At 44.6% G+C, this 71,509-nt stretch overlaps 2 protein-coding genes across 3 annotated transcripts; one reads left to right on the forward strand and one right to left on the reverse strand.

The window, feature by feature from the left end:
* Positions 1 to 7,833: 7,833 nt before the first annotated feature.
* On the forward strand, positions 7,834 to 49,806 carry FGD1 (FYVE, RhoGEF and PH domain containing 1). Its single transcript, XM_079123723.1, has 18 exons — positions 7,834 to 8,150; positions 26,024 to 26,197; positions 26,534 to 26,711; positions 26,834 to 27,272; positions 28,677 to 28,766; positions 29,449 to 29,597; positions 31,586 to 31,742; positions 31,847 to 31,985; positions 39,256 to 39,314; positions 39,458 to 39,604; positions 39,961 to 40,053; positions 40,220 to 40,299; positions 44,577 to 44,607; positions 45,090 to 45,191; positions 45,533 to 45,658; positions 45,835 to 45,996; positions 47,188 to 47,331; positions 48,070 to 49,806. The coding sequence occupies exons 1-18, from the start codon at positions 7,844 to 7,846 to the stop codon at positions 48,373 to 48,375; spliced, it is 2,883 nt and encodes a 960-aa protein (XP_078979849.1). The 5' UTR covers positions 7,834 to 7,843; the 3' UTR covers positions 48,376 to 49,806.
* Positions 49,173 to 54,093, reverse strand: TSR2 (TSR2 ribosome maturation factor). Of its 2 annotated transcripts, none has more exons than XM_079123724.1 (5): positions 53,960 to 54,093; positions 53,704 to 53,794; positions 50,944 to 51,035; positions 50,256 to 50,432; positions 49,173 to 50,016 (listed from the first exon to the last, which is right to left on the reverse strand). In XM_079123724.1, exons 1-5 carry the CDS (start codon positions 54,041 to 54,043, stop codon positions 49,882 to 49,884), a joined length of 579 nt encoding a protein of 192 aa, XP_078979850.1. In that variant the 5' UTR covers positions 54,044 to 54,093; the 3' UTR covers positions 49,173 to 49,881. The 2 variants fall into 2 exon arrangements, with proteins under 2 accessions (XP_078979850.1, XP_078979851.1); XM_079123725.1 differs by lacking the exon at positions 53,960 to 54,093 and adding an exon at positions 52,317 to 52,398 and having other exon boundaries at positions 53,704 to 53,735.
* Between the last annotated feature and the right edge of the window lie 17,416 nt (positions 54,094 to 71,509).

Here is a 71,509-nt window from a genome sequence, read left to right on the forward strand (position 1 = left end):
ATTATTACAGGTCTCTCCTCTTCCCACCACTGAATCTCTAAACCTACCAGTGTCAGTGTTCATCCCTTTCTTGTTCCTTCCTGTTATGGTGAGGGAATTAGGACAGGACAAGCTCCTCTGTGAGTATAGTAGCCCAGCTCTCAACCCTCCTTTCCCTTGCATTATTCCCTTTCTTTCTTTCTACTGGATCATTCCCAGAAGCAAACATAGTCTACTATCTCCCATCTTTTAAAAAATCATATTTTGACCCTAACCCTACCATTACCCTGTCTCTCTGGGCTCTGATCCTCTTTGCAGCCAAGTTGCCCAAAGGAATTTTCTACACACCTAGTCCCACTAGATTGGCAGAAGGTGTTCTCTTCCATCCAATGTCAGTGAGGGTCCTGTAACAATCTATACACCCACCCGCACTCTAACCAGTTAGTCCTGTTCATTAAAATTAATGAATTTTAATGATATAGATTATTAATTTTATAATATACATTATCTGTATAATTTGAATAAACAATAAGTCCCTATATACCCATCACCCAGCTTCAGAAAAAGAACATTCATTGTGACAATGCCCCCTATGGAACCCTTCCTAGTCACATCTCTTTCTCCTCCCTAAGAGGTAACTGCTGTCCTGAATTTTTCCTTTTTCATTCCTTTTATGTATGGTTTTACAACATATTATTGTACCCATATATTGTTTAATTTTGCATGTTTTTTTCAGCTTTATAAAAACATATTTCTGGTGACTATTTTGAATCAGCATTAGGTTTCACGAGTCTCATCAATGTTGATACATGTAGCTACAGTTCATTTTTTATTTCCTTACTGTATTCATTTATAAATATATCTTGACATATTCATCCATGTTTGTGCTTTAAGTTTCTTGCTATTATAAACAGGCTTTTTTGAACATTTCTGTCATGTTTCCCAGTACACATATGCAAGAATTGTTCTAAGAGGCAGTTCTCTAATTTTTTGGTCTTAGGTCCCTCTTTTTTAGGTCCCCCATTTTTAATTGAGGCACCATCTATGTTGCCCAGGATGACCTCCAACTTCTGGGCTGAGACAATCCTCCTGCCTCAGCCTCCCGAGTAGCTGGGACTATAGATCCATGTCACTGTGCCCAGCTTACAGTCTTAAAAAACATTGCAGACCCCAAAGAACATTGGTTTATGTGGGATATATCAATTGATATTTGCTGTATTAGAAGTTAAAACTGAAGAAGTGGGGTGCATTGGCTTGGGGGGTCAGGAGGCTAAGGTAGGAGGATAACAAGTTTGAGGCAAACCCGGGTAACTTAGTGAGACCTTGTCTCAAAATAAATTTTAAGGGATAGGGCTAGGGTTAGGGTAAATAAATTTTAAGAGCTAGGGTTGTAGCTCAGTGGTAGAGTGTTTGCCTAGCATGTATGAGGCACTGGGTTCGATCCTCAGCACCACATAAAAATAAATAAATAAAATAAAGGTATTGTGTCTATCTACAACTAAAAAGTAAATAACTTTTTTTTTTTTTTTTTTTTTTGCGGTGCTGGGGATCGAACCCAGGACTTTGGGCTTGCAAGGCAAGCACTCTACCAACTGAGCTATCTCCCCAGCCCAAAAGTATTTAAATAAATAAATAAATAAGTAAATAAATAAATAAATTCTTAAAAGTTCTGGTGATGTAATTCAGTGGTAGAACACTTGCCTAGCATGTGCCAAGGTCCTGTGTTCAATCCCCAGTACCACCAAAAAAGAAAAAGAAATTAAAACTGAAAAAGTTTAAATATATTAACTTCAAAACAACAATAATAAATCTATTAATTTAACATAAGGTTTTTATGAAGAATATGTTTTGCAAAACAAAAATAATTTAGTGAAAAAAGTGACCTTGTTACACATTTTTATAAATCTCTACTATATGGCTTAATAAAAGACAGCTGGATCCTCATATCGCTTCTGCATTCAATCTGTTGTGATATCACATGTCATGTAGCCTCTGGAAAACTCTCTCCTACATTCTTGAGAGAATGAGAGTAAAATAAGCAAATAAACTAGTATTATGGTTTTGGCTCCCCCCAACTCCACAGGATCCCCAGACCACACTGTGAGAACTGCTACTCTGGGATATATATCTAGAATTGTTGGGTCATAGAGTATGTGTATCATTCAGCTTTACTAGAAAATGTTCAGCTTTTTCTAGAGGAGTTATATCAATTTATGCTCGCACCAATGATGTATCCATTCACTCTTCATCCATTCTGGTGTTCACCTTAACCACTCCAAAACACTCCTACCAAGGTCACCGACAATATCTATGTTGCTATATTCAATGGACTCTTTTCATTACTCATCTTACTTGACTTCTCAACATTCTATTTTAAAAATATTTTTTAGTCATCAATGGACCTTTATTTTATTTATTTATATGTGGTGCTGAGAATAGAACCCAGTGCTTCACACTTGCTAGGCAAGCACTCTACCACTGAGCCACAACCCTAGCCCTTGACTTCTCAACATTCTTAAAAGATCCCACACACTCCTATTTAGGACCCTATCTCTCAGTCTCTTTGCAAACACCTGCTTTCTCACCCAACATGTAAAGCTGGAGTTCTGCTGAGCTCATTCATGAATCCTCTTTCATTTTTACTCTGCTTTATCTCAGGCTGATCTCTTTTATTCTCATGACATTGTTTGTTTATACTAGGGATTGAACCCAGGGGCACTTTACCACTGAGATATATTTAGCATACTTTATTTTAAATTTTGAGACAGGGTCTTGTTAAGTTGCTTAGGGAATCACTAAGTTGTTGAGACTGGCAATCCTGCCTCAGCCTCCTGAGTCACTGAGATTACAGGTATATGCAATTGTGCCTTGACTTTCTCCAAACATTTAATGCCAACTGTGCTGATGGCTCTCCTTTATATTCAAAACCCATACTACTTCCCTGAAATGAATATACTACGACATACCTGACTTTTCCACGTGGATATCACAAGAGCATGTCCCATTTAACATATCCAAAACTGAATTATTCTTCTTTCTCAGAAAACCTGTTCCTCTGTCTTTCTCATTTCTATGAGGTACTGGCTCCACCATCTCCAGATCCCTGGGAATCATCCTTGAGTTCTCCCACTTCCCTTCCCCTTCCAAGCCTTTATACCATACCCTCTCAATTCTAAATCTCTGTATATGAAAAGTCTCTCTATATATGAAAAAATCTAATTTATATAAATATATATATATATGGAAATATATATGGGGGGGGGGGACTGTAGTGTGAATCCAGAGCTTCACACATGCTAGGCAAGTGCTCCACCACTGAGATAAATTTGTATACCTCTCTCCATCTCAACTGCCACTACTTTCAGCATTTGTCAACTCATCATTATCTTTACTTGCAATGAGTGCCTAATCTTGTCCATCACTGATCCAGTCCACAGCAACCAAAGCATCTTCTTAAAATGTTAAATATACTGTATCAACCCCAAGCTTAAAAACTTTTAATTTTTTCAGTGTATCTCATCAGTTTTTGGATATGAAATACCTACAAAAGAGATTCTATTTTCTTATGATTCTGTTCACATATGACAAAAAGTGAAGAGTTTCATGGAATATATTTACTCTTCCTACACAATCTTATGATACACTCTGACACTTTCTATTCTTTATTCAAATTGACTTCAGTACCTTCTTCGGTGTGATCCACATGTAAAATTATTGCTTTAATACCTTTCTTTCCATTGCTTGTAGACTCAAATACATTCTCCTTATCATGGTCTTAAAGCCCTACATAATTTAACTCCTGCCTACCTCTTTAACCTTGTATCCCACCCTTCTCACTATGCTCTAATCACACTAGCCTTCCTATAGCTCCTAAATAAAATTGTCCATTGGCATCCTTGGACAATTGGTTCCAGGACCCTCACCACACGGATACCAAAATCTGCAGATGTTCAAGTCCCTTATATAAAATGGCATAGCCTGGCTAACAAAGCAGATCCCATCTCAAAAGAATGGCATCGTATTTGCAAATAACCTATGCATATCCTCCTATATACCTTAAATCATCTCTAGATTACTTATAACAGCTAATACAATATCATACTATGTAAATAGTTGTTATACTGTACTGTTTAAGGAATAATAACAAGAAAAAGTCTGTACATATTTGGTACAGGTACAATTTTTTCATATATATATATATATATATGGAACTATATATGGGGGGGCACTGTAGTGTGAATCCAGAGCTTCACACATGCTAGGCAAGTGCTCCACCACTGAGATACATCCTCAGCCCTTTTTTAAAATTTTACTTTGAGACAAAGGCTCACTAGTTTGCCCAGGCTGACCTAGAAATTTTGATATTCTTTCCTCAGCCTCCTGAGTAGCTGGGATTATAGGTATGTGCTACCACACCCAGTTCCAAATATTTTTTATCTGAGATTGGTTGAATCAGTGGATGCAACAGAGGAGAACTGTTTGTCATTCCCCCTCTCCCCAGGGCCTTCCCACTTACTGTTTCCACTGCCTGGAACATTTTTGCCTTCACCCTTCCTCTGCTGACTTCCATTCCTTCAGTCTCAGCTTAAACATAGGCCTTGCCTGACCCCTCAGACTAAATCACCCACCCCCATTATGCTTTCCTATTCATCACCCTGTTCTGTCCCTTTATGACCTTATCACAATTTGTAATTATGTGTGTTCATGTGTTATGATTATGTGTTTGTATATTTCACTCTCTCCAGTACTAGACTATAAATACTGAGGGAAGAGTTTGTTCACCACTCTCTTGTTCATGTCTGTCTTCTACATAGACTGTGTCTCACATGGAGCCTGGCCCATAGTGTGTACTCAAAAGACATTCATTCAATGAGCTGAGATTTGGAGAACAAACGAAGTGGAATAAAGGTAATGTGGAGAGAGTTTCATGCAGAGGCAACAGCATATGCAAAGACTCAGAAGCTTTGAGGCTAAGGAACAGTCTAAGAATTTCAGCTTTGACTCAAGCATGTACTCTGGAAAGGCTGGCACGGGGCCAGATCATGAAGGGATCTGCTTAACCTTCCCTGTTAGGGAAGGTAGATTTCCTTTTGAACCAGTGGGGACTTGCTGAAGGATTCTAAACATGGAAGTGATATGATTTGATATGCCTTTTCAAAAGATACACATTGCCTATATAGAGAATAGATTTCAGAGAACAAAACTGAACCAGGGTGGCTGTGAAAGTACCGCAGGTTAGAAATGGTATTGGTCTAAACCAGGGTAGTGTCATCAGAAATTAAGAGTCTACATAAATAGATTTGGGAGATATTCAGCAGTTAAATGACAGTACTTGATAATTACATGGGGGGGACAGAAGAGAAAGCAGAGCCATGGGCATACCTCAGGTTTCTTGTTTCACGAGTGTCATTCACTAAGGTAAGGTGTCAAGAAGGACAGTTTGGAGGCGGATACCTGGAGTTGTGGAGAAGATGAGGTTTTAGGTACCTTTGGAATATTCAGGTAAAGCTGTCTAATAACAGCATCAGCCAGGAGAAACATCTGGACTTAGGGTTAATCGTTTAGGGGTAATCAGCAGAGATGATAATTGAAGTCATGAGTGAATGAGATAACTGAAGGAAAGAAAAGAGAAAGACAAGAGTTTAGATCACAACCCTAAAGAACAGCAACATTAGGGGTTGGACAAGGAGGAGCTCAGGAAGAAAAAAGGAATTACTAAGGAAGTAGGAGAAAAAAATAAGGAGAATGTGATGTCATGAAAGTGGTATAAGGAAAAGGAAGTGGTTCTTGGTGCCAAATGCTACCTAAAAGCCAAGTAGGATTACCTCTGAAAAAATTCTATTGCCCTGAAGCTCAGGAGGCTGAGACAGAAGAATCTCAAGTTCAAAGTCAGCCTCAGCAACATAGCAAAACCGTATCTCAAAATAAAAAATAAAAGGGGCTGGAGATATAGCTCAGTGGTTAAGTGTCCCTGGGTTCAATCCCTGGAAGAAAAAGGAAGAAGAAAGGAGGAGGAGAAGGAAGAAGAGAATATAAGATTCTATTGGATTTAGTGACATAAACCATGCCAGACCTTGATAAGAGGCAAGAAGTGGAGGCAGATTGGAGTGGGTTCAAAGATAAGTGGGAGGTGGGAAAATGAAGACAGTTGAATGTAGGCAACCCTCTTGAGAAATTTGTAGAAAGGAGAAGAGAAGGAGGTGGTTGAAGAGAAAGAATTTTTGGTAATCATTTATTTGTTTTTAGATGGATGAGACCTGAGTATGCTTACATGGGAAGGAGTAAGGGGCAGATTCCTAGCCTTGGTGGCAAAAGTCAGGAACTTCATCTTTGATGGCTTTTGTTTACTCTGTGAAGTAGGAAATGGGGTCATCTCCTGTGGGTTAGGAGGCTGATGGAGAAATAGGGGGCAAGCAGAGGGGAGAAGGTTAGAACGGGCCACTGTGAAGAATAGGAGAGTTGATCGGGGAGTGGTAGGGAGAATGAGAGCGAGAGAGCTGACTAGTAGGGTTGTAGGTCAGCACTGAAGACGTCATAAAAGCTGGAAAATATGGGCACAATATTGTAATAATAATAAAATAATGGCATAAGTCTGTGAAGTTGAATAGTTTTTGCCCGCAATGTTTCCTTGCCTGGGAAAAGGCGGACAGTTGGATGGATTAAAGGCTGGGATGTTGCCAAGCTGATGCGACAAACCAGGGAACTGAGGCTACTGGTAAGACAGTTGAAAAGTAAAAGACCATGAGATCTGGTCTGAGCAGAGTGAAGAGTACAGGCTCGCTAAGAGCCAAACCCTAGGGAAACTGGAACGTGTAGAAAGGCTTCTGGAAGAGAATGATGGGCGCGCGGAAGAAGACCCGACATGGGACGGAAGAGCAGATTTACGGGATTGAGCCTGGAGGTTAGCCGGTGTGGAAACACGGAGGGATGGAGAAAGCAAACTGAGGGAGAAATTTTAAGGGGTAGGAGGAGGGCCTTGAAGGTATTCGCTGCTAAAAGTGAGGCGGGACCGACGAGGGGGCGTGGTCAAGCGCAAATCCCGGGCGAGGGGGCGGGCCCGGGTAACTGGGTCCCAGCGCCGCTGTGGCTGCGGCTGGGCTGCCTCAGGGACGGCCCCCGCCTCCCCATCCCCCTTCCCAGGGCTTCTTCCCGCCCGCCGCCGCGGAGACCAAAGCTGAGACTGGAGAGGACGGTGGAGCCCGGCCCAGGCGGTTTCCCTTCCCCCGCGGCTGGAGCATCGTCTGGAGGACGGGCTGAAGGAAAGCCCCGCAGCCCTAGCGCGCGGCGCACACGCGCGCCCCCAGGCCACCGCCGTCCTCTCTTCCCTCCCTTACCCTCCCCTTCCCTCTCCTCCGCCCCCAGCCTCCGCTGCGGCGGGAGGAAGAACCCTTTCCGACCAGCCAGGAGAGCCCAGATCGATTCCCATTTGAGGAAAAAGAAGAAACCCCGCACTCGGATCCGACTGGCCGCTCGCCCCGGGGCCACGGAAGTGGCTAGCAGTCCACCGGAGAGCCCGCGCCGAGTGCAGCCCTCCGACCCTTGCCCAGCCGCAGCCGCATAGACAGCGCTCCCCAGCGGGCCCCCGGCCCCGCCAAGCCCACTCCCGGCTTGGGGCCAGGGCCGGCGATGCCTGGCACGGCAGCGGCGGTGGCCGCGGCTGCTGCTGCTACTGCCACTGCTGCCACGGCTGCTGGCCCCGGCCCGGGCCGGGGGCTCCAGTCTCCGCAGTGGGGCTGAGCCCGCAGCCCCGCCCCCCGAGCCTGAGGCCGCTGCTCCGCCGGGCGCCGGGCCTCCTCCGCCCGCGCCTCCGCCCCAGGAGCTGGAGCCAAGCGGGGAGCCCGGGCCCCGCGCCCAGGCCCGGACCATGCATGGCCACCGAGTCCCGGGGGGCACCGGGCCTTCGGATCCCCAACACCCGGCCACGAACCCCCCAGGCACAGCTCCACTGGCCTGTGCCGATTCGGACCCTGGATCCTCGGAGCCGGTACTACCGGTGCGCAGGGGCTCAGGCTCGACTCTTGGTGGCCCCCTGGATCCACAGTTTTCCGGACCCTCGGACGCCATCCTGGGTCCTGCTCCAGGGCCCCGGGTCTTGCCCTGCGGCCCCAGTCCACAACACCACCGGGCCCTGCGCTTCTCCTACCACCTGGAGGGCTCGCAGCCTCGGCCTGGTGAGTGATCAAGAAGGCATGGGAGCTTGGGCCATAGGCCTGGTACTGGGAGCGGGTTCTTGTTCTCGGGCCCTCCAAGCCCCACCTCAGGGCCGGCCCGTTCACCCTGGCCCCTTGGGTCCCCTCAACTCCAATTACCTCCCCTCATCCCTCCACCTCCTGTCCAGTTCTTTCAACCTCTGTTCCCTGACTCTCCTCTCTCCCTTGTGCCCCTCAACCCCACCGACCCGCTTCTCTTCTATCTGTTGAAGCTAATGGGAGAGGAAGCACTTCAAGAGAAAGGGGCAGGATTGCAAGGCAGAAGTGGGGATTGGTTGGGGGAACGGGAGTTTAGTTGGGGGAATAGGAGGAAAGGAGTATCCCATTAACCAAGTGCCTACATTGTGCCAGGCACCAAACTGGGTGCTTCACATAGGTTCTCATTTCACCTTGAGGAGCCCTCTGTGAAGTAGATATCATTAGCCACATTTTGTTGTGGGGAGGAACTGAGACTCAGAGAAGTTAAACCATTTGCCCAAGGTCGCACAGCCAGTATGGAATCTGAATTCAAAACCAGATCTGTGTCCAAAGTCTGTGGTCTTTCCGTTACCCCAAACTCAGGCTGGAGACCATGAAAGTAATGCCAAGCCTTCTGCTTATGTGATTTTCTCCTGTATTATTCAGCAGGTCTGGAGTATGAGTGGAAAAAAAAAAAAAAAAAAGGACGGTGGATTGATCCAAGGTTGGGGTTGTGCCAGGTGTGTGTGGTGGGAGGACAAGGGAAGGGAGGAGCAGAAGGTGCTGCTGAGAGAGAAAGGTGAAGATGTGGGTCTTGGGGGTCAGGCTGGAGAAGAGGACTTGAGGGAGACAGCAGAAAGGTCAGAAGGGCGGAAACCAGTTGTAGCAGAGCTGGAGAGCTGCAGAGCCACGAGGTTGTTTATGAGAATAAATCAGGATGGTTGCTCAGATTTGCAGAGGTGGAACAGCTCTAGATCAGGCTGGGGCCACAGACCACTGCCTGAAAGGGCCTGTGAACTGCACAGCCCTAAGTGTCTGAGGAAACCAGCAGGTCCTCCTCCATATGGGGACATTCTCATGTGGGCCTGAGCTCAGGAGCCATGGAAAAGAGCAGTGTACATCTGCTCTGCCTTCCACTGAGACTAAAGGAGTTGTTGAGCCTCAGGGATTTCGGGGCTCATGTCCTGGCTCCACAGATCTTTGGGATTGTGGCCAGCATCAGGTAGCACTAGTGAAGCATAAAACAATGTTAAGATGAGCCCCTTGGGCTGTCATGACCTTGGGCTAGTCATGGAACCTCTGAGATATTTCAGGGAGCCCCCTCCTTGTGGGCTGGAGATAGCCAACTGACAACAGGCCCTTAATACCCTATCCTGCTTGTTGTTTCTGCTCATTTTCCAAACTCCCCTTGACAGATGCTGTGTGGAGGGGGCTACTAATACTTTAATGTAGCTTCTTCTTTCAGATCCCAGAACACCTACAAGCACTCCCACCCTACTTAGGGCCTTTGCATTTGCTTTGCCTTCTGCCTGGTAGCTCTTCCCCCAGTCCTCCACCTGGCTTGCTCCTCATCTTTCGGGTCTCAGCTCAGATGTCACCTCCTCCAAGAGACCTTCCCTGACCACTTTCAGTAGGGCCACTTGTGAGTCTCTATCACAGCTGCCAGTGTGCTTTCCATCCTTGCACTTAATACAATCTGAAATCACCTTATTGTATGGTCTTCCTCTCCTAGAATGTGAGCTCCATGGGGGCAAGGGGATTGTGTTTGTGTTTTTCACTGTTGTATCCCCAGTGACTAGCACAGTGCCTGGCACACAGAAAGTGCTCAATAAATCCTTGTCAAACAAATGCCTGAACAGATACTACAGGAGCACATAGGTCCTCAGCAACTATAGCTAAAGAAAAGGACCCTGACTTCCTGCCCTCCGAATACTCTTGGTCTGAGAGTTAGTAGCTGGGAGCATCTAGACCCCTGGTCTTTGACTTGTTTAATCAATACACGATCCTTCCAAATTTCCCAAACCTTTTCCCTTCCCCTCCCACAAAAGCAGCACAGCATTCCCAGAATCCTTTTTACTAGTGAAATATCTGCCTCTGTAATTGCGTGGTGGGTATCTCTCTTTTTTTTTTAAGTGAGGATTGGGAATAAAAAGGGTGTCAGGGAGGGACCTGGTTTCCTATCCAACCATTCATAACTGACTCACTGTGTGACCCCAGGTGAGTGACTTCCCTTTTCTGAGCCTCAATTTTCTTGTCTAGAGAATGCCATGAGGAGTCTATGAGATACTGTTTGCAAAGCCTGCAGTATGGTTTAAACCCTCAGTAACCAGGAGTTTAAAAAAAGATGAAATTATAAGAAGAGAGGAAAACCTTCTGAAGAGGAGGTGGAGGAATTACTCAAGCCCTGGCAAGGCGGGTGCTGGGCCATGTGATTCACAGCAGCATGGGTTGTGAGAGGCTCGCCTCCCCCACTGCACAGCCAGCCCAGGGGTAGGCACAAGTGACTTGCTTTTCTCTCCACGGGACTCGCCTATAATTGGCTCAAAGAGGGCAGGGTTGGTGGTTGTAGGGTGTGTGTGTAAGAGGGGGAGAGAGAGGGTTTCCTGAACTTCAATTAAAGGGTTGAAACATTTTAATCCACATGTTGAGATTTCAGTGTTCCTGCTGACTTCCTCCCTTACACTGCTGAGGCCTTACTGAATCACCATCCTTAGGTCCCAGTGGCCTAGGACTGCAAAGGGGGAAGGCTTTTTAAAATAATGATTATGTCTTATCTATGTGAAGAGCCTTGAATTGCTTCCAAGTCCTTTCTCTTTTAGCTATCCTATCTGATTCCTGGTGAAGGGAGAGAAAATTGTTATGCCCATTTTCCAGGTTGATAAAACCTAAGGCTTCACTGGGCTACTGGGATAACCCAGTGGTGCCACAGAGGCTTTGAGAGGGTTGGGAAGGGTTTAGGTTTGCTCATAAAGATTTGAGAGAATCCTATCCTATTTCCCATGGTTGATGTCTAGAATGTTCTTCCAAATACTGGAGATTTGGGGGAACTCAGGGTCTGACCTAGCTCAAAAGAGTTGCATGTATTGTTAGAGACTTTTTGTGGGTGGAGGGGAAAGTCAGCCAATTTTGTGGATAGCAGGAGAGGCTGGCTCATTCTGATTTGGAGTCTGGGGAGGTACCAGGGGCATAACTCAGTTTTGGAGTACTTGCCTAGCATGTGTGAGGCCTTGGTTCCATCCCTACCACTGAAAAAAAAAAAATGAAACTGGGAAGACCCTAGACACTGTCTAGTTGTAGGCTTCCCAAACTGAATGAGCATCAGAATCCCTTGTTTATTTTAAAAAGAAATAAAAGTTATTCCCAGATTCCACCTCAGAGTTCTAGAGTCTTGGGGTTGGAACCCAGGGATCTAGTTTTAAAAGGTTCCCAGGAGATTAGATGCATAGCCCAGAGTTGGAAACCACTGGCCAAGCCCAATTTTCAGTTGAGGCAGTGGAGGCTTAGAGAGGCAGTGATTTAGCCACAGTCCTATAGCGAGTCAGCCTAGAGTCAGCCTCATTATGGCCAGGAGAATGCATTGCCCCCCAGGCCCTCCCACCAGGACCCTATATGGAAATCCCACAGCTCACTCCCAGCCCAGAAGGGAGACATGGGATCTAAGATAAAGGGAGTGAGTCAATCCCTCACCTACATACACACAAACACTGGCTACCTAAGTTTACCTCTATCCCCAGCTCTTGTGAATGGCTGTCATTTGGCAGTTCCTAGTTAGAAGGGAGTTGCAGAGTAGTTAGTACTCTAGGGAGATGAAATCCTGATATGAGTAGTGCCTGGCCCAAAGGAAAGGCCCTAGAGGGATGTCAAGGATTGTAGACCTAGAAAAGAACATGGAGGACAGTTCAGGTAGGAGGTTTGGTGTGAGAAAACCCACCAAGACATGGGCACTGAGTGGGGCTGATACTGGGAGGAATAGAGGGATAAGTTTGGCAAGGGTTTTTTTCCCTGAGTGCCATCAGTAATCACTGAAGGGTTTATTAGCAGGGGGGAATGATGTGCTCAGATGTGGGTGTTTGAGGCTCCCCATTAGTGTACATGGAGAATGGATGAAAGGAGTATAAGCATGGAAACAGGGAGACAGGCAGGTGGGTATTGCAGTCGTTTCATAGAGAGGTGACAGTAGCTCTCATTAGAGTGATGGCAGGTGGGGAAAGTAAGATCTAAGAAACATTTAGATGATAACACAGACAAACCTTGATAGTAACTTGGATGTAGAGGCTGCAGAAAAAGTGAAAGACCAAAGGTGGCTCTAGATTGTTTTCTGAAACCAACTCAAAAACCTGATGGATATGGGCTGGGGAGATAGCTCAGTTGGTAGAGTGCTCACCTTGCAAGCACAAGGGCCTGGGTTCGATCCCCAGCACCGCAAAACAAAAACAAAAACCTGATGGATGATGGTGGGGCCATGTACATAAAGGAGAAGGAGTAGGTTTAGGGGAAGATAGTTGTGTTTGAGACATGTTGAGATTGAGAGGCCTGGCGGGGACATCAGGGTAAAGATGACCAGCAGGCATTTGGATGTACAGATCCAAAATTTCATGATGGTCTGGGCCAGAGATGTGTGGGAGTTTTCGCCACCAACACATCCTATGGACCACATGATGGTTCTGAGGGCCAGCCCCATCCTTGAAGACAGTGAGGGCAACAGTCACATTCAGGTGAATCACTCATTACCTGTCCAAAGATTGCCCTACAAATGTGTCTTTTTTGTGGAGGAGCAGGTTTTTGGTTGTCATTTTTTATTTTTGGTACTGAGAATTGAACCCAGGAGCACTTTACCACTGAGCAACATCCCTAATCCTTTTTATTTTTACTTTGAGACAGTGTCTTGCTAAGTTACTGAAGACCTCTCTAAGTTGCTGAGTCTGGTCTCAAACTTGTGGTCCTCCTGCCTCAGCCTCCTGAGTCACTGGGATTACAGGCATGTGCTACCATGCCCCACTGTAGGGGTGCAGTTTATAAAACGTGTGGAGCTGACACCTATTTCACATACACCCAGAGTAGCTGACTTTTGCAAAGAACTGAGGAAGTAGTCCTAAAAGTCAAACCAAATACTGGTAAAGTAAATTCATATGGCTCCCTCAATGTTTCTCCTGTTGAGGGAATCCTGAGAGGCCACAGAGGAGATTGCTCATTGAAAGAAGAAGAGAAGGCTGAGGACAAGAGGGGTCCTGGTGGGCTCTGAGAGGTGTTTTGGAAAGCAGTAGTTCAGATTCTAGGGTACCGTGTGGGAAAAGACCCAGATTTGGTTCCTGGTCAGCTGGGGCCTTCCAAACAGACACAACAAAATTAAAAGATTGGTTAGCTGGACAAAGGACTTCCCCAGACAGGACTAAAAGAATTAGCTGGGCACAGTGGTCTATACCTGTAATCCCAGTGACTGGGGAAGCTGAGAAAGGAGAATTGCAAGTTCAAGGCCAGTCTCAGCAAATTAGCGAAGCCCTAAACAACTTGGTGAGATTTTGTGTCAAAATGAAAAGGCCTGAGGATGTAGCTCAGTGGTAAACCACCACTGGGTTCCATACCAGTATGAAAAAGGGAAGAAAAAAAAAAAACAAGAATTGAAGTTTCCAAGTGTAGATGTCCATCACCTCCTGAACCCTTTCAGGTCCTGTACCTGAAGGAGAGCCCAGGTAGGGCTGACTGTTCCCTGAAGGATGAGTAGCAGCTAAGAGCATCCCAGACACAAGCCATGGCTTTCTGGGGGCCAGTTAGCTAAATGCCTTAGACAGATGTGGAGCTGGCCAGACACTGACTGGGTGGGACTAGGACCTGTCTGGAATGAGGGCAGGAAGCACAGTCTGCCATTGGCTAGCCCCTCAGATTTAAGTTCCCACATCTTGAGAGAGCAGACATCTTTGGAGCAAGAAATCCAGCCTCTTAGGGCTCCAGTGTCCAGTTCCTTGAACCTGGAAGGCATTATGCCTCCAAAACACCCAGAGACAAGGCTTCAGTGCAGCAGCTGAAGGAGCCTCAGTACTCCTGGCTCTATTGTTGGTTCATTGTGCCTCCCCACCTCTTCTCCCCACTCAAGGCCTAGTTTCCCCTTTTGTAACATCACAGACCTACCTGCTCAACCCATTTGTCTGGCATATAATATGTCAACCATAAATACTTGGTGAGCAAATAATGGAGAAAGAAGAAGGGAGGATGTCATATCTTTAACGTGTCTATGTGCTAGGTTCTGAGCTGGGTGCTGGGTGGGCAACAAGATAGGCACAATCTCTGCCTTCATGGAGCTCATTTCTAGCAGGAAAGACACTATAAGTAATTCCAAGCATAGATGCCAGAGGAACACATGGGGAGGAAGCAGGGAAAAGAGGACTCTTGAGTTGAGACCTGAAGGATAAATAGGAGTCCAGAGGTAAGGAGAAGTGGAAAAGTGGTTCAGGCCATGGGAACAACATGTGCCCAAGCCCCAGGCGGAAGAGAGCACTTTCGAGGAACAGACAAGAGGCCATTGTGGCTGGAGGGTGGGGGTGGGGAAGTGTTCATGAGCTTAGGCCTTCCTTGTCCCTGTGCTCAGGAGTTTGGAGTTCACCCCGAAGGCAAGGGGAGCTTTTCACAGACTGAAGGAATTGAAGGGGACTGTGTTCTCCAAAAGCTGTCTGTGGCGTAGAGAATGCCTTGAAGAAGGCCCTGAGGATGGGAGGGAAACTAGTTAGGAGGCTGGACGGGGGCAGTGTATGGACTCTAGAGATACTGAGCCTAGGCTGCAGAACTTGGGAACTGACTGGATGTGTGACTTGCTGGAGAGGCAGGAGTGGAGGAGAAAGGCTAGTGTGCGATGTGGGGAACTGAGTGGATGGAGGTGCTACTCTTGGGATGGGGAAAGCAGGAGGAGCAGATTAGAGGCTGGGAAGCTGTGTGATTGATTTAGGATGCACTGAGGAGTCCAAAATCAGGACATCTAGGTGACGGCGCCCAACAGGCATCAGCTGTGCCTATGTGGGCCCCAGAGTAAGGTTAGGAGGGTGAGGGGCACATGTGTGTGGCTGAAACTTCCAGGGAGCAGCAGGCTCTTCTGGGTGGCTTTTAGGCGTCTGTACTTTCCCGTGGCCCCTGCAGGGAAGGGGTTAAGTCACGGGGGAAGGCGCCTGTGGAAAGCGGGAAAGGCGGGACTGGCAGGGCTGGCCCCTGGGAGCTGCAGCTGGCATAGAAGCCTTTCCGCCCGGGCCTGCTAGGCCTGCGCCCGCCTCAGTGGACGCTGCTGCCGCCGCCACCGCCGCCGCCCACGCTGCCGCCTTCACCTTAACCTTCACCTTCACCTTCCCAGCTTCCTTTCCTGCTTTTTGGCTCCCCTAAGCCGGGCCTCCCTACCTAATGCATTCCAGGTGTAGACGCGGCCCCTCCCCCACCCCGGGGCGGCAAGGGAGGGGGGCAGGGAAGGCGTGGGTCTTTCTCTTGCTGTGCATCTCTTAGGGTGAGTCTTCCAATGTCACTGATTGCTTCTCTCTTGGAGAGTGCCCTCAAGGATCCCTTTTTTGGGCCTGTGTCTGTGGCGTGGGCTGACAATGGGGAGAGTCCCCTCAGCCCCAGCTCTGCATCTTTCTAAAGTTTCATGTGACCTTGAGCAAGTCACCTCACCTCTCTGAACCTTGGTTTTCTCATCTGTAAAATGGGGTTAAAATTCCCACCTCCTAGGGCTGTTTTAAGGATTAAATGCTACAGGCAGAGCCTTCAGCCCTCAGCATAGCACATTGCAATATGGTTCAACAAGTGGCCCTGGCCTACTCTTTCTCTCCCTGACTCTTTGCTTCTCTGGGCCTGCATCCCTCACTGACTTCCAGGATCCATATGGACCTCTTTGTCTCTGTCTCCCTTCTGATTTGTCCCCTCCCTTTGCTGTGTGTGTGTGTATCTGGGACTCTAGTTTTCCTGTCTTCTCCCTCCTTTCTTTGTCCCAGTGTCTTTCACCCTCATAAGTCTTTCCGTTTCCAACTTTCAGATTTGGCCAGACCACTGGTGGATGGGAGGGGAGAAGGGTGGGTGTTGGGGTCCCTAGGGTCAAGGCAGGGGTCAGAGGGACCATCCCATTGTGGCTTTGTCCTCCCAGGGAGGGGAATCCCAGCCAGCGTGGCAGCCCTAGCACTGGGTAATTACTGCCCCCAGTGCTCCCAGCTGCAGTTCCACTCTCTTCCCTTCCTGTCCTCTGAAGGCCCCAGCTCCTCCCCCGGGTGGAGCTACCATCCCCTATCCTTCTCTGGCCTCTGGTCCAAAGAAACAGAGAGGAGGTGGCCAGGCCTTCACAGCAATCAAGGCACTGGATGAGGCATGGAATGCTTGTGCTGTCTTGTGACCGTGGTGTGCATGTGTGTGTGTGTGCCTGGCTGTCCAGCTGACTTTGTCCCCATGAGTCTTCTCTGTGTCTTAATGTTCTTGTTTTTGTATGTCTGTGTATGTTTTCATGTGTGTCTTTGGGTCTGCATGTATTGTATGTTATTGTATGTTCCAGATAGTATGTCACCTTGGCTCAATCTAAACCTGTGGAGGTTTCTAGATGTTTCTGCATGTGGGTCTCCATATATCTTGTATCTGTTTGTCTATTTCTGTGCCCATGTCTGTCTGTGTGTCCCCTATGGGTTTATGTCTTTTCTTTTTCTTTTCTTTCTTTCTCTCTCTCTCTTATTTTATTTTTTTATTTTTTTTGGTGCCAGGGATTGAACCCAGGATTGCTTAACCACTGAGGCACATCCCCAGGCCTTTATATATTTTATTTAGATACAGGGTCTCACTGAGTTTCTAAGTGCCCCTAAATTGCTGAGCCTTACTTTCTACTTGAGATCCTCCTGTCTCTGCTTCCTAAGTCCCTGGGATTACAGGCATGTGCTACTGCGCTTGAGGTAGATCTATGTCTTAATAGTGGTGGTTGGTGGGGTAAGGATGCTGTCTGCCTTCATCTTTTGGCCTCCCCTGCCCTTTCTTCCGTTCTGGATCCTTCTTGCAAACCCATCGTTCTCTGTCCTTCAGACACACACTTCACCTGCACACTCCTCCAAAGTATCCACACTTTTTCCCACTCTTCTCTTGTCTGCAGGACCACCCCCAGCCCAACTGTACATGAAAAAACACACCCTATCCTGGACAGCTCAACTAAAAACTACCTCCTTTAGAAAGATTTTTCTCCTCCCCCATCTAAATGTGATTTCTTTCCTAAGTCGTCAAACATTCACTGAAGATGTACTCTGTGACTCTGGACACAGACACACTTGGGATACAGATAGCTCCAGTTCACTTTTAGCGGTGTTTCCTCAAGCCAGTTATTTTGCTGGGTTTTGGGTTTGTTGTTGTTGTTGTTGTTTTGGTTTTTTTTTTTTCTTCAGTTGGTTTTGTTGGTTAGTTGATTTTTTTTTTTATAGTATTGTGAATTGAATCCAGGGGCATTCTATCTCTAAGCTATATCCCCAGTCCTTCTGGATCCTTCTTGCAAACCCATTATTCTCTATTTATTTATTTTGTGGTACTGGGGATTTAATCCAGGGGTGCTCTACCATTGAGGTATACCCTCAGCCCTTTTTATTTTTATTTTGAGACAGTGTCTCTCTAAGTTGCTGAGGGGCTCACTAAATTGCTGAGGCTGGCTTCAAATTTGTGATCCTCCTGTCTCAGGAGGAGTTGCTGATTATAGGCATGTCTCTTGGCTCCCAGTTTATTTAGTTTCTTTGTCTCAGTTTCTTCATCTGTAAAATGGAGCTAATAGCTCACAGAGTTATTAGGAGGATGCCACACAGGAAAGTATCAAGACAATGCCTGGCCTAGAATAGGTGTTCAACAACCAGTTGAATTGTCATATCTCATATCTTCTACTAAAATATTAACAGCATAGGTGGCTGCTGTGGTGAACACCTATAATCCCAGAGACTCAGGAGGCTGAAGCAGGAGAATTGAAAGTTCAAGGCCAGCCTTGGCAACACAACTTAGTGAGATCCTGTCTCTAAAAGTATTTAGAAAGAACTGGAGCTGGGCATGGTGGCACACACCTGTAATCCCAGCAGCTCTGGAGGCTGAGACAGGAGGATTATGAGTTCAAAGTGAACCTCAGCAATGGCAAGGTGCTAAACAACTCAGTGAGACCCTGTCTCTAAATAAAACACAAAATAGGTCTGGGGATGTAGCTCAGTGGTCAGGTGCCCCTGAGTTCAATCCCAGGTACCAACAAACAAACAAACAAACAAAAGAACTGGGGGTATAACTCGGTGGTAGAGCACCCTTAGGTTAAATAGCCACTGCCACACACAAGCTTGAGTTCCACAGAATTCAGAATTTTCTTAGAATCCCCTGCTCTCTTCTCAAGTCATCCTGTGTAGGGCAGAGGGTAAATGGAGCCAGACAGAACAAAAAGCAGATTCTAATTTGGTGAACTCCTGAAAAGTACTGCATAAGCCAGTTCCCTGGGCTTGCTCAAGCCCAGCAGAGACCAGGTCCTTCCAGGAGATAGAACAGGGGACCACCAAGGCTCCTCCCTAATACCAGAGCATGCCTTGCAGGGCAGAAGCTGAACAGCATAAGTGAATTATTTAACTCAGATTTTAAAGTGTAATGACCTACAAGTTCAATTGAATCCCAAGGTTTATTTGACCTAATTACTGTTTTGAAAATGAGGTTTTACACAAAAATCTGAATTTCTGGATTCTCTCAAAATATTATAAGATTTGGCAGTACAGGGCCCTATTCCTACAAGGTAACGACAGAATGGAAGGGAGGAGCTGCTGTTCCTACTTTAGGTAAAGCATGTGCTCTTCAGTTTAACATAGTCCACATCATTCCCTATTGCCCTTTACTATCCCATTCTACAGAAAGGTCCTCATTTTAAAGAAGGGACCACTCTTTACTAAATAAATGTTCATCCATTTTTCATACAAGGCTTCTATTTTGTCAGAGTCCTTTATTTACTGATAGGTCATCTATTTTACAAAAGGGTTTCCATAGAATTTGCCTCACTTTACAGAATGTCCCTGCACTCTGAAGAAAGCTCTTCCATTTTACAGAAATGTCTTCCCTTTCAGAAAGGACTTTTTCATCAGAGACCTTTATGTTACAGAAAGCTTCTCCATTTTGCAGGAAGGCATACTATTTAGGAAGCTCCTTACTTTCCAGAATGATTTCACTTTCCAGAAGTATCTTCACAGCCAGACACAGTGGTGCATGCCTGTAATCCCAGCAGCTGGAGAGGCTGAGACAGGAAGATCACAAGTTCAAGGCCAGCCTGAGCAACTTAGAGAGGCCCTAAGCAAATTAGCAAGATCCTGTCTCAAAATAAAAAGGGCTGGGGATGTGGCTCAATGGTTAAGTGCCCCTAGGTTTAGTCCTCAATAACACATACACATACAGTGTCTTCATTCTGCAGAAAGTGCCCCCACTTTTCTGCAGAGTTTCTTATGTTCAGAAGACAGGGGACATAAGGGAAGGAATCTCTGGACTACCCACAGGGTTCCTGTAAACAGCTCCTCCTGCACATTTCACACTTGACAGGGCTTTGTGTTTGGACTTCCAGAAAGAACATCTGCCAGGCCAAGCAAGGCCTGTGTACAGTCTGGCCTTGAAGGTGAATTGGGGCAGCTGAGCTGGAGCTCACATTCAAGGGGTAGGCAGGAAGAGGTGGGGCAGATTTGCCTTCATCCCTTGCTTTTTCTCTCAAGCTGTGGGACTCCCCCCTACAGAGCTGACTTCTCAAAAGGCATTTTCCTTTATGCTGTTGTTCTTTCTTCTCCACTCCCTCTGTTCCCTTTCCCCACCCCAACCCAACCCCAGGAATTCCAGCTGTCCCCTGGGGCCTACCTCTCAGCCAGGAAAGGCAAAGATTTGGGGGCTGTTGGAAGAAGTCTACATCAGCTGTGAAAAGGCCTGAATGCTAGGGTCAGCTTCTGCCCATCTAGCATCTCACGGATTCCTCACAACAAGAAGCACACACATATTGTCCCCATTTTACAAATGAGGAAATTGGGGTTCAGAGCTATGCAGCCACTTGCCCCAGGTCACCAGGGAGTTAATGGCAGATGTCCAGTCTTGGGGCCCTAAGAGGTATCTTGAGATTAAGCCAAGGATACAGCTGGGAGAAGGGAGAGGGGATACTGCTAGACAGGGAAGAGGGGAAACTGGCAGCTGAAATTCCCAGAAAGAGGCGAGGGAGAAGTAGGGTCTGGTTCCAGTGGGAATGGGCCAAAAGAGGAGCCCTTGTCCTCAAGCTCAGCTAGAAGTTAGACCTCCTGTGCCAGTAAACCCAGAAGCATGCGCTCAGGGCACCTGCCAAGCAGGGGCATGCAGCAACCAGAAACAATGTTTTGTAATGATTCTGCTATTTCAACAGTAATAAGTTGTCATGAGAAAATTCAAAACTCAGCTACATTTCTTCACACATATTTTACACTTTTGTATGGTTTGTATTTTGAATTGCGTTTGAATGGAGGAGACAGGGCACCATTGTCTTTTCACTTTCCAGCCACCTCTAATAGGAATACTGCCCTGATCTGCAGAGCTGTTGTGAATAGGGTTGGATTCTGCATCCATCTGTGGCTGGATTTACTTGCATTTCTCAATGTATCAGTAATTTTGTGCTGGGTTAAGCTTCTAGCTGAATTTCAGAGCAAGGACTCCTCTCTTTGGCCCACTGGAACTGAACCTTACTTCTCCTTGCCTTCTTTCTGGAAATTTCAGAACCAAACCAGGGAGATTTATTATTATCTTCTTTTCCAGACATGGAACAAAGACTCAGAAAGATGGGGACCCAGAGTTACTTAGCTAGTAAATGGTGGTGTTGGGATTTAAATGGGATGCTCAACTCCCAAATCCAAAACATAACATGCTCCAAAATCTGAAACAATTCTGACATTTCAAATAAGGGATGCTCAACCTATGTAGCATAACATTTTAGTATAAGTATACATGAGACCTGCTTGTACTAAAAAATCTATTCGTTGTTCATGTGAAATTTGAATTTAACTGGGCGTCCTGTATTTTATCTGGCTATCACTCCCTGACCTCACTCCCTGAGCTCCCCAGTCCCAACAGGCTGACCCCCTTGTGCTTTCTGAGCCACCACTTAGCCTTTCCTGAATGAGAGTCTCTTGTCTTTAATATTGGAAGCTCCCTGAAGATAATTGCAAGGTTTTCCTTCCTTGGGCTAGGGGTGTAGGTCAGTGATAGAGCACTTTCCTAGCATGCAAGGCCCTGTGTTCCATACCCAGCCTGCAAAAAAAAATTGCCCTTTCAGCATGCTGAGAGCCAAGAGGAGATAAAGGTGGAGCAAGGAGAATGTACACCCACCTTCACACCCACAGCAGAGCTGAGAAGAACCCAAGTGCTCTTGGGGTGCCCAGGGTGTGCTTCCTGTCAGTACCAAGAGATGTCCAAGTGGTGGTGGTGGTTGTGTATGTGCACATTGCACGGAGCATGATGCATAGGAATATATGGAATAGCTCTGTGCTTCTCTCTGTGTCTTTGAGGACTATGTAACAGTAGGTGTGTGGCTGTAGTGTTGTAGGGTTTGGTGATGTGGCTTTGTGTGTGTGAGGAGCCCTCCTTTGTGTCCCCTACTCTGTTGGTCAGTGAGGACTCTGGTAAACCCAGTAGTGGAAGAACAGTGCTGGTGGAGGATCTTGTCAGGGGTGTAGGTTTATGTGTGTGAGAATGTTGTGGATTATCAACCATTTAAAAATGGGCCATTTACAGTCCTGTAATTTCAGTGACTCAGGAGGCTGAGGCAGTAGGATCACAAGTTCAAGGGCAGCCTCAGCAATTTAGCAAGAACCTTAGCAACTTAATGAGACCATTTCAAAATTTAAAGAAAAAAATAAAGTATTGGGAATGTAGCTCAATAATAGAATACCCCTTAATTCAATCCCCAGTACAAAGAAAAAATGGGCTGGAGAAAACTGATGTAGAGCCTATCTTGGTGCTGACTGGATGAAACTGTGGGAAGGCCTGTGGTTTCTAGAAAGGGGAAGGGGTCATCCTACCCTGGAAGGTCCCCTAGGGCAGGAATGGGATTTTCTTATCTGCCAGCATAGAGTCAACCAGGCTCAGAAATATTTGGAGGGGGGGAGCAACTAAGCTGAGGAAAACCAGAGAATTCAGTAGTGCTATAAGGTGCTATAGAGACCTAGCTGAGAAGTTTGTTTTCGTATGGGTGTTAGGGAGTTATGGAAGTTGTTTTGTGTAGATAAGTCACAAGATCTGAGCTATACTGTAAAAAATGCAGCCAACCACCAGGAGAGAGCAAGCCTTGGGGCCAAGGGAACCACTGAGTGAAAATAGAGGAGGAAAATCAGGAGCATAGGTAAAGAAGAGAAGAGGAATACTGAAATAGGAAATGAAGGGATCTCAAACCTTTTTCCCCTTGGTGGAACCTAGCATGGTTCTTAACCAGACTTATACTACTAAACTGAAACTGTGTAGTTCTTCTCCCTGTGGGCAGAGTTGGGGATGTCCCTCTTATTAACCACACTACAATTTATGACTTTCTGAAGCCCTGGAGTCCACCTCTGTCCCTCCTTGTTCCCCACTTTTCCAGGTCCCCCTTGGAAAGCAGGGTTAAGAGAGGAGTCTAGTCCAACACCAGCCTTCCTAAAAGTCTGCCATTGACTTTCTGTGTGACTTTGGGCTAGTCACTGCCTCTCTGTTTTCATTTCCACATTAGAAACTAAGCTGAGAATCCCTTCCCCACTCACCTGGGACTCCAGGATGTCCCAGAATCTGTGGATTTCAGTCTGCTATTCTATAGGGCTGCCTGCAAAGAAGCAGAGAGAATAGAGAGGCAGGCCCATCCGTGGGCTCCAGGGTGAGGTAGGTGAGGAAGAACGTAGGATGGGTCAGGATAGGGCCATGGAAGAGAGGTATGGTCACCACACCCTGAAGAATAGCTGTGGAACAGAGGGAGAGAAGCCCCACAGGAGACCTGCTGCCCTGCTACAGACCAGGTGGGGAGGGCTTTCTCAGAGAGGCACACTTGTATTGGGTTATGGAGAAGAAATATGTAGGTTCCACAAACCTAGGGAGCAGACAAGGAGATCCTGGGATCTTGGCATTTGTGTGTGCCTCTGGAGGAGCAGGTATCTGTATTTGTTCACTTGTTCTTTGACATGAGCTACTCTCTGTGTCTCACTTTCTCTGGACAAGTGTCTTTCCAACTGTATCTCCGCCTGTGCCACCTGCAGGTGATTCATCCTCCTCAACCCCACACCCAGGGAGAGGGCAGGGCAGGATCAGCCAGGATGTGCTGAGCAGGTCAGGGTAAGCAGCCCAGCTAAACCAAGAGGAGCACGTCCTCAGTCCTAACTGGGTCCTGCTTGCTCAGGTGGGCAAGGAAGTAAGGAAACTGCACCCAAAGCAAGGTATGAGTTGGGAGAAGTTTGCTTGACCTGGGGCACCATGTTCCCTCAGCTGAGAGGGCCTACCTGGCCCAGCTATTTGCTGGGTGAGGTCAGGGGTAGAGGAAGCTTCTGGAACCCTGTGAGTTGAGTATTCTTTCTTTCCAAGACTGGGAGACCTAAAAATCCCCTGTAACTCTGCCTTTATAACCTTGTAAAGGAAGGTATACATATCTCTGTGTACCACTGCTGTATATTTTTGCAACAGAGGCAGCAAGTGACATTATGATTATTTATACCAGGAGGAAGCAAGTGTCCTATGTCTGTGTATCCCAGGGCTAAGACCCTAGGATACCTTATGATTGTTTCATGAATACGACATAGTAAATTATGTCACGTGTCTGTGATTCTGTGTTCATGTATCTGAGTAAGTGTCATTGTGTGAGATTGTGTCTGGCCTGGTATAATTGACCCCTTGTGGCTAGTCTTTGTGTTTAACCTTGTTTGCAGATGTGCTGAGGCACATTATAGTGTGTATCATACTCCAAGGTCCTGCAAATTGAGATACAGTTAAATGACACTATCTCTCTTTATGATTCAATGGAACCATGTTTGAGGGATGTATGACAAGGTATATGATGGTATGTGGTTAGGTGATTGTTGTGAGATGGTGGAATGGCCATTATGTAAGTGTCTTTGTGACCGTGCATGACCATGTTTGCAGGTGAATAACACCATGACCCTGTGTGGTTACATGTGAGGTCATAACTTCAGGTCTTTGTAACTGTGTATGACCAGACTTTCAGGAGGGTAATGACATATGTTTGAATGTTTGAATTTGTGTGACCCTACAGTTGTGTAAAACTGGAAATAACACATGTGCTTTTGTGACAGTGGACCCATTTGTGACTGGTTGTTGATGAGACTGTTGCCTTCTAAACTACTGTTCACTCTCTTGTCCTCATACCTGCTTTCCTGCATCTTTCCCTACACAAGCACCTTTTGTGGATCCCTTCTGCCTCAGGATAGATGTCCAACTCCTCAACCTGTCATCCAAACTTTGCCCCCTTCTCTGTGGCCCCACCTGGCTTCTCTGTCATCTGAAGCATTCCCTACCTAGTCAAGACCACATGAGCCCCACACTCCTTCCTTTGGAACATATCAACCCTAGGAGATCCTTCATTGCCTTCCAGACTGAACTTTCTCTTATGTGTCACCATCATCTCCAGGGCCCCAAACGGGTGGGTTTAGGAGGCCCTAAAGTGAGGTAAGAGGGGCAATACAAAAAGACTTCCACTTTTTCCTGACTTTGCTGCTTGCTCTTTTAAAGTCTTCCAAGTGACCTGATCTCTGGATGCTGGGTGTGTGTGTCAGGGGTGGCATGCATGTGGGTATGTGTGGCTGCAAAAGTAGACGAGACTAACAGAGATTGGTGAGACACTGTTTTTTGTTGTTGTTCTTGGGGTTTTTTTTCAGTGTTAGGGATTGAAAACCAGGGGCACTTTAACAGTAAGCTACATCCCCAGTCCTTTTTATATTTTGTTTTGGGACAGGGTCTCACTAAATTGTCAAGTTTGGCCTCCTGCCTCAGCCTCTTGACTCACTGGGGTTTTAAGAAGCAAAACTTTTGCTCATGAAACACAGTTTCATCATTGTTCAATTCACTCATCTGTATAAAATTGTATACAAAAAAGTACAAATATTCTCAGGGCCTTAAAAAATAGGATGAAGCTGGGAGCAGTGGCATACCTGTAATCCCAGTGAAATTAACCAGCATCAGCAATTCAGTGAGACCCTCAGTAATTTAACAAAACCCTGCCCCAAAATGTTTATGTTTCTTTTCTTTTCTTTCTTTCTTTCTTTTTTTTTTGGCACTGGGGATTGAATCCAGGGGTGCTTAACCACTGAGTCACATTCCCAGCCCTTTTTATATTTTATTCTGAGACAGGGTCTCATAGGGCCTTGCTAAATTGTGGAGGCTGGCTTTGAACTCGCAATCCTCCTGCCTCAGTCTCCAGAGCCACTGAGATTACAGACATGTGCCACCATACCTATCTCTGTCTCAAAAAATTTAAAAAAGGGCTGGGAATGTAGCTTAGTAGTAAAACACCCCTGAGTTCAATCCCCAGTACCAAAAATAAAAAAACAAAAAATGGTTTATGCCAAGCATACCCACTGTGACTATATAAACAAAGACTGCAAACACATATACAAACTTTAGGGTGCTCACTCCCATCCCTGGCCTTGATTAAACTCCCTAATAATAATGTCCACTGACATATATGAAATCAATGCACTAATAACAAAGAAAGAACTATTACCTATTGATGAAAACAGCCAGCCCCAGCCCCAGGACTGGCTTCATATCTGAGGGCTGGGGTAGGGGTTTTGCAGCAGTGCAGTGTGGCCAGAAAAGGGGTTCATTGAAACCCAATACCCAAGATACCTGCTGAGACATGTAACTCCCCTTTGGAATAGTCAGTTGCTTCACATCCAGTTTCTCCCTTTCTGCAGGGCTGCACCAAGGAAACAGAATCCTGGTTAAAAGTTTGTCCCTTGACCCTGGCCAGAGCCTTGAGCCTCATCCAGAAGGCCCCCAGCGGCTTCGCTCAGATCCAGGCCCCCCCACTGAAACCCCTAGCCAGCGTCCTTCACCACTGAAGCGGGCACCAGGCCCAAAGCCACAGGGTAAGTGCTTCCAGAAAGAGCTGAGAAATGGCCCAGGGGAGGGGATAGAGGAGAGAAGTTAACCAGTGGCAGAGGAGAGGGCTTGTTAGAACAAGGAGGCCCCATGGTCTCAGACAGTACTACCTACCCAGCAGGCAGAGGATTGTGGAGTGGGGGAATATGTGTGTACTGGGTTCTCACCTCAGGCCTTCTCTGTGCCTACCTCAAGCAAACAAAAAGAAAATAAAACCCCCTGTCAAACTGGGGTTTGTAGAGAAGGATGTAGCCTGGTCATGACAGCCACCGCTAATCCCAGCTGACTGAGGTATCTCTTCTCTTCCCCAACCATTTCTCCAGTCCCCCCAAAGCCCAGCTACCTGCAGATGCCCCGGATGCCCCCCCAACCTGAGCCCATCCCTCCTCCGCCATCCCGCCCACTACCTGCAGACCCCCGAGTGGCCAAGGGTCTGGTCCCTAAGGCAGAGGCCAGCCCCAGTTCAGCAGCAGTATCCTCACTGATTGAGAAGTTTGAAAGGTGAGTCTGGTACCTCTAGGACCCTATGGGGAATGGATCTGGGATAGGAAGGGATGGTTTTAGGAGAGGCCTCTCAGTCAAGCTCATACCCTGCTTCCATATGTGTCCGTCACCAACCTCAGAGAACCTGTGATTGTTGCCTCGGATAGGCCAGCTCCTGGCCCCTGTCCAGGTCCCCCAGAGCCAGCCATGCTGCCACAGCCACCCCTGCAACCACCAGTGTCCCAGCTCCCTGAGGGTGAGGCCTCCCGCTGCCTGTTCCTGCTGGCTCCAGGGCCTCGGGATGGTGAGAAGGTGCCTAACCGTGACAGCGGCATTGACAGTATCAGCTCGCCATCCAACAGTGAAGAGACCTGCTTTGTCAGTGATGACGGGCCTCCCAGCCACAGCCTCTGTCCTGGGCCCCCTGCCCTGGCCAGTATGCCTGTTGCTTTGGCCGACCCCCACCGGCCTGGCTCCCAGGAGGTTGACAGTGACCTAGAAGAGGAGGACGATGAAGAGGAGGATGAGAAGGACAGAGAAATCCCAGTGCCCCCGATGGAGAGACAGGAGTCTGTGGAGGTACTGACCTATGTTCACCAAGAGATGATCATGCAGAGAAACCAGGAATCTGGCTTTTGTGCTTGGTTCTTCCCCAGTATGGTATTTCTCAAAACAGTGCATTGATTCCATTTAGGATGTTCTACTTCCCTGGTATCCTGGTACTAAATACCAGTAGCAAAACCTTGCTCCCCCCTCTAATTATTGTGACCACCAAGATGACCATGCATCATTCCAACTACTAGGAAGGTGGTTCTACTCTCGTCAGAGAACCACTAGCTGGACCTCAGTTTTTCTATCCTGAAGATGGGCATTCTGGTTTTGGGATCTTTAAAATTCTATCCCAACTGGGAAAATCTCATGACTCAATAGCTGTGTGACATTGGTCAAGTCTCTTCCCTCTCTGCTCTCCTACCACAAGCCTCCATTTCCTTGTTTGTATAAGAGGAAGTCTCACATTCCAGAGAGGCTTCCTGACAGCTGGAGGAATGGCACAAGATTTAGAACCCCAGAAAGACCTAAGGCTGTGGAGATGAAAGCTCTTGACTGCAGGGACCCCTTTCTGTGCCCTCACAACCTAATATTTCTTCAGGAGGCATCCTTGCACTTGAGTTAGGTCTCAGCCAGAATACCTGCTCTGCCAGAACCAAGCTCAAGTGTCGGGGCTAAGGTCATGAATCACTGAGATAAAAGGTACTCCGTGTATATGTATTTAACAAATAGGAAACTGAACCAGAAGGCAGTGAGTTTTAGACCTTTCTATATTTGTGTTTATCTCACACCTCAGGTATTCAGCAAGGCTTTGCTGACTAAACTGAATGGATAAATAAATAGCTAACTAATATTTATAGACTACTTAATCTATAGTCTGTTATGTAATTGCATTACAAATGGGCTTAGGTCTTCTTGTAATTTGAATTTATAGATGAGGGATTTTATACACAGGGCAGTTAAACAACTTATGTAACCTAGTAAGTGGCAGAGCTAGGATTTGAACCCCCAAAGTCTGACTTTCCAGTCTCTGTGCTTAATCCACTACACTATGCCTAGTGAACAGAGAGCAGATAAATGGGTAAATGAATAACTGAGTGAGTGAGCACATATCATCAGAATTGAGGGTAGGCTTTGTGATCAACTAGGGAGTCAGGGATGAAACGAAAACGACTTAAGGGTCTAGAGATGGGTGTCAGAGTTATCTCAGGGCAGCATTAGGTTTAGAGCACCATGTGAGCTGTTGTAAGAATTCTAGGGGAGCCAGGTGAAGTGGCATGTGCCTGGAGTCCCAGCTACTGGGGAGGCTGAAGTAGAAGGATCACTTGCCTGGACAACATATCAAGAGCTGGTCTATTAAAAAATTATTCTAGAAGCTTAGGTGAGGGTTAGGGTAGAGAATGATGAATCAAGTGTCAGTTCTTCTTCTTTCAGTTGACTGTGCAGCAGAAGGTATTCCACATTGCCAATGAGCTCCTGCAAACTGAGAAGGCTTATGTTTCCAGACTCCATCTACTGGATCAGGTGAATGTCCCCTTGGGGATCCCAGGTCCCCAGGACCTGGTAGGTGGGTTCTAAGGAGGAAGTGATAGGACCTGAGCCTTACCCTACCATTGGGACCAGAATCTAGAGATGGTAAGGTCCCTCTCTGACCTTGAAGCCAACTGTCCCTAAACCAACTCTGATTTTTATTATCCCAAGTTTGATCCTTGTATCAACCCTCACTCCTAAGCCTGGACAGGTATTCCAGCCCTGATTATAACTCTAACACTAATACTGACTCTTCTCTAGATCCTGAATTCACCTCTCACTTGAACCTCACTCTAACTCTAGCCCTTTTCTTGACCCCAAATCCAATAGGAATTTTTGTCTGCTTTGTTCACTGCTCCATCCTAGTCAGCAGGACAGTGCCTGGGACAAAGAAGGCACTCAGAAATATTTGTTAAATGAATGGATTTAATTCCAGCTTTCTCTCTGTTCCTGAATCTGTTTCTGATCTTGACTCTGATTCTGAATTCTCATTGTTCAATGTCTAACTCCTAACCTTAACATCCTAATTCCATTCCCTTTCTCCTCAATCTCAAAACCAATTCTGATCCCAAAACCCCAAAAGCGTCCCACAAACACTGCCCTCACCTGTAAGCTAGCCCTTCCTCAGCCAAGCCCCAGGTCCAGCTGGGCTGAGCACTCTTGCCTTGCTTCACAGGTGTTCTGTGCCCGGCTGCTAGAAGAAGCTCGGAACCGCAGTTCCTTCCCAGCTGATGTTGTACATGGCATCTTCTCTAACATCTGCTCCATCTACTGCTTCCACCAGCAGTTCCTGCTTCCTGAGCTAGAGAAGCGCATGGAGGAATGGTGAGAGGCCCCAGACCTAGGCTGCCTACTCTCCTGTCTAGTTGCTTGCTGAGCCCAAGCCCAGATATATACACAAGAGTTCGTTCCTGGGCTGGGGGTATAGTTCAGTGGTAGAACGCTTGCCTAGCATGCACAAGGCTCTGGGTTTGCTCACAATCACCACAAAATAAAAAGAAGAAAAAAAAGTTCTTTCCTACATACCCTCTCTTACTGACCATAAAAAGAACCAGGCCCAAGCTGTGCCTTCTAGGCCCTCCTGATCTACTGTACAGCATAGACCTAGACTTAGAAAATTACAACAGAATAGCAGAGCCTTTAAGTGCGTGAAATTCAGGCCAGACATGGTAGCTGCAGCAGAAGGTGTTAATCCACTACATTATGCCTAGTGAACAGAGAGCAGATAAATGAGTAAATGAGTAACTGAGTGAGTGAGCACATATCATCAGAATTGAGGGTAGGCTTTGTGACCAACTAGGGAGTCAGGGATGAAACGGAAGGGCGACTTAAGGGACTAGAGATGGGTATCCATAGCAGGAGGATCACAAGTTGGAGACCAGCTTTGGCCTGTCTCAAATTAAAATAAATAAAAATAAAAAGGGCCAGGGCTACAACTCAGTGATAAAGCAACTCTGGGTTCAATCCCCAGTACTGAAAAAAAAAGGTATGAAGTTTAAAGCTAAATTGGTAAAAGATGAAAGATTTACACAATCTCAAGAGAAACCAGAGTATCCAGGGATAAATTGGCAGGATTCAAAGTCTAACTCTGCCACTTGCTAGCTTTGATCAAGTTTCTTAAATTGCTGTGCCTCAGTTTCCTCATATTTATTTATTTATTTAGGTACTGGGGATTGAACCCAGAGGCATTTTACCACTGAGTTACATTCCTGGCCCTTGTTACTTTTTTATTTTGAGATAGGGTCCTGCTAAGTTGCTGCGTCTGGCCTCAAATTTGTTCTCCTCCTGCCTCAGCACTCAATAGCTAGAATTAAAGGTGTGCACCCTTGTGCCTGGCTGCTCATCTTTAAAATGGGAATAATAAGGGTTGCTTTAAGGATTAAATGAGTTGATACATGTGGATAGCTCATAACAAATAGTATCCAGTTGGATAGCTCATAACAAATAGTATCCAGTATCTAAGTGTTCAGTGATTGTCAGCTATTATTATTTTTATCAGTGCTATGATAGAGGTGAGAATGGGAGGGTGTGGGTATCCAAACAGATGGATCAAGCCTAGCTTAGGGGTCTGAGAAAAGATTTAGGGAGGAGATAATGCCTGAGCTTAGTCCTGAGGGAGCTGGGCAGGGTTTATAGGTAAGCTCTAGCCTCTGGGCTTTTCTCTTTCAATCGGCCTTTTGAGTCTGTACCACTACTTGAATGATCTTTTAAAACAGCAATCAGATTATGTCAGTCCCTGCTTAAAATTGTCTCCCTGTTCCCCACTTTTACAAGATAAGTATGTCCCTCTTACCAGACTGTGATCACAGAGGCCTTGCATGAAACCTGGCTTTGTTATCTCCCCAGCAGCCCATGACCTCAGGTCTGGCTTATCTTCGCATCTGACTTTGACCAGTGGGGAGTGCGAGCAGACCTGGTTTCTTGGCCTCTCCCACTGGACAGTAAGCCTCTCAGGATTCATCTGAGTGTGACTCATTTGTGTTTCCAACACCACTTAACACAAGGCTAGGCATGAAATCAATTATGTATGAAGTGAGCCTTACAGTAAGGTCAAGGCAGATGTTCCAGGACATATTCCTGTTGCTTGAGCAGGAGTCAGGGCAGGAGGCCTCCCAGGCCATGATCTCAGGTCAAAAGAGCCTCTTGGCCTAATTGGCCCATATTGTAAGCAGCATTTCCAAATAAGTCAACTGCCTGGGAAGTAGGTTTCCAGGACTAAAATGAGAGTGGTCTACCTGGGACTGGAGACCTATGGAGGAGAACTCTAGGAGCTAATGATCAGCAGGACCACATCAGCCCCCACTTCTACCCAGGGACCGCTACCCACGCATTGGGGACATCCTGCAGAAGCTGGCACCCTTCCTCAAGATGTATGGCGAGTATGTGAAGAACTTTGACAGGGCCGTGGAGCTGGTCAACACCTGGACAGAGCGCTCCACCCAGTTCAAAGTCATCATCCATGAGGTGCAGGTGAGTGGCAAACCTAGTTGGAGCAGATAGTGGGGGAGATCTGCAGGAACTTGCTGACGGGGTCTGCAACTAGACCTGAGCTCTGTTGTTTCTACCTGTCACAGAAGGAGGAAGCCTGTGGCAATCTGACATTGCAGCACCACATGCTGGAGCCTGTGCAGCGCATCCCCCGCTATGAGCTGCTTCTCAAGGACTATCTGTTAAAGCTGCCTCATGGCTCCCCAGACAGCAAGGATGCCCAAAGTGAGTGTGTGAACCCAGACCCTGCCCTGCTCCCTGACACTGATAGCCCTAGGCCAGACCGTTTAGGCAGGACCCTAAAACTTAACTCACAGGTTCAGATTTCTATTGTCATGTGATTGAGATCCCAGAATAGAAAGAATCTCTAAACTGAAATACCTACATTGAAGCTCTGAGTTGAGACCCCAGGATGAACCTCCAGGTTAAGATCCTTCCCTGTGTACCCAGAAAGAACATTTAAAAGGAGTCTCCTAGCTGGAACTTCTCAACTGGAACCCTAGAGTTTAAGAGGCATGCCCAGAATGATCACCTAAAGGAAGCTATCCATTTCCTAGGCTGACCCCCATACTCATCCTCAAATGAAATACAAGTACAAAATGAAACTGAACATGAATCCCCAGGGACTGAGCCACCAGGCTGCGAGCTTAGCCTAACTCCCTCAGACCAAACCCTCTACTAAATTTCCAGGGCTGAACTCCCTAGAAACAGTCTCATGTCATTAAGCTCCTAATTTTTCATCCTCCAGAGGTAGAGCTCCATTCTATGTCCACTGTCCACTCCCCAGAAGGAACCTTCCAAAAGAACCTCCAAATTTGATCAGAGCCCCACAGAACCACCTCTAGAACTGATTACTCTGACCTGGATCCCACATTTTCTACTTCAGATTTGGATCTCTAGGCTGAGAAACTTCCTCTCCACACTGAGTCCCTGCACACTGAACCACTAAGAAAAGTATTTCATTGTGACTCCTCCAGTACCTGCCCCACCCATATAGGGTCACACCCCAGGTAGAGCTCCCCAGGGTCTACCCCACTTTCTTCTCCCCAGACTGCTATTTCCATTTATTCAACCATTAACTTAACAACTACTTACTGAGCACATTAACATTCAGTGTATTGTTCTAGGCACTGGGGATATGGAGGCAAACAAAACACACAAGGCCCTTGATTTCAGAAAGCATGTATTCTAGTTGGGCAGTGAAACAATTAAAGTAATAAATGCATGGGAGACTATTAGATAGGTGTTAAGTATAATTCAGAGAATTAGAAAAGAGTGATATGACAGCGATTGGGTAGTCTACTTTAAATTGGGTGGCTTCTCTGAGTAGAAGACATTTGAGTCAAAACCTGAATAACAAGAAGAAGGTAGCTACATGCCAATGGGAGGAGCACATTTCAGGCCAAGGCAACAGCAGGTTCTGAGTCCCCAAGGCACTAGGGATACTGGGGAATCTTTGGGAGGTGGGCAGCTTGCATATCTCTGGATCAAAATGAAGGCCACTGTGATTCAAGCATGACAAGTGAGAGTAGAATAGTAGAAGTGGGGTTGAAGAGACGAGCAAGACTTTGAAGGTCAAGATAAGGAGATGGATTTATTCTGAGTGTGGTGGGAAGCCATGGGAAATGGATTACATGGGAAGAAGAGAGGCAGCCAAGTGATTAGTTTGAAGGCTTTAGCAATAATCTGAGTGAGAAAAGCTGACTTGAATGAAGATGATAGTAGTAGAAGTGGTTAGAAATGATTGAATTCAGGATATATTCTATTTGGAAGTGGTACTGAAAAACCTAGGATGGAGTGGATGTGGAGCCTGGGAGAGTCAATGGTTCTTAACTGGACATGGTTGTGCACACCTGTAATCTCAGCGACTCAGGAAGCCGAGGCAGGAGGATCACAAGTTTGAGGCCAACCTCAGCAATGTAGTGAGACCCAGCCTCATGTTAAAAATAAAAAGGGGGCTGGGGTTGTTGGCTCAGTGGTAGCACACTCGCCTAGCACATGTGAGGCCCTGGATTATTTGATCCTCAGCACCACATAAAAATAAAATAAAGGTATTGTGTCCACCTACAACTTTTATATATATATATATATATATATATATATATATATATATATATATATATATGTTGTGTATATATATATGTTGTGTATATATATGTATATATATCATATACAACATATGTATATATATCATACACACACACACACACACACACACACACATATATACACACACACATAAATATATATAAAGTAAAAAGGACTGGGGATGTGGCTCATTGGTAAAGCATCCATCAGTTCAATCCCCAACACACACACACACACACACAAAGATAGTTCTTGAGATGAACTCAGGAGTTTGGTTTTTGAACAAAAATTAGCTGCCAGTTTCAACAGTTAGATGAGTCTAGAATTCTAGGGACAGAGATTTGGATTTCACTGGCACATACTATAGAAAGTCATGGGGTTGGCCAGGATCACCATGGGGAGTGAATGTAAATGGAGAAGAAAAAGGACCAAGGACAAAACTCAGGGAAGTGGAATCAGAAGGAACAGCCATAAACGTAGGAGGAAAATGGAAAGTGTGGAAGCTACAAGAATGGGGAGTGAACAGTTGTGTCCTGTGCTATGTTCCCCAACTGAACGCCTTTCACCCTGCCAGGTGGGACACTTTGCTACGAAGCCTGAACCTCTAGAAAGAGCTAGACCTCTAGAAAGTTTGATAGCTGAACTCTTCAAATGGATGTCTACACACAAAGTACCTCATTCCTCCCCCAAATAAGAGCCCCAATGAGGTGCCAGGATGAGCCACATAACCTAAACCTATAGAAAGATCCTGAATGATTCTTTGGAATGAGCCCCATGAACTTCCATTTCCAACCTGAGCCCTCAAGCTAACCTCAGTCTGAGGTCCCAGTTTTAGACCCCTACAGGGCTCTCAAACTGAGATTCCCAGACTAGGCCTCAAGAATGATCACCCCACTGTTAGCCCTGAGAATGAGTTCCTAATCAGTGCCCTTGACCTGAGTCCCCAAGTGAGATTCCCCCAAAAGTGTTACCCAATCTTGTCTCCTTGGCTACCATTCTCTAGATAGGTATTGCCAGACTGAGTACCCTAGATTAATCCCACTATTTACTATCCCTCAGACTAACACTTCCAGCCTGAGCCCAAAAGACTGATTTTCCTGTTCCATCCCACACATTGAAACCTCACTGAATCCTCAGACTGGATTCTCACAGTTCCCCAGTGGAAACCCCAAAAATGACCCAGACTGAGCTCTAAGGATTCCAGACTATGTTTTCCCTCACCCAAGTCCCTGAAGAGCCCTATTTTTCATCAATCAGATTGATTTTGAGAGTCTCTCACTAAACCCTTAGACTAATGCCCTGGATTGTCCCCCAAATTAAGCCACACAGTCTAAGTACCTAGTCCAATTTTCACAGTCTCAACTCCCAGACTGACTTCTCCCATAATGAACCTCTAATCTTCTATCTCCCAGACTTGAATTCCTGAGTTGATATTCCTAGGCCAAGTCCAACAGACAAGTCTCCAGACTGGGCCCTGTACTGAGACCTAAGAAAGATGCCTAACTGCTGTATTAACTCCCCATATTTTGTACCCATCCAGCTGGGGACCTCATAAGGTGCCTCCCATCTCTACTGAGCCCCACATTGAGCTTCTAAGACTTGGTTCTTTAACTTTACTTCCAAACTGGATCCCCAACATGACATTCCCAGATGGAAGTTCCCTAAATGAGCTCCCTGAACTGGTTTCCAAAGTGAGCTGCTAATATAAGCTCCCTAGATTAGGTCACAGGTTGAGCCTCTTTTATCAACTGTATATCCTCCAGCAATCTACACAGCCTCAGTTTTTGCACATGTAGAAGTAAGATGATAATGATGCCTACCTCTTGGGGTTGTTTGGAGGATAAATGAGATAATCTTGTAGCACAGTGCCTGGCAAATGGTCAAGGCCCAATAAATGTTAGCTGTTTTTATTACTAAATCTCCTGGATAATGTCATACATACAGAATTCCTCTAAAATTAGCCCCCAGATTGAGCCTATCAAACTTAGTTTCCTGTTTTGTACTAATCCCACCCTAGCTGAGTCCCCAAATGAACCTCAGGTTGGCTGAATGAGCTCCCCACATTGAGCCCAAAGTTGAAACCTCCAGAAAGAACTTCCCAGTCTGGTTTTATAAGCTGCTCAGAATGATAATCTCTGAATGAAAGCTAACCATGATGTATCCACTAAGGTCCCCAGCCCAAGATCTTAAGCTGAGCTGTCTATTTTTACCCAAGACTAAAATCTCTTGGCTGAGCCCCACTGAATCATATCTCTGGTTTCACGAAATGACTTACCCACTCTCTAGCTCCAGACTCAACCCTCTAGACTGAGCCCCTAGACCAAGCTAAGTAGAACTGCTGACCTCAGCTACCTACACTGAGCTCAAGACTGAACTCCAAACCAAGATCCCAGACTGCCAACCCCAGGCCAGGCTCCATTAAAACTTCTAGATCAAGCTTCTACACCAAACTACTCAAAATGTACTCCCTAGCCTGAACCCCAGGTGAAATCATGGTATGACATCTCCACACTAATCGCCTAGACTAAACCTGCTCACACCAGACTCCTGGAAATGCCATTCTATTCCTCATGTGATACATCTTCAGACAGAGGTCCCTATAGCAAAGCCTCCAGCCTGAACCCAGTGACCTACACAGGCCTGAGCATGTACACTAAAAGCTTGCCAGAATATTCCTGTTTCCTTCCTTGGGCACCCCTATCTTCACCATCCAGCCTGCCATCTACCCAATGGTGGGGGAGATGCAGAATATGTAGGAGAAAAGGCAACTGGGAGATCAGTCCCAGCTCTGATGCCAACTATCACCTCCGAGGTAGACAACCTAAAGTGGGCATCTACTTTCTGAGTCTTGGTTTTGTCATTGGACAAATAGAACACAATCACACCTATCTGCTAGGGTTGGAAGGATCAAAGGAGCTAATTTTTGAAAAGCATCTGTTGGGGACTCCTGAAAGGGCAGTGGAACCTTGGTCCTATCCTAAGTATCTCATATTCTACTGAGGGACATAGATGCAGCTGCATAATTAACACATAGTGTGGCTAGTGGGATAGAAGAGGCAAAGGGGGATGTGGAAACAGTGTCCTCAATCAGTCTGGGAATTCAGGACAGGCTTAATGAAGGTAGTAGAATCTGGAAGACTGAGTAGCACCTGGCCGAATGAAGCAAGACAGAACATGTTTAGGGAGGTGCAGAGGAGGAAACTGAAGCCAGATCACCAAAGGTTTTGAATGCCAGGGCTGTGCCTTTGCCCTGCAGGCACAGGGGAGTCATTGAAAAATTTGAGCAGAGAACTGACAGTGAGCTGTGTGTGAGAAAACTCCTTCTGAAAATCAGGGTAGAAAAGAGACGCATGGGGAGGCCTGATCCAGGACAGGGACCACAGACTTGCTTAAGCACCAAAACAGGACTTGGTTTACCAACCATATGGAGCCTCTTCAGAAGTGCCTGTGGCCCTCCAGTTCAGGCATCTGTTCTGAGTGGGGAAATATAGCATGTAGAATAGGGGCTAGTAAAGCTATGACCAGGCAATTAGCAGGGACACGATTTGTTTAGTGCTTGGAGACTCATTTCAGTTTTTTTTTTGGTTTTTTTTTTTTTTTTTTGGTTGGTTTGTTTGAGGTTTTCTTTTATTTTATTTTGTTTGGGATACTAGGAATTGAACTCAGAAGTGCTTTATTGAGCTTCATCCCCAGCCCTTTTTATTTACTTATGTATTTTGAGACAGGGTCTTACCAATTTGCTTAGGGCATTGCAAAGTTGCTGAGGCTGGCCTTGAACTTGTGATCCTCCTACCTTAGCTTCCTGAGGCTCTGGGATGACAGGCGTGCACCACCACACCCAGCTCATTTCAGTTTTTTTTCTGATAAGACCTGGACCCTATAGGAAATAGGAAAAATTACAGAAAAGATCAAAGCCAGGGGAATTACATGTGATCCATGCTCCCATAGAATAAGTGTGATGAGCACTTTGATATATATTCTCCTGGTGTTTTTTAGATATGTATATTTGCAAAAATGAGATCATTCTGTATATACAAGTTTGTATCCATTTCTTAAAATATCCTGAGCATTTCCCAGACTATTAAAAACCCTACATAAACTGGGCAGGGTGGCACACACCTGTTATCCCAGCAACTCGGGAGTCTGGAGGCAGGAGGATTTAACCAAACCCTTACAGTTAGAGGTTTTTGTTTTGGGCTTGGCACTATTAAAAACAGCACTGCAATTAAAGTGTATTTATGCATAGAACTTTTGCCTATAGTCAGAATTATTGAGACAAAGAAAAGGATCATTTCTCCCCACTGCTCTTTTAGGGTGCTAGGGATTAGACCCAGGGTGTCAAATGTGCTCGGCAAGCACTCTAACACTGGGCTACATCTCTAGTGCCCTCTTTGTTTATTTATGACTTTTCTGATTATAAATGTAATACATGTTCTTTGTCAAAAATATAGAAGTAACTCCGGCTGGCACGGTGGTGCACACCTGTAATCCTAATGACTTGGGAGGCTGAAAGCAGAATGATCAGTTCAAGGCCAGCCTAAGCAATTCATTTATTTTTATATATACTTTTAGATGTTGATAGACCTTTATTTTGTTCACTCATTTATATACAGTGCTGTGAATCAAACTCAGTGCCTCATACATGCCAGGCAAGCACTCTCACTGAGCCACAACCCCAGCCGGCCTAAGCAAATTAGTAAGACCCTGTCTTGAAAGTAAAAAATGAAAAAGGGCTCTGGATGTAGCTTAATGGTAAGGTGCCTCTGGCTTCAATCCCCAGTCCCCTCCCCCAACAAAAAAGCAAACACACACACAACCTATGAAGACAAGGTGGGTGTGGTGGTACATACCCACAATCCCAGCAACTCAGTCTGAGTCAGAAGGATCACAGGTTCAAGGCCAGCCTGGGCAATTTATACCCTGTCTCGAAATGAAAAATAAAATGGTCTAGAGATGTAGTTGAGTGGTGAAGTGCCTCTGCATTCAATCTCCAGTGGAGATATAAATGTATATAGTTTTCATATATTATTTATTTATCCGATATATATGGATAATACAGAAAATCTAAAGAGGTCAATAAAAACCACCCACAGTACTATCATCCAAAGACAACTTGCTAAATATGGATATTTATATGTAACTATTATTGCATTATTATTAGTGGTAATAATAATTTTGCCAAGCTTGCATTTAATGGCTGTCAGCTATCCCATATACTGTGATTCTGCTATTGTGGCCTTGAGACAGTTTCAGATTTCATATGATGTTGCTTTGGACATCTTTGAAGGTAGCACTTTCTAGGATGGGGGCTGTGGTCAGACCAGGGCAAAGTATTCAGGGAAGGAAGAAGCCCTCAGGAGCTTCATCTCTGCTAACCATTCATCTGACCTCACCTCTCTACCTGTAGAGTCTCTGGAGCTGATAGCCACAGCAGCAGAGCACTCTAATGCTGCCATCCGAAAAATGGTGAGTGGCCCTTCTAGCTCCTGCCCTTCCTCAGCCACCCACCTGTGGTGTCCCTCTCCAGGGTTTGGGGGGCTTGTGACTTAAGGACATCCAAGGGAGGTTGGCACCCCAATCCTTCCCTTTTGCTCACTGTCTCCTTCCAGGAGCGAATGCATAAGCTGCTGAAGGTATATGAGTTGCTAGGGGGTGAGGAAGACATTGTCAGCCCCACCAAAGAGCTCATAAAAGAAGGCCACATCCTTAAGCTGTCAGCGAAGAATGGGACCACTCAAGACCGATACCTCATACTAGTAAGTGCCAGGTGTAGAGTTGTGGGTGGGTATACCATCCCCCCATTCACGTTGGCCTAGTACTCAAGAATATGCCTTCTGTCAGGCATTCTTTCCTATAGTATCTCATTGTACTTTCACTATCTATGCTATGAATTATTTTTCTCTTCTTTACAGATAATATAACTAAGACTTAGAGATACATGCCTACCTAGGCTCTTTCTTTGTGACCCCTGATCCCAATCTGGGCTTTCTTTCCTCCATCTGTTGTCTTGAGTCTTCAGCAATAAAGCTTTGGAAGTCCCATAGGAGTGGGGAGCCAGGCCACATTCCCACTAGGTCTCCTGTACATATATCCCAAACCTTTTCCTTCCTAGTTCAACGACCGCCTCCTTTACTGCGTGCCCAGGCTGCGGCTCCTTGGCCAGAAGTTTAGCGTGCGGGCACGCATTGATGTAGATGGCATGGAGGTGAGCACCAGGAGGTGGGAAATGGGAATCCAGACTGGGGTGTTGGTGATGGGAAGAACAAAGAGGTGCTATCTTTGAACATAAGTCTGTGTGTGTATATGTGCAGAGGACTAGGACCCTAGGAAGCTCAGTGGGCCTCACCACTACCCTTTCTCCTTCCATTCAGCTAAAGGAGAGCTCCAACCTCAATCTGCCTCGGACCTTCCTGGTGTCAGGAAAGCAGCGCTCCCTGGAGCTCCAGGCCAGGTACCTGCCCATGCCTATGCCTTCCTTCCAGCCACCTCTCTCCTTAAGATATTCTCAGGCTTTAAATGACATTTGCTAGACAAGAAGGATTGAATTGAGCCTTAGATGTAATGGGCACATTGTCATACTCCTGTAATCCATAAGTGACTCTGGAGTTTGAGGCAGAAGGATCACAAGTTCAAAGCTAGCCTCAGCAACTTATCAAGGTCCTAAGCAACTTAGTGAGAACCTATCTCAAAATAACAAACAAATAAATAAATAGAAAAATAGGACTGGTGATGTGGCTCAGTATTTAAGCACCCCTGGGTTAAATCCCCAGTACCAAAAAAGAAAAAAAAGTTCCGGGAATGTAACTTAGTAGTTAAGTGTCCCTGGGTTCAATCCCCAGTACTGCAAATAATAACAGGAATAAAATAAAATGAAATTGTAAAAATAATAGCATGGGTAAAGTGTCCAGCCATTTAACAGAGGGGCTTTTATACCTATCCTCTATGAGGATATTTATATTACTAGATTACATTTCATAAAGTCTTACTCTTGTGCCAAGTACTATTTTGACTTAATTGAAGTTTAAGCTAACTAGTTGAAGTCCATCCAACAACTCTTGAAGTAGCTACTGTTATCATCAACCCATTTTACAGATGAGGAAACTGAGGCACAGGACAGTATTGCCCCAGATCCCACAGATAGAAAGGAACAGAGTGGGAATTGGAGCTCAGGCCACTTAGGCCTAGAGTCCACACCTTCAACCACTGTCTTCTGAGGAAAGGGGTATCAAGTTCATGGTCAAGCCTGGAGAATAGATGCACATCAGTAGATGACCTGCCTCTGACAGGCTGTGTTTAGGGACTGCATTGAGACAGAAAAGACATGAGCATGAACTGGAGATTGAAGCTGGGAATTGGGCCTTGAAGCTCAAGGAGACTTAGAGAGCCTCCCTGAGGCCTGCAGCAGGGAGAGCAGGAGCAAAACATATATCCAGGGGAATGACAAGTCACATGACAGAGAAGGAGGGGACTGCAGAGGACTCCGGACCAAGCAGTGTAGGGTTTCCTCCTAGTGGCAACAGGAAGGTATGGAAAGTTTGCTTTGCAGTTGCTTTTCTAATGAAAAATTTCAAGTATCAAGAAAAGTAGAACTATAACAAGCCCCCATATGCTCACAATATAGACAACTGGTTCTCAACCTTGGCAACCCTTGGAATCAGCTGGGGAGCTTATAGAAAATACTGATAACTGAGACCCAGGTATAGAGATTTTGATTTAATTATTCTGGGATGTAGCCTTAAAATTGGGGAGTTTTTGCTGGGTGCGATGGCACACGCCTATAATCCCAGCAGTTCAGGAGGCTGAGGCAGGAGGATCGTGAGTTCAAAGCCAGCTTCAGAAATTTAGTGAAGCACTAAGAAACTCAGACCCTGTCTTAAAATAAAAATACAAAATAGGGCTGGGGATGTGGCTCAGTGGTTAAGTGACCTGGTACAATCCCTGGTACCAAAAAAAAAAAAAAATTGGGGGAGTTTTAAAAGCTCCCCAGGTTATTTCACCAGGTCTTAGAATCACCAAGTCAACACTGGGCTAGAGAAGTAACTAGTGGTAGAGCACTTGCCTAGCATCCATGAGGCCCTGGGTTCCATTGCCAGCATGAGAGAGAGACACAGAGACAGAGACAGACAAAGAATAGCTATCGATATATTCCCATCTATGTCTTTTTTGGTTTAGTATAGTTTGGTTTGGGTTTTGGGGATTTTTTGTTTTTGTTGTTATTTTTAAGGCAGGATCTCACTATGTTGCCCAAATTGGCCTCAAACTCCTAGATTCAAATAATCCTCCTGCCTCAGCCTCCTAGTAGTTGGGACTATAAGTATACACTATCATGCCCAGCCTGCCATATCTTTTGCTGAACCATTTTAAAGTAAGTTACAAATATCATGAGACTTTACCTCTATATAATTGAGCATTAATGGCTAAAAACACTATTTTGGTTCTTAAAAAACAAAAGCAAAACTTTTTCACTACAAATAAATTGTAAATTAGAAAATATAGATAAATACAGAATAAAGTAAAAATTTGGGGTTGGGGTTGTGGCTCAGTGGTAGAGTGCCTGCCTTGCATGCGTGAGGCCCTGGGCTCAATCCTTAGCACCATATAAAAATAAAATAAAGATATTGTGTCTACCTAAAGATATTGTGTCAACATATATATATATGTTGTAATAAAGTAAAAATTCTCCCTAGAACCCTACCACCCTACCACCCAGAAATAACTCATGACCTTTTCTTTCTACATTTTATTACGAAAGTTTTCCAAAATACAGAAAGTTGGTAGAATTGCACAGTGAACACTCATAAACCTACCATTTAGATTTTGTAAATGTTAACACTGTATTATATTTACTTTATCACATATCTGTCATTTTATTCATCTACCAATCCACATGATTTGTTTTTAAAACACATTTCAAAATAAGTTACAAACATCGTTATACATCCCCCCTCAAGAGTTTGGCACATGCAAGCATGGTAGTGCACACCTGTAATCCCAGCAACACCAGAGGTGGAGGCAGGAGGATTTCAAGTTCAAGGCCAGACTTTGCATTTTAGCAAGGCTCTAAGCAACTTAGTGGGACCCTGTCTCAAAATTTAAAATGAAATGGGCTAAGGATGTAGCTCAGTGGTAGAGTGCACCTGGGTTCAATCCACAGTACCAAAAAAATAGGATATTAGATATATTTTCTTTTCATTCAACATATTACAAATATTCTACACCATTAATGTCTCCCTTTTCTTCTTTCTTGTCCTTTCCTCTTCTCTTTTTCTCTCTCTCCTCTCTCTTTCTTGCTCCCCCCCATCTCTCAGTGCTACAGGACCTCAGACATGCCAGGCAAGGGCTAAGCCACATTCCCCCCCACACACACTTCTTCTTTTTTTTTTTTTTTTTGGTACCAGTGATTGAACCAAGGAGTGCTTAAGCTCTACCAATTTTTTGGTCCTAGTGATTAAACCAAGAGGTGCTTAAGCTCTAAGACACATCCCCAACCCCTTTTATTTTTTATTTCAAGACAGGGTCTTACTAAGTTGCTTAGGACCTCACTAAGTGGCTGAGGCTGGCCTTGAACTTAGGTCCTCATGGCTCAGCCTCCTGAGCCACTGGGATTATAGGTGTGTGCCACTGCACCCAACTAATGTCCTCTTGTTGTAGTGACATGCCATGATTTGTTTTGTTTTAACCTGATCTCTATTGTCAGATGTTTCAACTGCTTCCAGTTTTTCACTAGAACAAAAATGCATTGCAGTGGACATTCTTGGAGCTTAATATTGACTTACATCCTTACTTTTTCATGAAGTGGTTGGAGGAATACAGTTGAACTTTCATAATTGGAAAAATACTTTTGATGTCTAGAGTGTGTGGATGAGGAAAGAAATTAGAATAGACAAGATGGAAGGCAGCAAGAGTCTGGGGTCCTACTTTTAGTGAACAGTTGATGAGGCTACACCAGGGCAGAGATCTGAGAGAATGCAGGGCAGACAGGAGAGTCAGGGAAGAAGGCAAAGGGAGGGGAAACTCACATTGATTGACATTTTATCTTTTATCTTGGTTACGCTAAGAACAACCCAGAGAAAGATAATCATCTATATTTAGAAATGAAAAAAATAAACTGCCTCCTTTCTCAAACTTGATGTTCCAGCAACAGGGAATTATTGATACAGTTTTATGTATGTTCCATTCTCTTTCTCTCACCCACTTCATCCTTACTCCTCTTCCTGAGGCCTTGCACCTCCCTGGGAAAAGTTTCTTTAAAAACCCCCATCCAGACTTCAAGCTGGGTCAAGTCCCCTCCTCTGGGCTCTTCAGCTCTATCTTTTCCTAGCCACAGCACTGATCTCCCTGAATCAGACCTGTCTGTCTCTGCTACACCCCCCTTGAGAGCAGGGTTTTCTCTGAGGCCCAAGTTCCACGGGGTCTGGAAGATAGTAGTAATTGCAGACAGGTTAACTGACTTGTCCAAGGTCACATAGTAATAAATGAAGAAGAGAGTCAAACCCAGGTCTGCCTAACTCTAAAACACTGGCTCTTTACCACTCCAATTGCTTTTGTTGTTTTTGTCATTGTTGTTGCCTTTTCCTCCACAATGCTGGGGATCAAACCCAGGGACTCATGTATGCATGCTAGGCAAGCATTCTTCCACTGACCTACATCCCCAGCTCTCCAATTGCTTTTTTAAATTCCAGTTGTTTTTTGTTGACCTGCCTAACCCAACATCTTTTTTCCCCCAAGGACAGAGGAGGAGAAGAAAGACTGGGTCCAGGTAACATCCAAGAAGACTTTGTGGTGGGGGCTGGAAAAGTATTGACAGGTGTCATAGGGGTTGGTGGCCTCTTCCCCAAAATATATTTGAACACTATGGCCTTGGACACCTGCCTTCCAACAAATTTCACCATCCCCAGTATACAGATAAGCAAACTGAGGTCCAGAGGTTAAACAGAACCTCACAAATTCTTCTGTTAGAAAACTGGTTTCTCTGAGGGTGCAATCCCAGTGAGTCAAGCCCTGTAAAACCTTTTGCCCAGACAGGGGCTAGAAAAACTGGCCCCTGGTTTTTCACCACTGCTCTCCTCCCTCATAAGACTGAGACCTGGATTTGGGGAGGAATTTGCTCAAGGTCATATGCATTGCAGGGGCAGAACTCAAGTTTTCTGACTCCAGGCTAGCATAGGAAGGTGAGGTGAGGATGGAAATGGGTGACTTGTAGAGCAACCTGATCTCTCATTTCTTGCTCTTCTTCACCAGGCCATCAACTCCACCCTCCTGAAGCATGAGCAGACGCTGGAGACCTTCAAACTATTGAACTCAACAAACAGGGAAGATGAAGACACCCCCCCCAACTCTCCAGTAAGTCCCTAACCTCTCCTGCATTGGGACCCTTTCCAGACCTCCAGATTCCTACCTCCCTTGCAATGATCCTCTCCCCTTCTGGGAAAGTAAAGACCAGAGAGTCAATGTGTAGTCTTCTGTTGGTAGGGCCACAGAGAAATCACTGGGGAAACTAGGGCCTCCAAAATAAAAGACACACAGCAAGGTAGGAGCAGAGCCAGACTCAAAGGCAGGTCTTCTGACTGTGTCTGCTGCGCCCCACCCCCTGTAATGATCTAAGCCTTGGGGCAGGGACAAGGGCTGGTTGGACTGGGCAGAGGAAGAACTGTCTCTGACCTGGGACCTGGCCCTCCCCCTAGAACGTGGATCTTGGGAAGCGGGCACCTACGCCCATCCGGGAAAAGGAAGTCACCATGTGCATGCGCTGTCAGGAGCCCTTCAATTCCATCACCAAACGCAGGCACCACTGCAAGGCCTGCGGGCATGTGAGTGTCGGGAGGCAGGGGCAGAGCTCAGGAGGGGACAGGCTGACAGCCCAAAGACTCACTTCTGAGTGGGCACCCTCCAAGTGGGGGGAGGCTGCAAGTCTGCTGTGGGAGTTGACACACTGAAGGGGAATGCCCACTAGAATCAGGCTGCTCTTGCCCACTTGCCACCCCAGGTGGTTTGTGGGAAGTGCTCCGAGTTCCGGGCCCGCCTTATCTATGACAACAACCGCTCCAACCGTGTGTGCACTGACTGCTATGTGGCCTTGCACGGGGTGCCTGGGAGCAGTCCAGCCTGCAGCCAGCATACACCTCAGCGCCGGAGATCCATCTTGGAGGTAAGAGCCAGGCCCCTGCTAAATATCCCACAAGTGGCATCAGCCATCTACCTAGTACGATTGAGGAGGCCTGGGCATCTCTGAAATAGTAGGTTGTTATGTGCATCTGTTGATCAAGAGACCCAGGCTTGGAGTGAATAAAATGAGTGCAAGAGTCAATGGAAGAGTAATTTTTATTGAAATGCTTTACACATTTAATCCTCACAGTAACTAACTACCCCATACCATTACGATCCCTAGTTTTCAAAAAAGGAAACTGAGACCCAAAGAGATTATTTGCCTGTTACATAGCTAGTGAGTGGCAAATCTGGGGTTTTGTGTTGCTTTTTTTGAGACAGGGTCTGGTTGTGTTGCCCAGGCTTACCTTGAACTTGGAAAAGCTGCCTCAGCCTTTCAAGTACCTTTGACTATAGGCACATACCACCCTGCCCAACTCTAGGATTTTTTAAAATTAACAACTGCCTTTTTATTACAAAGTAGGCTAAATAGGATAGCATAAACAAAAAGCAACAAAATACTATATTTCTATTACCCAAACCCTACCACTAACACCAGTCCTTCCTATCTCTCTAGGCACATGCACATACATACATTTTGGGGTTTATTTTTTTAAATAAATAGAGGCATTTAACACCCAGAGTGCTGACTCTGTACCAGGAACTATCCTAAATGCTTACATGTATTAATTCATTTAATGTTTACAACAGCCCTCTGTGTTCTCCTTCCAAGTTCATACATTTTCATCTAGAGGTAGGATTCTGAGTCAGACTGCATTAACCACCCACCCACCCCTTAACCACAACGTTAGATTGCCTCTTGCTGAGTATAGGCAATGAACATGTAATGAAAGATGAAAAAAGGTGAGGTATGAATGCATGAATGACTTGAGGAATAAATAGATTGACTGAAGTAAGAGTGCCTGACTGACATTTATTAGATGCCCCTGCTGAGAAATGTACCCCTTCCACTGGCTCTAGAAACAGCAGCCCTGGCCTGAGCCAGACAGATAAACCTAGCTTTGAATTACTACTCTACCTGACTTTCTGGGTGACACCCAGCTCACCACATGAGCTTCACTGTTTTCCTCTGAGACATGGAATAGGAATCCATACACTAAAGGGGCTCTTTAAGCCAAGAGGAGTCAGACTGTCTTCTATCAACATTGACACCACCCCATGTCTCTGGCTACAGAAACAGGCCTCCGTGGCTGCAGAGAACAGCGTCATCTGCAGCTTCCTTCACTACATGGAGAAGGGTGGGAAAGGATGGCACAAGGCATGGTTCGTGGTCCCCGAGAATGAACCCTTGGTGCTGTACATCTATGGAGCCCCTCAGGTATGCATGTTATTCCTTTGAGTCTTTTCAGCCACCTGGCAAAACCAGGCTACCCCTTTCTCTCCAGTTCTTTGACCTTTCCTTGGCCTTGGGGGTTAGGGTGACAACTGAAGGGAAAGGTAGAACTCCCATCCTTGTGTGACAAAGACTGGCTAGAGACAAGGAGTGATTACAGGTTAAGTCATGTAGGGAAAACAGGTGAGTTTGGGTGGGGGTTGACTTTCTGGAAGAAACAGGAGTGGAGACAGCACTACTAGGTCTAATTCGGAGTGGGGAAAAACATGTAAATAGGGGCAATGGCCTAGACAAAGGCCTGAAAACATTGTGCCAAAGAGACTAGACCAGCTGTCTTTGGTTGTGGGGAGAGACAGGTATTTGAAAGAAGCCTGCATTCTAGCCCCAGTTTAAACATTTTCCTGTTATTACAGTAAGAACAAAGAATCTTTTTTCTTTTTGATACTATGGATTGAACCCAGGGGTGCTTTACCACTGAGCTACATCCCCAGCCCTTATGTAATTTTTGAGGCAGGATCTGAGTTGCTGAGATTGGCCTCAGACTTGTGATCTTCCTGCCTCAGCTACCTGAGTTGCTAGGTTATAGGCATGCACCACAGCATCCAGTCAAGGAAATCTTCTTGAGCAGGGGAAGAAAAAGGGGAGCAAATGCAAAGCCATTTATAACTTGGGGCAAAGGGCAATGTCCAACCCCCAGGTGATTCCAGCCCTATCCCTCCTCAGGATGTGAAAGCCCAGCGCAGCCTGCCCCTCATTGGCTTCGAGGTGGGGCCTCCTGAGGCAGGAGAGAGGCCCGACAGAAGACACGTCTTCAAGATCACCCAGAGCCACCTAAGCTGGTACTTCAGCCCTGAAACAGAGGAGCTCCAGCGGCGCTGGATGGCTGTGCTCGGCCGGGCAGGCCGTGGGGACACGTTCTGCCCAGGGCCCACACTGTCTGAGGACAGGGAGATGGAAGAGCCGCCAGTGGCAGCTTCAGGAGCCACTGCTGAGCCCCCTGAAGTCCCCCAAACCCGAGACAAGACCTAGAGAGTTTGGGGGAAACTGGGAGCCCCCATCCCACACACTAGCTGCCCATGTCCAAAGGGGGGGGGATTCCAGCCCCCTCCTTCCCAGCTCAGTCAATACTTGAACTCCCATCACGGGCACTTTCAATCCCGAATGCTGGGTCTTGGGTTTTTTAATTCATCTTTTCACAAAACGTGGGCTTTTAAAAAATATTCCTACAGTGATGTTGACTTTTTTTTTTTTAAATCCCTGTCCCCAGGTAGGGTAACAGCTGTTGCTATACCCGCCTGAATTAGGCAGTTTTCCCTCCACCCAACAATACCCCACAGATCCTGCCTCCACCCAATTCCCCTCAAAAGCATCAGAGGCAGGGGTCCTGGATTCAAAGTGCCAGCTCTGCCACTGACCCTGGGGCCCCCAACCCACCCCTGCCTCCTCAGCTAGTGTCGTCACGTGTACAACTCCACGTGGGGTGGTGACCAGACCCCTCCTGCCTCTCCCATGGCTTATAGCTTCTACCCAGCTCCAAGGCTACCCAGTATTTTATCCTCCAGACCCGTGGCAGGGCCACTGGGCAGGACAAGGGAACAGGGGGGAGGACAATGGATACTCTTTGTTTTGTTTTGTTTTGTTTTTTAAAGAAAAATACAGTTTATTTCAGGCTTACAGTAACTTTCAGAGCACTTCTGTGTTCCATTCATCCATGTTTGTTTATCCAAAGTACCAGGCTACTAGGGTGGGCCCAGAAACCACTCCCTTGCTGAACTCTGAAGCTCAGCTCCCAGAAGGCTGATTCCAAGGCTATTCACAGGTCAAGCCACAGATTAAACAACAAGGTATTATTTATTAGGGTCATAAGCCTCATCCCTGAACTTAAATGGGATGGGATAAAGAATGAGGAAAGAGGTTGGAGGAGACAGAAAATAGCTCAACTCTTCCAAGCTCACCACCTAGTCAAGATCTTAGGATTCCTAAGGGAATCTGGGGTGAGAGGCTGAGCTGCAGAAGGGAGCATTCCTGGGAGGTTTTAAGTTCTGAGCAGGAATAAGAGTTGCTATGTGTGGGGTGGGGTGGGATAAGGGAGAGGCACCATAGCTACTTTTACTCACATCTTCAACTTTCCTCTCTTCCATCTACATGTTCATCTCACCATTCCTGATCCAGCCAGCCTTTGGCACTGAGTACTGGTCCCTGGCTGGTCCTCTCCACAGTCCACCTGTCTACTATCCACCAGAGTCTAGCTCCTCCTCCAGCCACACCCACATTCATTCAATCCTCCTCTTCACACTGACTGCACCCAAGAGGCACTGTGTAAAGCCCAATGGGGTGTGATGGACCAGGTCCCTTAGGCCCCAGAAACCAAGGACCTTAGGGCTTTTCTTCCCCTGTAGGGAACTGCACAGAGGAACAAGAAAGAGGGTGGGAATAGTATAACCAGTCTAGAGGTCTATAGCCCTCCAAAAAAGCCCCTACAAATAAGTCTCAGAACGTCTAGCAAAGAAGGGCCCAAATCAATTCCAGCCCCATTCATTTCTTTCTCCGGACAATGGTCCAGCCATCTTCCACTATATCTTCTTCCTTAATATTCTGAGAGTTTGGATCAGAGGGTTCAGGCTGGGGGCAGATCCCATCCGTAGTGGCCCCATCATTTGTAGTTGTCACCTACAAATACAAGAAATATAAGAAACAGAAGAGAAGTATAAGAAAGAGTATTAAATATACTAGCCATTGGAGACCCAGGGTCTGCTCCCAACTTTCCCAGGATTGGCTGTGACCTATGACTCTGGATAATACCACAACCTCTGACAACCACCCCCAATCATTTCTGTGATTCTAGATGATCCCCCAGAAAACTGAAAACATCTGTACCCAACCTCCAACCCAAGGGGTACCCCTTTCACCTCCATCTCTTCCACGCTGTCTGCATCATCTTCATCCCCATCTGTCTCTCTGGCTGCCTTAAGTGCGGTGGCTTTGACTTTGCACTTTCTTTGGGTGATGTGGGAGGCCATCTCCCTCAGAGCAGCCCCATCACCCTTCTGGAAGTGGTGGAACATGGTCTGCAACTGCTGGCTCACCTACCAAGAAAACATTCAACCAGCGTGGATTTTTCCAAAGAATCTACTATATAACCAGCCTGTGCTTACAGAAAGACTATGGAATGGGTTATATCTTCCAGAAGAGAATGGAGCTCTTTCCTCTCTAAGAAGTTTGCCAATGAAGAAATCACATATGGAGGGCTCGGGTGAGGGTCTGAAGCATTGAAGGAGGGCCTTCTAGTGGGAAAGGCACTAGAACTCAATTTCAAAGACAAAAGATATCAAAGGGAAAGCAATCTCATCAGGGAGAGCAATGTTAACCATAGCAGGGGTAGAAATTACTGGGGTTAAAAACAGGCCTGGATAGGAATAGTATATGAAGAAATATAAGAAATGTAAGGTTTGAAAAGGCTTAGAATGGTTAGACCTTTTCCTCTGGGCTTAAGGAGTCTTTGAAGGGTCTTGGCAGGACCCAAGAAAAGAACAGTTATAGCCCAAAACGTATAGCTGTGGAGAACAAAGATGGCAGTTGTATCCATGATAAGCTCACCTGGGGCAGACTCCCATCCTCCACAACCGTATCAAACTCGTTGGTCATCAGCTCTCCAAGGAAATCTTCCACCTCGTCTAGCTCCAAGTCAGCTGAGTAGGAAAGGATAGGACTCTCTGTCAAAGACCAGGCAACTTCATCACCCCTGCCCACTACTCTTCAATACCTACTTGGTAGGTCTGCATCTGGTTGGGAGGTGAAAGACCAAACGGCAAACCTTTTATTCACTAAAATGCTCTCTTTCATCTGGCCTATTCTAACTGATCTCCCTTCTATGTGATCTTGTGTAAGCTACTTACTTCTCTCTCAGTCTAGTTTTCTCTTCTGTGAGGTGGGTGTAATAGTGCCCTCTTTGAATATCTGTACTAAGAAGTCACCCAACACAGTGCCTGGCAAAGGCAAGAGCTCTAATCTTATTAATTTCCATCACTGAAGTGCTAAAGTTTTAAAAATTGTACAGATCTGTCATAAGTGTGGCTCCACTGATATAGGAGGTCACAGAACAAAGGGTTAGGTAAGAAGAAATTGATGTGCTATTTCCAATGACTGAAATCCTAGTCTTGACATTAACATCCTACAATGGGACTCTGGCCAAGTCCTCCTCTTTGGGTTTCAGTTATCTTATGGGCCCATGTGCTCTACCTTTTCTGAATTAGAGAATAATTCAAAAAAAAAAAAAGTCTTCCACAAAGCTCCTCAGTCTCTCTTCCCTTTATATGGTCTCCCTGGGAGAGCTCATCAACCCCCTTGCTTTCCCTATGACTCAAAGCTCATACCTCCCCACTCTGTCTCCAACTCAGAGTATTTATGTACATAGATGTTTCTCAGGTGCCTCAGAATCCCATATCCAAAGACAGACTATCACCTTACCCTCCAAACCTCATCCTCCAGGGTTCCTCTATTCTATGAAAGGCACATAATCCACCCAGTCACTCAAACCAGAAACCTGCCTCTTTTTCCCCCACCCCTCTCCAGCCAAGCACTCTTCAATGACATAATCTATCCCTTTCTTTTTTGTGACTGCTATCATTGCACTACTTCAGGCGTCATCATTTTCTAGACCAAAATGCCCTTCTCTTTAGTCTTTCTCTCTTCACTCCATGCTTTATACTGTTAATTTCTGAACATTCTATCCAACAAATCCCATCCTATGGCTCACCATAGAACCTGCTCATAAATTCTTACCACCAACTGCAGTGTTTCATAGTTTGCCTTTGGGAAACATCTATTCTGTTGGATTTTAAGGGAAGCTATCCATAGAATGCTTATGGAAAACAAAGGCAAACAGTGATTCATATCCTTATACATGTCTTCAATATGTTAATGAGTGTTATGTTATGACTCTCAAGTTGGAGATAAGAAAAAGAACTTACATAATTTGACTGGAGAAGTTTTTCTTCATTGAACATCTAACTGGACAAGTTTTCCATAGCATGCATTTTGGCAAACACTGGCCTAAAGGATAAAATCAAAGGCACATAAGGCCTTCCAGGTCTTACCCTTTGGGGGGAAGGTCTCCCTACCTCTAGCCTCATTCTCTACTACTCCTTCACAATAGAGCCCTCTGTCAGTTTCCAAATATAGCACATTATCTCCTCATACCACAGTATTCATGTGCTTTATTTTTTCTCTGCCTCCCCTACTCAGTTAACTCCTTCTCATCCCTTAATACCCAGTAGAATCACCACTTCCCCTAAGAACCCTCTCCCCAGGCTCATGTAACCACAAGAACCATGAAGCTAATCTTTATCAGAACGCTTATCTCCCAGCATTTTAACTGTTCATTTACCCATCTGAATCCCTCACTAGATCGTAAACTTTCTTGAGAAATGACTGCCTGATATCATTTCCAAGGCTAAAAAATGACTACTTTTGTGAAAACCATAGAATGCAACAGGTCCTCTGCTGGGCCACTTGTTCTTGTATAACCCTCAAGGCAAGCCTAAGAAATAGCCACATGTGGTTACTGAGCACTTGAAATGTGGCTAGGCCAAACTGAGATGTGCTAAAATAAAAAATACCTGAGTTTGAACAATTAATACTAAAAAGTATTAAAATATTTCAATAATGTTTGTTTCTGTGGAACTGGGAACTTAATCCACAGTTCCTGGAGCTGAGCTACATCACCAGCCCTTTCTAAAAAACTTAAGTTGGAGACAGGGTCTCACAAAATTGCCCAAGCTGGCCTCCAACTTGTGATCATTCTGCCTCAGCCTCCCCAGTCACTGGGATCACAGACATGCACTACCACCCCTGGCTCAATAATGTCCTCTACTTATAACATACTAAAGTATTTTGAAAGTGAGTTGAAAAGTATGTATTATTAATTTCACCTGCCTCTTTTTGCTTTAGTAAAAGTGACTTCTAACTTTTTTTTTTTGCACGTAGTGCTGGAATTGGAACCCAGGACCTTAAGCATGTTAGGCAAGTGTTCTGCCACTGAGCTACACCCGTAGCCCAAAAATCTGTAAGTTACATGATGACACATAATTCTGTTGTACAGCACTAGGGGCACATACTCTTACACTCATTTTGGGAACTAGGAAACAGTCTCAGGAAGGTAAAATGCCTTGTTCAGGGTAAAAGCATGATTCAGTGGCACACCCATTAAGGCAGGATTCTGACTTCAAAGCCTGCATTTATTCCACCTTGCCTTCAGATACCAACCGACAATTGCTCAAGAGGAAGTGCGTACTTAGCAGGATGGGGCCCCTCTTCTCCATACCCGGACACAGACCGCTGTGCCTCACATTCACTCACCATTGCGGATGAAGTAATCCTCCACTGCACCCCCCAGCCACTCGGCCTTCTCTTGGCTGTGCACGCCCCCGAATCCGTTCTCTACAGCGATCTGCGAACACAGGCCCAAGCCCACCACGTCAGCTTGGACACTGGCCTGGGGTGGCCTGGAAGGTCTGCTGTTTACACTGCCGCGCCAAACCTCAGGCACCTAGCCTGGCCAATTCCTATTTTGCCCCGGGCGCCTAACCCTGATTTCCGCGGTGGCCTCACTCACCTGTAAAGCAGGCCAAGCCTCCAGCGCCGCGCGGACGCCAGCCCTGAAGAGGGCTCTCGCATCTTCCCCAGCGCCCGCCATCATCCGGCCTGTACCACGTGAAACCCAGATGGCCCAATCCTTTCGCAGCTCATTATAGGCTAAACCAACCGAAAGCCGATTCTGAGAACAGACTCTTTTCCGCTGACCTGGCAGCAAGACTAGAGCAATAGAAAAGTCTATCAGACCGATCGATGACACCACCACAGTTAACACTTGTACTAATTAAATCAAAGGACGCCAAACGTGAAGGACTTGTAGGCCTTGACTTCCGGATCCGTGGGTACTGCGCAAAAAAGATGTGGGGAAGTTATTAGGGATACGGATTCCAGGCTCTGGGACAAACGACTCAGGGAGCTTAGCCAAAAAAAATTTGTATTGTAAATAGCATGCTAACGTCTGTAGAATACGGCAAGCAACGAGAGGAAAATACACATTTTTCTGAAGTGCACAATAACAACCTCCGGAATCGACCATAAATTAGTCCATAAAGCAACCGGGCACGGTGCTACATGCCTGTAATGACAGTGACTTGGAAGCGTGAGGTAGGAGGATCACAAGTTCGAGACCAGCCTGGGCAATTTAGCAAGACCCGCTCAAAATTAAAAGGGCTGGGGATGTAATTCAGTGGTATAGAGCTTGTCTAGCATGTGTGAGCCCCTGGGTTCAATCCCCAACACCACAAAAGGGGATAGGGATGAAGTTATACAAGGAATGGAGTAGTCTGACACAGTAATGCAGCCTATAATCCCAGTGACTGTGGGAGGTTGAGGCAGAATGATTGCAAGTTCGAGACCAGCCAAAGCAACTTAGATTCTGTCTCAAAATAATTTATTATTTTATTAATAATAAATTAATAATAATAATTTATTATTTTATTAATTAATTTTAATAATTAATAAAATTAATAATAAAATTATTTATTAATTTATTATAAAAAGGGGGCTGGGGTTGTGGCTCAGTGGTAGAGTGCTCACCTCGCATGTGTGAGGCACTGGGTTGGATGCTCAGCATCACATAAAGATAAAGGTGCTGTGTCCTTCTAAAACTAAAAATAAACAAATAAATAAATAGGGCTGAGAATGTGGCTCAGCCCTTGGATTTGATCCCCAGTACCAAAAAAAAAAAAAAAGAAAAAAAAAATCTATTCAAAAATAAGTTGCAGCTGAAGAGCAGCAAGGTCTATATTCAAAGCATAAAATGGACCACTGTTACAGTATGGAGTAAAATTAGAAATCAATAGCAGAAATAAACTGAAATTCATAAATACATGGAAGTATACACACTCCAAAGTAATGAATGGGTCAAAAAGTAGAAAATTCACAGGGACACTAGAAAACACTTTGAAATGAAAGAAAAGGAAAACAGCATACCAAAATTTATGAGATATAGCTGAAATAAGAGGGAAATTTTTAGCTGTAAACTTTAAAAAAATGTAGCTGTCAATGATAACAAAACTTCAGTCCTTATCTGTTGCCAATCCAATAACGAGGATGTTTTGAGAAAAAGGAGAAAGAAGTTTTTTTGTCCAGCTAGCAAGGGAGAAACACAGGAGACTTCTGTCCCAGAGGCTGTGATTCTCCCCCAGGGGAACAGAGAGCTTTTAAAAGAGGAATATGAGGGCTCGTATTGAAATATTATCAGCAGATGTACTTAGTTAATATCCAGCTGGTGTTCTTGAGAGAGCGCCTGGGTCTGGAGTTTATTGTTGTGGGCAGTGATGTTTTTCTGGGCAGTAAAGGACATGATAGCTTAGCCTGGGATGGGAAAAAGTGTTATCTTGGTTTTTTTTCCCACTGTTGGGAAATGGGGGGAGAAGAAGATAAACGGGGAAAGTTCAGGTTTAAAATAAGCCATCAAAGCCAGGAATGGTGGCACATGCCTACAATCCCAGCAACTCAGGAGGCTGACCCAGGAGGATTACAAATTCAAAGCCAGCCTCAGCAATTTAGTGAGAACTGTCTCAAAATTTTAAAAAAAGGGGGGGACTGGGATGCAGCTCATTGGTTAAGTGCCCCTGGGTTCAATCCATGACCAAAAAAAAAAAAAGTTGTCTAGCAACAAAGTTTATATTAAAAGCATAAAGTGGACACATGTGATACAAATATTTTAAAAGAAGATCTTAAATTAATAACTTAAACTTAGGAAACTAGAAAAGTAATCCCAAAGCAAACATAAGAAAGGAAATAATAACAATAAGACCAGGAAAACGTGAAATAGACAATGGAGAAAATCAGTGAAGCCAAAATTTGGTTATTTGAAAAGATCAAACTGGGTGTTGTAGATGGGTGTGGTGGTGCATGTCTGTAATCCCAGTGGCTCAGGAGGCTAAGGCAGGAGGTCCATGAGTTCAAACCCAGCCTTAGCAATTTAGCAAGACCCTAAGCAACTCGAGGAGACCCTGTCTCTAATAAAGTATAAAAAGAGGCTGGGGATGTGACTCAGTGGTTAAGCACTCCCGGGTTCAATTCCTGGTACCAAAATAAACAAACAAACTGGGTGTTGTAGTACATGCCTATAATCTCAGCTATTCTGGAGGCTAAATCAGGAGTATGGCAAATTGGGGGCCAGCCTCAGCAACTCAGTAAGACACTGTATCAATATAAAAATACAAATGGCTGGGGCTGTAGCTCAGTGATTCTTGCCTAGAATGTGTGAGGCCCTGTGTTCAATCCCCAGTACCTCAAAGACTACAAAAGAAAAGAAACTATCAAGAAAATTTATCAACCATTAGCTAAATAGACTAAGAAGGGAAAAAAGAAGACTCAAATTAGTGAAATCAGTAATGAAAGAGGGCACATCATTACTGACTAGTCAAAAAAGAGACCACAAATTATATGATACCATTTATATGAAATGTACACAATAGGCAAATCTGTAGAGACAGAAAATAGCTGAGTGGTTGCTCAGGGCATGGAAAGGGAAATAGCAGTTACTCTTAATGGGTCCAGAGTTTAATTTGGGGATGATGAAATGTTCTAAAATTAGATATGTAATGGTCACTGTCACGGACTGAACTGTATCCACCCCTACCCTAAATTCACATGTTGAAGCGTACAGGCCAGTACCTCAGTACCTGAATTTGGGGATAGGGCCTTTCAAGAGGCAATTAAGTTGAGGTGAAGTCATAAGGGTTGGCCTAATCTAATATGGTTAATATCCTTTAAAAAAGAGATAAAAGGTGCAGAGACACCAAACAGGTGGGTAGGTGTATGTATACACAGATGATCATGTGAACACACAGCAAGAAAATTAAAGAAAAAATATCAAGGAGGAAATCAATAGAAACCAACCCTGCTGACACCTTGATCTTAGACCTCTGTCCTCCAAAAATGAGAAAATTAAGTTTTTGTTGTTTCAACTACTATACTCAGTCTTTGATATTTTAGTATGGCAGCCCTAGCAATATAACATGGTTTACTCTGTAAATATACTAAAAACCATTCAATTGTACACCTTAAATGTTAGAAGCTATGACATGTAAATAATATCTCAATAAAATTATTTTTATAGGAGTATCCGAGGTGATTTCCCTCACATAGCAAAGATTGCAAACTTTGAACTAGACCATACTAACAAACAGCCCTGACACTTCTGTGCCTGGGCCTGTACTGAGCACTGCTTGTTCATGGGGTTTGATGGGTTGCTCCAGGATTTTGTGATCTGGCATGCAAGTTTGTCCAAGGACCATAGAGAATGAACAGGGCCCAAGGCGAATCTAGGCTTGATTAGATACAATTTTTCCAGCCCTCTCTAAGAAAAATAGAACAGGAAAACAGAAATAGAACAGGGTTGGAGGGATAGCTCAGTGGTAGTACACTTGCTCAGCATGCGGGAAGCCCTGGCTTTAATCTCCGGCACCACACACACACACACACACACACACACACACACACACACACACACACACGTATAAAAGTATTTCTTTATCATTATAAAATAAATCACAAACTTTAAAGCTTTACAATTTTTTTGTTGTTTGGGGGTATTTTTTTGTTTTTGTTTTGTTTTGTTTTATCTTGGTTCTGATTATTAAACTCTGGGCCTTGAACATGCTAAGCATATACTCTGCCACTGAGCCACACACCCAGCCCTTAATAACAAATTTTTAAAAACTGAAAAATATAACTAATAAGAACAAATTAAAAAATGGGAGGGAAAACACTTATAAAATATGTGAAAATCAAAAAACTGAAAAATATGAACATGTTCAAATCCAGAAAAAATATTTTTGTTTTGTTTATTTATAATTTCATTTTTTCAGAAAAAATAAAACATTTTACTTCGTTGCCCAACTCACCTCTATCAGATTTTTCCTACACTTCTGGGTACTGTAAACTCTTCGATATAGTTTTTGTATGTTTGTGCCATGCTAGGGAATGAACCTGTTACCAGCTGCAGGATATTGGGCAAGGGATGAAGGGTTGGTCCTCAGTTCTTATTTTCCAGAAAGAAAGATTTCGGTCAATTAACTCAGATTTAACAGAAGCAGTTTAAGCAGCAGTGGTTTGTGGGGTTTTTGTGGTGCTTGTTTTGTTTTGTTTTAAATGGTCCTGGGGATTGAGCCCAGGGTTGCTCTACCACTAAGCTACATCTCAGGCCTTTCCTTTTTTATTTTGAGGCAGGGTCTCACTAAATTGCTATGCTCCTGCCTCAGAGTCTTGAATCACTGAGATTACAGGCATGTGCCACCACACCAGCTGGATTTGTGGTTTATTAACAAAGCAAAAGTTCAACGTATGCTCCAAAGGAAGTGAAGCAGGCTGCACCAAGGGCTGGTGAGCACCACTACCTGGGTCTGTGCAACTGTTCTCATGAGAATATAAATCAATTCCTTCTTTTTCTAGTTCATTTGATTGAGATCTACAAGTTATGTAAATTTAGGGTCCATGTGCTGGTGCTTAGCACAACCATGTAAGTGAATACTGCAAGAAGGGTCAAAACTGCAATGTAAATGATATTATAATGAACCCCAAGAAATTTGGGGGCACAAATTTGCAGGTACTGCATGTGCTTAACATTTTCTTTTCTTTCCTTTTTTTTTCGTGCAGTACTGGAGTGGAATCTGGGTGTACTCTACAACTGAGCTACATCCCTAGCCCTTTTTATTTTTTATTTTAAGACAGGATCTTGCTAAGTTGTCCAGGCCGGCCTCAAATTTGCCATTCTTCTGCCTCAGTCTCCAGAGTAGCTGGGATTATATCCTCCCTATATTATAATTATTTATGACAATTGTTTTGTAATATATTCTAGAGAGCATACAAATAATTCAGTTGATTTCAGTTCAGTTTGGTCAATTTTTTTATTATCAGTAGTTCAGGAAAGTTTCAACTTTGTAACTCATTACTAGTAAATTTTAAGATCATTATCAAATATTGGAAAATATCTAGTTTATTTTACATGTGAGCTATGATTTCAGGCAGTTTAGTTTATATCTTTAGTGACAAAGCATAATTGCTCTTCCAGTTGCCCACACTAAATAAACAGAGGCTTGGAAGTGACCTCTGTAAGCACCAGATCCTGAGGCTTAAGCTATATTAGTTCAATGATAAATCCATCTGCATGCAATGCTAGAGAAGAAAGAAACAGATTCCCATGGAAATGCAGCAGAGGGTTTCTGAACAGGCCTTGGGGGTTGTGACAGGCTTCTGAGAAGATATGATATCTGAGCTGATTCTTAAAGTTTTGTAACAGGAATTCACTTGATGCTTTGACTACATCCCTTGTCCCTTTGAAACTTACATGTTTTTTTCTTTTTCCCAGCCTTCTTCTCCCTGACCTTCTCCTCCCTGGATCTTCTCTTCTCTGATCTTCTTTTCCCTAACCTTCTCAAACTCCCTGATCTTCTCCCTGATCTTTCCTCCTTAATCTCATTTTCTCTGAATCACCTCTTTAAAAGTCCCCTGTTCCTGCTAATGGGTAGAATCGAGCCTTTGGGACAGGAGTCCTCTGTGTTTCTCCTTTGCTAGCAAAGCTATAAACCTTTTCTCCTTTTCTCTTTTCCCAAGACTGTGTCCTTGTTATTGGATTGGCATCAGGGACAATGACGGAGCTTTCCGCAACAATTTTAACATCCCTGATGGGACCCCAGAGTGGCCCCCACTCCAGCTTTCTTAGGCAGCTCTGGCTCTCCAAGGAACCCCACTTCCATCCTGAGGATTCAGGGTGCTGGTGAACCTAGGAGACGGTTGAGTCTGCCTAGGGTTGAACCAGAGGAACTATTCCTGTGAGTAAACGGAGGGACTGAGGGGCCGTCTCAGCAGCTCCTTTTTTCTTCAGGGAACTCCCACCTTCTCTCCCTGAACAGTACAGTTTACTCCATCATGGTCCACTTTGAGAAAAGGGTAACTGAACTCAGGAAAGTCATGACAACTTTGGCCATTTGGTAAGCTCCTCCAGTGTGCACACTGAGACCTTTGATTCTACACATCTGGTTCCCCTTTGTAGTCCCTCTTCACGGGGACATCTGTGGTGCCACTGGTATAGAAGTCATAGTTAAGCAGGAGTTGGGAATTTGGGATTTTCTTCTGTCTGGTCTGTCTGTTTTAAAGGTTCCCATCTGTCAGCTGTGGTTTGGGAATTCTGTCTGTCTATTTTGTTTGTATCTGCTACTTCCCCTTTTTAAGACATGGCCAGTACTGCATTGATTCTGTGGGTAGTCTCTTGGGAAACATCTTGATTGGTCAATTTAAAGATTCTCATCTGAGATTCCCAGACAGAGATCCCCAGGTGAGTTCATCACATGGAGATCCTCTAGGCTTGACCTCAGGCTAAAGTACTGTAGACCAAGCTCCCAATATCTAAGCCTCCTAAAACATTCCAAACTGAGCTACCTTGATTGAACCCTGCACTCAGTGAAAGGCTTAGTTGTATATCAGATCAAATATCCGGCTCCAATATCTAATGTTCTAGTGACTGGGATACTAGAATGAATATCTCAAGAGTGAACTTTCAACATCTAAACCCTCAAATTTATGTCTTCATATTCATAATGAGCCTCTAGGTAAAGCCCTGGAACCAAGCACTTAAATTTAGCTCCTTGAAGAAACATGGAAACCAATATCCTCCAAGTGGGCCCAGGCTGAGTTCCCACAAGAATTCCTTACATACTGCAGCCACAAGCTAATTCCCAGACTGAGCCCATGTTCTGAAGGAGATTGCCTCAGACCTAAAACCTAATATCTAAGCCCCCAAATAGCATGCCTAGAATGAACCCTAGAAAGCCCGAGAGACAACTGCCAGTATGCACCACTTGGTGGCATGAGACTACATCTCAGACTTTAAACTACAGCTCATGTAATTGGTTAAAAGCCCAGGCTACTGTTATGAAATCCATCCCTGCATTTCTGCAGTCCATGCTTCCATAAACTACTCCCAGATAATGATAAGAGTACAGATTACTTTGACTCAAGGAATCCCAAACAGCCTTGCCAAATCTCCCTTGCACTGAACAGCAGTCTAGAACACTATGATCCAACATCCCTTTGGCCCTCCTTGGTCTGAGTCAGACTGCATCACATTCTTATGGCTCTCCCAGCCTTCCATGGCACCCCTGCCATTTTCTTTCATGATCATGTCTCTAATAAAACCTTTGCATGGCTGGATGTGGTGAGAAGTGGCTTGGGAGGTTGAGGCAGGAGGATTGCAAATTCAGTCAGCCTCAGCAATTTAGCAGAGCCCTAGGCAATTTCTCAAAATAAAATACTCAAAATAATAAAACTAAAATAAAATCATGGTTGGGGATATGGTTCAGTGGATAAGTAGCTCTGGGTTCAATCCCTGGTACCAAAAAAAAAAAAAAAAAAAAAAACAACCAAAAACAAAAACAAAAACACCTTTCACACTTAATATACCTTGTCTGCTTCTAGTGACTAACATAAATTCCAAGATATGAGACCATAAGATTAATTGCTTCAGACTGAGCTGCCAGTCTCTGAGCCCCTTAACTCCCATTTATAGAATGAACCCACAAATTGGGATCAGGAATCTGAGTCCTCTGAGTCCCTAGTCTGAGTCCTAAAATTTTTATGAGAGTGGTAGACCCCAACTGGGCCATCAACTTGAATCTCCACTCTCAAAACCTTGCTTATGTTTGCAGAATTAGCCTCTAACACTAAATCCTAATCTAAATAACCCAAAATGAGCCCCAAGATAATTTATTCAATTGACTCCCCTGAAGAAGCTGCCCTGCTGAGCTCCCACGCTGAGTTCCCAATATCCAAACTCCCAAGTTCTATCCCCAAAACAAATCCCCAGACAGCATTTAGAGAGAGAAGGCCCCTGACAATCCAGACTGAGGACCTCACACCAAATTCCAACAATAATGGTAGAGGCCTAATCCCCTAAAATGAGCTGGTTCCCTTAGACTGAACCTCCAAAATCTGGGCCCAGAAGCCCAAAGCTCAGAATGAAGTACCAGACTGGCAATATAGAGGCTCAAAGTACCATGAACTGAGCCCTGAGACCAGAACCACAAAAGATCTTGGAATGAATTTTTTTTAACTGAGGAATGAACACAGAGGTGCTTTATCCCTGAGCTACATCCCCGTCCCTATCCTTTTTTTTTTTTTTTCTTGAAACAGGGTCTTACTAAGTTGCTTAAGGTCTTGCTAAGTTGCTGAGACTGTTCTTGAACTTGATCCTCCTGCCTCAGCTGCCAAGTCGCTGGCATTACAAGTACACACCATCATGTCAAGCCAGAATAAATTGTGTGTGTGTGTGTGTCTGTCTGTCTGTCTGTCTGTGTGTCTCTGTGTGTGTGTGGTAATACTGGGGATTGAATCCAGCACCTCATGCATGCCAGGCAAGCACTGTACCTCTGAGCTATATCCCCATTCCTGTTTTATTTTGAAACAGGGTCTTACTAAGTTACCAGGTAGTCTCACCCTTGTTATCCAAACTTGCTATCCTCCTGCTTCAGCCTCTTGAGTAGCTGGGATTACTGTGCCCAGCTTCTCAGAATTAATTCGTATATTGAAATACTAGAATGATCCTTCAGTCCCACCCAGACCAAGCACAGACTGAGCCCCCAATAAACAGAACATTAAGAATGGGAATCTGAGGCATGAAAGGGTAGCTCAGTGCTAGGGTGCTTGCCTAGTGTACACAGGCCCTGGGTTCTACCCCCAGCACCGCCCCCAACAAAAATAATGGGAACCTATAGGCTCAATCAACCAGACTGTCTACAGACTCAGAAACTGAAATGAGTCATTTAGGATAAAGTCGTTGATCATGAAATTGATTTCCTCAAATTGAGATTCCAATCTATCACACTCTAAAACCATGTCCCTTGAATTGAGAATTCAAAATGGTATCTACAGAATCAGAGACGCAGACTGAGAATCCAAGGCTGAAACCCCTTGTGGCAAGGCGGCTAGCTTCACACCCCAACATCCATTCTCCTTTCCTCCTTTGTAACAAAATCTATATTTTGAGATAGGTGAGCATCTGTCTGCTAAAAGACTACATTTCCCAGCCTCCCTTGCAACAGAGTATAGCCATGTTTAGCCAGAGATTAAAAAGAAGGGCAGTTCCTTAGGATTGCTTTTACAAGAAAGATATAGAGGCTTCTATTTGTTTGTATCAACATTATTTGACAGTTTATGATTATATGAAATTGCTTCTGATGTCAGCTAAGCCTTTTTGAGTGGGCTGAAGTCTGAGCAGCAATGACTAAGCATTCTAAGTCTGAATTTCAATGCTGAGCATCCAACAATGAGTAATCCAGAAAGAGCTCCTGAATGACCAATGCAATGAGTTTGATCCTGGGCACTGAGCTACCAATACCTGAGTCCCTAGACAGACTACCATAAAGCAGGTGTCCAGTTTCTAGACCAAACCCTCACACTGATATCCCCAGAAAAAAAACACCTCACTTGAGTCCCCTGAGGAAGATCCCAAAACTGAAAAGACTCTTTTTGTAGAATTAAGTTTCATAGGTCATTTTTTTAGCTCTGCAAAACGAAACTCATACTATCAAACTCTGAATGAAACCCTGGATGGAGCACCAACCTGTCACATTCTGAGTGAGTCCTTCAACTGAACCAAGCAGATGGAATAACCCAGTCAGAGTACCCAGACTGAGTTCAACAAAGTAAAATTCCCAGGTAGAGTTCACTGAAACTGATCTGCCAAACTGAGGTTCCAAGATTGAGTCCTTCAGGCTAAGACCCCAGCCTGGTCAGGTGCAGTGGCAGACACCTGTAAATCCCAGCATCTGGGGAGGCTGAGGCAGAATAATCGCAAGTTCAAAACCAGCCTGGACAATTGCAAGACCAAGTCTCAAAATTAAAAAATAAAATTAAAAGTGCTCTGGATGTAGTTCAGTGGTAGAGCACCCCTGGTTTCAATCCCTAGTACCACACAAAACAAACAAACAAAATAAGACCTCAGCCAGATTAACATACAATAATTCAGACAAGAGGTAATGAGAAGAGGATCCAAGATGGTGGAATAGAGGGAGGTTGCATTCCTTGTCTCTCTGTAATTTGGGTTTCAAACAGAGGATATCTGTTTCTCGGTGAGGCAGTCTTTGCTGCTTATTGATCCCCTGCTATTTACCCCAATTGTTCACTAGGAACACCTGCAGTCTGCCAGCATATGGCTACTTTTTGAGTGCAGATTGCTCACTGACTGGTGCCTATCATTCCCCATTTGCCTGCCTCTTGCCTGCCCATCACCTACCTTTCACCTACCCATCACCCACTGCCCAAGGTCCACCTGCCAATTGTCCATGGTTGCCAGTAGACAGACTACAGATGGCCAGTGGATCGCCAGCTGCCTACTGTTGCCTGGAAGTTCATTTTCACAGGACCTGCAGGTTTGGTTACATGTGGCTGCTGCCATTTTGAGACAACAGCCAGGCCCTGTAGGACGCCCTGCTGGACCGACTGAGCCCCACCACCAGGACCCCTGGCTGACCACACCCACACCCCAAACTGCAGCTCCCCACTTGCCAACACATTTGGAAGCCAGAGCGGCCATCTTGGATTACCCTGGAAGCAGTAGCTCCCATCTTTAGGTGGGGCAAATCCCATCCTGAGATGCCTGCTAGAGACTGGAAGCTCAGTGTCAGGTACCTCTCATGCATCAGGGTACTGAAAACTGGGAGGTTTGAATATTATATGACTGTTATAGTGTAGATTTTGTCTTATATTTTCTCCTTTTTGAAAAATTTTAAGTTTTTATTTCTTTACTTTTCTTGCTTTCTCTATTTTCCTTTTGTTTACCTGTTTGCTCAGAGTCTCTTTCTCCCTTTTCTCATGCTAACAACTTCTTTTGATTACAATTTCACTCTTTCTACGACGTAGAATGTCTATATACTCTTTTCTTATCCCATGAACAGCTACATCCTACACCCCTCCCCATCCTCTTTGTCCTCCATTAGAAACTTCAGACCTTATTGCAAATCTATTTGTTTTACTATAGATAATTGAACTCATTCTGTTTATTATGACAATATTGTTAACATCTTCATAGGGGCTATTTGGTTTAGGGCTATATATTCTCTGTACTGGGCACTGCTAATATTGATCCTCCTTAAAGAAAAGGTTTTGGAAACCTATAGGGTCACTATAAACCTATAGGAGGGAAATTGCAATACCCCAGGTCTGCACTGCTAGCGGGGAAGATACATGAACAACATGAAAAAACAAGGGAGAAAAATGATCCAAACAAACCTAGATTATATATTAATAGAATTCAGTGACATCATGGTAGAAGAAATATCAGAAAAGGAGTTCAGAATATACATAATTAAAATGATTCCTGAAGCAAAGGATGAGATAAGAGAGCAAATGCAGGCAATGAATGATAATACCAATAAGCAGTTGAAAGAGCAACTTCAGGAAGCAAAAGATCATTTCAACAAAGAGCCAGAGATTCTAAAAAAAAAATAACAAACAGAAATCCTTGAAATGAAGGCAACAATAAACAAAATTTAAAAACTCAATGGAAAGCATCACCAACAGACTAGATCACTTGGAAGACAGAACCTCAGACAATGAAGACAAAATATTTAATCTTGAAAATAAAGTTGCCCAAACAGAGAAGATGGTAAGAAATCATGAACAGAACCTTCAAGAACTATGGGACATCATAAAAAGACCACATTTAAGAAATATTGGGATTGAGGAAGGCACAGAGATACAAACCAAATGAATGAACAACCTATTCAATGAAATAATATCTGAAAATTTCCCAAACCTGAAGAATGAAATGGAAAATGAACTACAAGAGGCTTACAGAACACCAAATGCGCTAAATTACAACAGATCCCCACCAAGGCACATTATAATGAAAATGCCTAACATACAAAATAAAGATAGAATTTTAAAGGCTGTGAGAGAAAAGCATCAGATTACATATAGGGGGAAACCAATATGGATATCAGCAGATTTCTCAGCCCAGATGCTAAAAACTAGAAGGGCCTGGAACAACATATTTCAAGATCTGAAAGAACATGGTTTCCAACCAAGAATCCTAAGACCCTTCACCAAATAGAAGAAAAAGTAGGCCCAAATCTCCATCACGTTGGCTTAAGACCAGACTTCCTTAACAAGACCCACATAGCACAAGAAATAAAAGCAAGAATCAATAAATTGGATAGATTCAAACTAAAAAGCTTTTTCTCAGCAAAGGAAACAATAATGTGAAAACAGAGCCTACAGAGTGGGAGAAAATCTTTCCACACACTCTTCAGACAGAGCACTAATCTCCAAAGTTTATAAAGAACTTAAAAAATTTTACACCCAAAATACAAAGAACCCAATCAATAAATGGGCTAAGGAACTGGGCACACACTTCACAAAGATATACAGGTGATCAACAAATATATGAAAAAGTGCTCATCATCCCTAGTAATTAGAGAAATGCAAATTAAAACCACCCTAAGATTTCATCTAACTCCAATTAGAATGGCTATTATCAAGAACACAAGCAACAATAAGTGTTGGTGTGGATGTGGGGAAAAAGGCACACTCATACCTTGCTGGTGGAGTTGCAAAGTGGTGCAGCCACTCAGGAAAGCTGTATGAAGATTCCTCAGAAAACTTGGAATGGACCCACCATTTGACCCAGCTATCCCACTCCTCGGTTTATACCCAAAGGACTTAAAATCAGCATACTACAGTGATGCAGACACATCAATGTTCATAGTAGCTCAATTCACAATAGCTAGATTGTGAAACCAACCTCGATGCCCTTCAATAGATGAATAGATAAAGAAACTGTGGTATATATACACAATGGAATATTACTCAGCCATAAAGAAGAATAAAATTATGGCATTTGCTGGTAAATGGATGAAGTTGGAAAATATCATGCTAAGTGAAATAGGCCAAGCCCAAAAAACCAAAGGCCAAATGTTTTCTGGGATAAGTGGTGATGATATATAACAAGTGGGGGGCGGGGAGAAGAGAAGAATGAAGGAACTTTGGAAGGTGTAGAGGAAAATGGGGTGGGAGACAGAAAGATAGTAGAATGAAACAGATAGTATTACCCTATGTATATGTATGATTACATGAATGGTATGAATCTACATTGTGTACAACCATAGAAATGAAAAGTTGTACCCCATTTGTATACAATGAATCAAAATGAAGTCTGTAAAAGTTTAAAAAATTAATAAAAAAATTAAAAAAGAGACAATGATATATGGATGTTAGGTTAGTGATAGTGGAGATGTTAAAACAGATAGCTAGAAACCCCACATGGTGGCACACACCTGTAAAACCAATTACTTGGGAGGCTGAGGCAGGAGGATTTCAAGTTCCAGGTCAGTCTGGTCAACTCAACAATAGCCTGTGACAAAATAAGATTGAGAAAAAAAATATTGAGTAGGGAGCTGGGATTGTGGCTCAGTGATGGAGTGCTTGCCTAGCATGCATGAGGCACTGGGTTCAATCCCACATACAAAACTAAATAAATAAAAATACAGTTTTTAAAAAAAGATTGAGTAAGCTGAGGGGGCAGGGGAGATGGAGAATGATTACAGTCTATGCTGGGGAAATTGCCAACATGGCGAAATTGGTGCAGGTGTGCTAAATTTATGTGGGACACAGCTGTAACCACCTCAGATTATTGTAGTGGGAGAACTCTATAAACAATCCATAAAAACCCACAATGCTCTTGGGACAGCACACTACACTTCCTCTTGTGGAGCATAATTTCATTTTGGTAAATAAACCCTTTATATTTATTTTATCTGTGACTCTTTTCTGAAATCTTTCTTTTGGGAAGACAAGAACTGAGGAACCTCTGCCCAGTAACAGATACAGAAATATGGACAGATTCAATGTAAATTTGAGAGGTAGAATCAATAGTACCCCATAACAAACTCAGTGTTGAAGGGATGATGGAAAAGAATTATTTTCAGCTTTCTAGTCCAATAATTGCTGGGGGGAAGGTGAGAGGAGGTATTTGGGAGGATCATATCAAGATTTCTCTCTTAGACATGTTCAATTTGAGATTCCTGTGAGATAGTCAAGTGGAGATGACAAGGAAGCAATTGTGTTTACAGTCTTAGAGAACTTAATATTTAGAGGTCAGCAAAGGTGACAGGAGAAATAGACATGTTCCAAGGAAGAACTGGTTGATTGTCAGGCACTGCTGAAAAGACAATTAGGATGAGCAAAGAATAGTACCTGTTGGATTTGACAACTTGATGTCATTGGTGACCTTGGCAAGAGTGGGTTCCATGGAGTAGTACAAAACTAGACTGGAGTGGGTTGAAGAGTGAAGGGGAGATAAAGTGGAGACAATAATATATAACTTAAATCTGAAAAAGTTCTACTGTTACAGGAGCAGAAAAGTTAGGCAGTATTGGGAATTCAAGGGGGAATCTTAAAGATGATAAATAATAAATCATGTGCATGTACTGATGAGAATGGTCCCAAAGAGGAGAAACTGGTCATGCAGGAGAGATGAGAGTACTGACAGAGAAGTCTTTGAGTACGTGAGGTGAGGTCAAAAGCCTTTGACATGAGGAGGGACAGTTCTTTCATGTGACAGGTGCAAAGGAAGAAGTTAAGTGCAAAGAAGATTGTAGATTTGGTGGTGAAATGAAGAATTCCCCTTTTAATATTTTTCCAGTTCTTGGGGATCAAACCCAGGACTTTGCCCATGCTGGGCAAACACTCTATTTCTGTATTTCTCAGAAATAAATGAGAAAGGATTGGGAAGAGAGAAAAAGGTATGAAATAGTTATCTCTGAATGTCGGGAAGTGATCATAGCAGGATTGCAGTGCTATTAATAACTGAGGTCTGCAATCAATAGTTTAGAGTGAAATAGACTATTTTGTTTTCTCTAATAACATTCAGTAGCTTTCATGGAGATGTGGAGGAGGAGGAGCATTGACTATCCTGGGTTGTGTTTTGACCAGATCAGTAAACAGATAGAAAAGAGGGGCTTATTAGTTCCTATGTTGTGCAAAAAAATCACAAACTTAGAGGCTTAAAACAACTCACATTTATTATCTCACTGTTTCTATGTGTCAGGAGTCTGGTAACAAATTACCTGGTCCTCCCCTTAAGGGTCTAACTAGGCTGCAATGCAGATGTCAATTGGGGTTCTAGTTTAATTAGACTATTGACTGGGAAAATACTGCTTCCAAGCTCCCTCAGGCTTTTAGAAGAATTAGTCTTGAAGATGAAGAACCGAGGTCCTCATATTATTGCTAGTTTTTAGCCAGAGATGGCTTTTGACGTCCAAGTTCCTTAGCAAAGCCTCTCACAACATGACAGTTTACTTCTTCAAAGCTGATAAAAATCCTGTCTTGAAATAAAATAAAAAGGCCTTGGAGTGGTAGCTCAGTGGTAAAGTGCCCCTGAGTTTAATCCCTAGGACCACCCGGAAAAATTATCTAGTAAACAGTCTAACTGTAGTCCACCAAGATGAAGTCTTTTTTGCTTGTTTTGGTACCAGGGGTTGAACCCAGAGGCACTTAACCACTGAGTCACATCCTCAACCTTTTATTTTTAAATTTTGAGATAGGGTATCACTAAATTGCTTAGGACCTCACTAAATTGCAGAGACAGGCCTTGAACCTGCAATCCTCCTGCCTTAGCCTCCCAAGTCACTGGGAGTATAGGAATGTGCCACCACGCCAAGTCCAAGATGGAGTCTTAGGGAAGTAATATCCTATCACCTTTGCCACATAAAATTGACTAGACTTGAGACACAAGTTTTATGCACACTCAAGAGGAGGGGATTACACAGGAACTGAAGACCATATGATAGGAATTACTGGGGGTCACATTAGCATCTATCAGTCACAAGGGCTAAAATAGCATGTTTGTAAGGTAGGGATTATAATGATGCATAATGAAAAATAAACAGGTTGTATTGGTTTTCTATTGCTTCATAACAAATTACCACACAGTTAGCAGCTTAAAACAACATGCATTTATTATCTCAGTTTCCATGGGTTAGAAATTCAGGCAGAGCCAGGTGTGATGGCCACAGGCCTATAATCCCAGCTACTCAGGACAGTGAAGCAGGAGGATCACTTGAGCCCAGGAGTTCTAGACCAACCTAGGCAACATAGTGAGATTCCACTTTTGAAATAGGGTTTGGGATACAGCTCACTGGCAGAGCACTTGCCTGGAATATGCAAGCAAAAATAAAATAAAATAATAAAGAAGAAATTCAGGCACAGCTTAGGTGAGTTCTCTGCTCATGGTCTTACAGGCTGCAATCAAGATGTTGATCAGAGCTCTACACACATGCTAGGCAAGCACTCTACCACTGAGCTACGTTCCCAACCCTTAGGTTTAAGAATTATTTTTTTTTCCTTTGGTGGTGCTAGGGATTGAATTCAGGGCCTTTCACATGCTAAGCATGTGCTCTAGCTCTGAGCTACACCCCAAGGCTGGTTTAAGAATTGTTATATTGGACAGTATGAGAAAAATTAACTAGAGGACCAGGAAATGATGATTAGAAAGTGGTATGTTTGAACTTGAAATTTGGGAAGGAGGTTCAGTTTTCGATGATAACAAGGACTAAGCTGTGACCATGAAAATGGGAAGTAGAGGAGGCTGGAAGATGAATTTGGAGACAAGAAAGTCAGAGAACTGAGAAGTCAGGATGATGGACGGATCATCTACCTCCAAGAGTTAGCCATCCAGGAGAGCCTCATAAACTGACACCCCAATGAAGTTCTCAAAAGATCCTAAGCTACAACCCCACAGAGTCCATGCCCTTCCAAATCAAGTCCTAGATTGAGCCTAGAAGTGTCCAGGAGCCTGAGTAAATTTTTCAGGGAGAGGCTATGTCCCTAGCTTATTGGAATCCTTTTCCCTACACAAGTTCCTGGGCTTCCTGCAACATTTTATTTTGTTTCTATCAGTCTTTGTCAAACTAAGAGCCTCTCATCTTGTCTCATCCTTATCCGCTCACCCCAACCTACCCCTTCCATGCACCTACCTTCACAGGCAGATGCAGCAAGTAAGGCTGTTACTAGCTCACACAATGTGGTTGTCTGAATTAGAAAGAGGCAGTCCACTGGGAGGACA

The sequence above is a fragment of the Sciurus vulgaris genome (assembly GCF_902686455.1).
Source record: "Sciurus vulgaris genome assembly, chromosome: X".
Lineage (NCBI taxonomy): Eukaryota > Metazoa > Chordata > Mammalia > Rodentia > Sciuridae > Sciurus > Sciurus vulgaris.

Bases quoted from the DNA above. Each gene is read 5' to 3' on its own strand.
- FGD1 (XM_079123723.1), top strand. From the start codon at position 7,844: ATGCATGGCCACCGAGTCCCGGGGGGCACCGGGCCTTCGGATCCCCAA. The intron at 31,743-31,846 runs GTGAGTGGCAAA...TACCTGTCACAG, and splicing joins TCATCATCCATGAGGTGCAG to AAGGAGGAAGCCTGTGGCAA. The intron at 40,054-40,219 runs GTGAGCACCAGG...CCTTCCATTCAG, and splicing joins TTGATGTAGATGGCATGGAG to CTAAAGGAGAGCTCCAACCT.
- TSR2 (XM_079123724.1), bottom strand. From the start codon at position 54,043: ATGATGGCGGGCGCTGGGGAAGATGCGAGAGCCCTCTTCAGGGCTGGC. The intron at 51,036-53,703 runs GTGAGTGAATGT...TTTCCTACTCAG, and splicing joins GGATTACTTCATCCGCAATG to CTGACTTGGAGCTAGACGAG. The intron at 50,017-50,255 runs GTGAAAGGGGTA...TTGTATTTGTAG, and splicing joins ACAGCGTGGAAGAGATGGAG to GTGACAACTACAAATGATGG.